The 72,089-nt window shown below is 41.0% G+C and overlaps 1 protein-coding gene across 1 annotated transcript; it reads right to left on the bottom strand.

Annotated features, from left to right (window-relative positions):
• Positions 1–13,421: 13,421 nt before the first annotated feature.
• On the bottom strand, positions 13,422–69,373 carry SLC1A1 (solute carrier family 1 member 1). The gene is made up of 12 exons (XM_064438235.1): positions 69,117–69,373; positions 54,544–54,684; positions 35,840–35,932; positions 33,880–33,994; positions 31,566–31,608; positions 29,640–29,744; positions 28,070–28,254; positions 25,926–26,033; positions 20,211–20,333; positions 19,474–19,668; positions 18,819–18,953; positions 13,422–15,572 (listed from the first exon to the last, which is right to left on the bottom strand). The coding sequence occupies exons 1-12, from the start codon at positions 69,205–69,207 to the stop codon at positions 15,332–15,334; spliced, it is 1,575 nt and encodes a 524-aa protein (XP_064294305.1). The 5' UTR covers positions 69,208–69,373; the 3' UTR covers positions 13,422–15,331.
• Positions 69,374–72,089: the final 2,716 nt, after the last annotated feature.

The raw sequence follows: 72,089 nt of genomic DNA, 5'->3' as shown, positions 1-72,089 counted from the left end.
GAAAAGCTGACAAAGTACAGGTTAGATAAGCGCACAGAGGGGTGGATTAAAATAGCCTTAACAGCCAGGTCCAGCGGGTTGTGATCACTGGCTTAGTGGAAAGTTGTTAGTGGTGTATCCCCGGGGTCAATACTGAGGCCAATACTGTTTAACATCTTCACCAATGACTCAGAGTGCACCCTCAGTGAGTACACAGACAGTACAAAACCAGGAGGAGTAGCTGATTCATAAGATGGTTGTACTGCCATTCAGAGGGACTCAGACAAACAAAAGGATTTCTGAGAGAAATCTCATGAAGGGTAACAAGGATGAATGCAGTCCTGCATTTGGGAAGGAATAACCCCAGGCACTAGTACCTGCTGTGGACTGGCTGGCTGGAGATCAGCCCTGCAGAGACGGACCTGAGGGTCGTCGTGAACAACAAGCATGTGGAGGGAGGTGATCTTTCCGCTCTGCTCAACAGTGGTAAAGCCATAGCTGGAGTACTGTGTCCAGTTCTGGGCCCCCCAGTACAAGAAAGAGATGGACTTACTGGACCAAGTCCAGCGAAGGGCTACAAAGGTGATTAGGGGATGGAATGTCTTTCACATGAGGAAAGGCTGAAAGAGCTGGGACTGTTCAGCCTGGAAAAGAGAAGGCTTAGGGGGGGATCTTATTCCTGTGCATAAATACCTGATGAGTGGGAATGCAGGGTACAGAGCCAGGCTCTTTGCAGTGGTACCCAGAGACAAGACAAGAGGCAACGGGCACAAATTTAAAAACATGAAATTCCATCTTGTCACCAAAACTGGGAATAAACCTCGTAACACCAATGCAGTGTTAAAAGGCAGGCATTCTTTATTTATGGCGCTGGATGCACAGGGGATGGCTCCTCCTAACGTGCATCCAGTCAGATCTCTTTGTGCCGGTTAAGTACATGCTCTATGTACATATTCATTAGTTTCCCGCTAAAAGATACATATATTCATCATATGCAAATGTCATTTGCGCATGCCTGTTGGTGTGTCCGGGTGGTCGTCAGGGGTCTCTGGATGAAGGGTATACTCCAGTTAACCCTTGCTTTTGCACAAACTCAGTTCTGAGATCACGTATGTCCCGTCCTTGAGGGATGGTCAGTTCTGGTTTAGTGTTTGCTCTGCAGTTCCTTATCTTTATGGTTCTGTACATCTGCTTTTCTTAAGGTCAAATGTCATCGTAACTTTGTTTAGGCACTTCTTACCTTGAAGCTTTTCTGACTCCCCCAAAGCAACAAGTTTTAGTCGTCATGCGGGCTGTTCCTGTTAAGGCTACTTCATTATCCTGGCTAAGTTCTGGCTCCGGGCCCCAGCATTTGTCGAGCTACACTAGATTGCATTAGTAACACCCAACCATTTATTCCCTGAATCACTGCTACCTAAAAATGAGGCTTTAGTCCTTAAAACAGAGGTTTGGACCCTAAAAGTGAGGGTTTGGGATCTAAAAATTAGGCTCTGAGCCTTAAAAGAGGGGTTCTGACAGAAACACATTGTCTATTGTTTCATTCACATCAATGATTAACTAATGACTAAAATACAGATCAAAGAATACACTGATTGTCCCCAGACTTGATGTCCAGTTGGACAGGGTTGTACAAGGAGTAGAGCAGCATCCATGGTTGGTTAACTTTACCACCCCGGTTACAATCTGAACACAAGAAAACACTGTTCTCCTGGGAGGCTGGTCAAATGCACTGCTCAGGGATGTGGAGGGGTCTCCATCCACGGAGATAATCAACACCAAACTTGACACGGTCCTGGGCAATGTGTTCCAGCTGACCCTGCTTGACAGGGGGGTTGGGTTAGATGGTTTCATGAGGTTTTTCCTGACCAAAACAATTCTGCAATTCTGAGACTGTGTTGTTGGCTATGATTATCTAATGCAAGGATGTAGAGAAGACTGAGCAAGGCTCTTTCCAGACATACCTAGTGCAAGGACAAGAATAAATGGCATAAGTTTCAATTGGATACAAGGACAACTTTTTTTACCATGAGGGTGGTCAGGCCAGAGAGGCCACGAGTTCTCTGTCATTGGAAATACTCAAAACTCAATGGTACAAGGCATTAAACAGCCTAATCAAAAATTGGACTTGCTTTAAGTGGCATTTGGACTAGGTGACCTCCAGAGGTCCATCTCAAGCTGAACAATTTCATAATTCCCATGCAAAGCTGAATTTAAAGAATGTCACCTGTTACAGATTAACTTATTGGTGGAAACACTTAAAATACACATGACACTTAAATATAGGGCTGTTAAAATACATGCACACTGGGATAGGAGTGTGGAATACAAGACCAGGACCTAGGCAAACCTAAGTTACTCTTGACGGGTATCACTTTAGCCTGGAAGTACTGATCACCTGAGAAACACTGTTTCCTTCTCCCTGAACTGGGCAAATAGGCAGAATAACACTGTCCTATTACTTGTTAGTGCTTTGAAGCATTCAAATGGAACAGCCTACTGGCTAAACGCAACGGTTTATTGATGAAACCCCAGAAACACTTTCCACTAACTTCGGTGACTAACAAAAGACTCTGAGGGATCTAAGTAGAACCACAGGGACTGACAATCACTGCCGTGTCATCAGATACCTCGGTTTACTGGCCTGCCAGTACGTAAAACCAGTCCCAGAGATTTCAGAAGGAAGATCTCAAAAATATGAAATAAACTGCCCAAGGATTCCTTACCAAGTACCAGAATGTACAGATTGGTTTACGTCCAAAAGAAAAGGGGAGGATTAAAAGTTATTGTATTTTTATAATATCTAAATATGCCTTTGAATTCTTTGTTTGTAATATCTCTTCCTTTCCTCAACATTGTTAACTGACTGACCTGATTTCCACCAGCTATCAGTGAGTTTGACAGGCCACTTACATACTGAATTAAAAAAAAAAATTCTGTTTATATTTTCAAATTTGTTGCTAAATTTCTTCGGTCTTCTGCTGATCTAGTAGTTCAAGACTTGTAGGGATAGACAAAGATGATGAAATTAATACTAACAGAAAAATATTCACCTTCTTAATGCAGTACAGCAATTTTAGGATTCACATGTCTGACTACAAATGGTGGTGCGTTCCCATTTTCTGATTTTCACTCAGCAGACCCAAGGTTCAGTCTTGACGGTTGCTGCTGATTTTCTCTGCAGAGTTCACAGAAGTGGTCTCTAGTGTTCGGAGAAGGAGCCTGTGACTTTATCTAGCCTTTATCTAGCCTTCTCTAGCTTTTATCCCTTTTCACTGATGTTAGTGATTGTGTTAGTGATCGGTTCCTTTGTTCCGGTGATGCAGATGCAGATCTTTGATTGCTTGATTCCTTGGCCCTGGCTGAGAAATTCACTGTTGTACAATTACCTAAGTAAAGACAGATAGAAGCCACTTGCAACTCCCTGCAAAGACTACTAAGCTCTAAGCAGAAATTAGTCCAGTAGGAATTGACCGTATGATAGCAGAATTTGGATCTGTGTATGTACAAAACGGATAACACCAGGAAAGCTGAGGCTGGCCTGGAGTTGAATCTGGCAAGATTTCTCCAGAATTAATCCTTGCAGTTTTAAATTTAGATTTCCTCTGGAAATGCAGAAGGTGGCATCACCATGTAATTATTTCTCATTTAATAATAAATTACCAAGGTACAGTGACCATGGAAACCCATGAAACAGTCAGTTGCTTTTATAATTTTCGCTCCTCTTGCTGCAGCATGGTGCCAGTTGTCCCTATCTGAATTGGGGTACTGACTTGTTTTCTTGATTTGTCTTTGACTGTTGTAATTGATGGCATGATTTCACAGTTTTTTGATCCCTAATGGTAATACCACAGGAGAAATAGAAGGCATCAATTGCATGTCTGCCTTTATTACAGGAGATACCTTGTACCAATGTTCTTGTGGCATTCTGTTATACTGAAGTCCTTATCCCCCCCTAACACATACAGTCAATGCATTTTAAATCAAGGAATTTTTGGTAAATGAAGGTCAGTGCCCTTCCTGCTAATGCACAGAGCAGTTCTTTTGAGCTTGCTGAACAGGTAAATAGCTGTATTTTTGCTAATACAGTAGCTTTTCTGTGATATCCTGCCTGCAACTCTGGCACTCAAGACAAAATTACCTTGCTAGGCCACTGATGCTTTGCTCTAATAAGCAGGAAAAGCGTAGTGATCTAAAAGAGGCTGTTTGTACATATGCCCATAAAACAGCCTAAGCAGGACCTCTGAGAACAGGGAAAGAAACTACAGGAACTTCAGACAGCAGAGCTAACTTGTGTCCTTGGCAAGAATCTGCTACTTACTGGATGACTAAGAGAAAAAGTTGGAAGGTTATGAAAAAGCAGTAATAACATATATCTTGCTACCTAAAAAAGAGACTATGTGAAAAGGTGGAAAGTCAAGTCAAGGTGCCAAGCTTTGTGCAGATACATCTTTCATTTAACTAACAAAAGCTGGAAAAAGAGTGTAAGTACAGATGCTTCTGGGTCTGCAGGAGTCCCAGAAGACACACGTATATGTAGAGTAGTAAGTCCCAATAGTCAATCCTGACTTGGATGAAATGCGAGGTACACTGTTTTCTTCTCTCTTCTTTTCCTTTACTGGGTGTTCTGCCAATGTGTCTTGCAGTTAGCATACCAGACTTGAATCTTGGCCCTTGGGACCAAGGTCTGTAGGACTGATATTCCTGCCAACAGCTGCAGGATGGGTAGCGCTCCAGAAATGGTCCATGGCAACCGGGTTGCTGTGCCTATTCTCTTTGATTGAGCTTGCAGTCTGTGTTTGCGCCACTATTGTGGTTTCTTCACCGGTTTGGAAGCTACATGTTTTACATTTTATAGTCCTTCACTACATCTTTACAATGCACTGTACTGCTTTCCTCTTTCCACATAGAACAATGTGTTCTCCCTTTACTGAGCTATTCTGTGAGCAAGGGCTTCTGCTGATTTCAGAGCTCCTTCATTTGCCTTCAATTCAGACAAGGCTGCTCTTCAGCTATCACAACTGTTTGCTCATCCCAGGTTGCAGCTCAGCAGACTCCACACCAGGATGCACCATTATTTTTCTGTCTTAAAGATATTTATTTTTTGCTGTTACTGTTGCATTATCTCCATGTACCATGTTTACCTCCATCCAAAATTTATTCTCTTCTCTTTGCAAATATCATAGGCTAGATTTTGTTACACTGACTTATTCAATATAACACCTGTCTTAGGTACACTTTCACCTTCTTCTTAAAAAATGGCCTTACCATTATCGGTCATTGACAGCTTGGTCAATGGGAGTTACTCAAAGTTTCAGTGTGATGTGCTCTGGGGAAGATTAAATGACAGTGACTAAAATAGTGGCTAATACACTGTTCTCCAGCCACTGGCCTTTGTGAAACTGTTTCAACAGGGACAATGATGGAAGATTTTTAAGGTAGTTTCCTTATACAGGCTCTGTAGCTGGATTCTGACTTTTTGTAGCCTCCAGCCGGGGCTACAAAAATTCTATTAGTCCCCAGTTGGTATTGATCTGCCAGCTGTTCTAGTGTTAAGTCTGCCTTGGGACCCTCTGATAAAACAAAATAACAGCAGAACAATTGGATTTCTCTGCTGACATCCAGTGAATTCTGGTTTTGTGCCAAATGTTTAAATCCCTTCCTGCAGAAGTTCTTGACCCTTTCAGGTGATTTGCAGCTCCGTAGACCCTCAGCATTGTTACTTCTAAAGCTAGTTAACTGACTTTAAAATGCATTCTAAAGATCTATTTTGAGGGTGGTCACCTCTAACTACAGAGGTGACTGCAACACTACAGGTTGCCAGTCATTTCTTAGCCTCACTCCTGTTCTTGACAGGGTAAGAGAGTTTCCCACTCTTACCCAGATTGTGCCAGCAAATTAAGTACTAGTATTTTAAGGAGTCCGTTTGATGCAAATCTGCTTTCTTTTAAAGTGTTGAACTAGAAACCTGTGCTGCTATATATGTTTCTCTATCCTCAGGTTCAATGTGCAAAGAAGAAGCAGGAGACAAAGCATGCATGTTAGAAAATGATTACTGCAAAAGCAGCAGGACACAGGCTTTGGGACACACAATGCAGTCCTGTGCTCTTAGAGACCGCAGCTGCTGCAGAAAGAGCAAGTGTCTCGCTGGCAAGTGGCTATGGGGCTTTTATACGCAAACTACTTTTCTGAACCTAGTGGAGTAGTAAACATGTCTCTCACTGAGTAGATGACCCTCTGGAAGGGATTTCCCAGTTATTGCAGCACCCTGAAGAGCAGGAGGCTTTTGAGCACAAGGATGTTTCCCAGGGGTCCCACTGGCTGTGCTCCTAAGCGATGAGGAGGCATTTGAAATACCCTCAAATGTAGCAGGGGTGGTGGAAGAAGTGGCAGGTCACCCTATGGCTTCTTATATTCATCAGTGGAATGGCTGATCCTGAGATCCAAGGCTAGACAATATGTAGAAGAATACATCTTAGTTAGTTTATATCAGCTGTCAATACATGAAGCTTATGAAATATTTGTTGGGGGGTGTAGACCAGATTTTTGATCATTTACACCTCTGTCTGAACCTGGTGATTACGCTCAACTCTGTCGTGAAACTGCCACCATGCATAACTCTTCATAACCTCACAATTTATGCTATGTGAAGGCGGTGAAATCTTTACACTGGGTCAGTACGATTTTGCAAAGTCAGAGCACTGTGTTTTGACCAGTCTTTCTGCCTAACTACCATTATTGTAAAGCTGTTAGGAATGGGGTATGCAGAACCCTACGATCTATCTTCCATTCCAAAACTTTGGATAAAAAGTAGTGTTATTTGATTCATCTAAATAACAGCCACAATAATCTCTGTTTTGCTGGGAATCTTACACAGAGCTTACAGCTGTGAAGGATCTAACAGATGCAGAATTGTTAAGCAGAGCAAAAGAGTTACATGACAGATTAGGGTGGGGTATGCACAGGAAGGTCATGTTGAGTAACATCCCTTCTTTGAGAATCTGCAACATATAAATACACTCAACATCCTCCTGTCCAGGGGGAAAAAGGGTTGGGGGACTTTTAAGCCAAATGATGGTCTTCGATATCGCAAGATCTGTCTCCTTCTTTTACACAATTAAGATTATTATGATGGTAAAGTTCTGAGGAAGGTATTTGGGTAAGAAACTTTTGTGAGCTTTGTCATATATTTTATAAACATGGCCATAGTTGTACATATTATTGTTGGCTCTGCTTGTCTCAGACCTGCACAATATTCTCTAGCTGGGGCACCTTATCTGTCCAAATCCTTCCGAAAGCTGGTTTTGCCATAAAACAAAGTAAGGTCAAGGGACCCATGCAGGAGATCCAGTTTTTAGGAATAAAACGGTGACATGAAGATCATCAGATTCCAATGGATGTGATCAATAAAATAACAGCCATGTCTCTACCAACTAGCAAAAAGGAAACACAAGCTTTCTTGGGTGTGGTTTTGAGAATGCGTATTCCAAATGGCAGTCTGATCATAAGCCCTCTCTACCAAGTCACCCAGAAAAAGAATGAGTTCAAATGGGGCCCTGAGCAACGACAAGCCTTTGAACAAATTAAACCGGAGATAGTTCACGCAGTAGCTCTTGGGCCAGTCCAGGCAGGACAAGGTGTAAAAAATGTGCTCTACACCGCAGCTGGGGAGAATGGCCTGACCTGGGGGAGACTGAAGGTTGACTACCAGGGTTTTGGAGTCGGGGTTACAGAGGGTCCGAAGCCCGCTATACTCCAACTGAAAAAGAGATATTGGCAGCATATGAAGGGGTCCGAGCTGCTTCAGAAATGGCTGGTACAGAAGCACAGCTGCTCCTGGCACCCCGACTGCCAGTGCTGGGCTGGATGTTCAAAGGGAAAGTCCCCTCTACGCACCATGCAACTGATGCTACATAGAATAAGTGGCTCACACTCATCACCCAATGAGCTCAAACAGGAAACCCCAGTCACCCAGGAACCTTGGAAGTGATCATGGACTGGCCAGAAAGCAAAGATATCACTGGAGCAGGAGGTGATGTGTGCTGAAGAGGCCGCACTGTATAACAACTGCTAGAAAATGAGAACCCATATGTCCTGTCATTTTGTGTGAAAGCATCGGAGATGGAAGGCTGCTGTATAAAGTCATATAGGACAAGTCACAGAAACTGCTGGAGGAGAAGCTGAATCAAGTCAGTTTACAGAGGTAAGGGCTGTCCAGCTGGCCTTAGACATCGCTGAACGGGAAAAGTGGCCAGTGCTCTATCTCTATACTGACTCACGGATGGTGGCAAGTGCCCTGTGCAGGGGGTTACAGCAGTGGAAGCAGAGCAACTGGCAGCGCAGAGGCACAAACCCACCTGGGCTGCCACATTGTGGCAAGATATTGCTGCCCGGGTAGAGAACCTGGTTGTGAAAGTACGTCACGTGGATGCTCACGTCCCCGAGAGTCGGGCCACTGATGAACATCGGAACAACCAGCAGGCAGATCAGGCTGCTAAGGCTGAGGTGGCTCGGGTGGGTCTGGACCGGCTGCAAAAAGGTGAATTAATTCCAGCTCGGTGGGCCCATGACACCTCAGGCCATCAAGGGAGAGATGCAACATACAGGTGGGCTCGTGATCAAAGGGTGGACTTGACCAGGGATGCTATTGCGCAGGTTATCCACGAATGTGAAACATGCGCTGCCATCAAGTGAAGCAGGTAAAGCCTCTGGTGTGGAGGACTATGGCTGATGTATAAATATGGGGAGGCCTGGCAGATTGATTATATTGCATTTCCACAAACCCGCCAAGGCAAGTGCCATGTGCTTACAGTGGTGGAAGCAAACACTGGATGGCTGGAAACAGACTGTCCCCCACGCCACCGCCTGGAACACTATCCTGGGTCTGGAAAAACAAGTCCTGTGGCGACATGGCACCCCAGAGAGAATTGAGTCAGACAATGGGGCTCATTTCTGAAACAACCTCAGAGACACCTGGGCCAAAAAGCACGGCATTGCGTGGGTGTATCACATCCCCTATCACGCATCAGCCTTCGGGAAAATCGAATGATACAATGGACTGTTAAAGACTACGCTGAGAGCAATGGGGGGTGGGACATTTAAACACTGGGATATGCATCTAGCAAAAGCCACCTGGTGAGTCAACATTAGGGGATCTGCCAATCGAGCTGGCCCTGCCCAATTAAATGGAGTGCAAGTTCCCCAACAAGTTGGTGCTCTCCGAGATGTGTGTAGCAGTGGAATGAGTTAAACCCTCCAGTGATGTCCATCAGATAGGGCAATTTCTTAGCAGCAACCTGCAGAGAAGCCCCCAAAATATGTGCTAGATCTCTGTAGAACAAGTGTAAGGATTTTATCCACTTTAAGCTTTTTTCACTGTGATGGGGTCACTGACTAGGTTCACTGCTAGAAGTTGGTGGCTGAAGTTCTCTTGTGGGGGTTAATATAATGGTTCACATGTTCCACCAACATGGAGAGGGACAGATAATAGCCTTTCTGCAAACTGTACTGCCATACCTTACCCTGCAATGGTATTTCAAAGGTAGCATCTTCGCTGATGTTCTCCCAGCTGTGCAGGTACTGTATTTCCATCAGCCCCATCTCCCACTTGCCTGAGGACTCAAAGTGCCTCGCCAGCTCTACAGTAAAGTTCATGCTAGTGTATTGTGGAAAGATGCCATTGTTGGGCAGCATGATGTTCTATGAGCCGCCACCTGCCACCCTTCCTTCTTCCTCTGCTCGGCTGCCAATCAATAGATGTTCTGGACATGGGAGGCTCCTGTCCAAGTGTTAAATTATGGCGGACAGCCCCACCAGCAGCTGTTTTCTTTCTTCCTTTCCCTTCTGCAGCTATGTTCTTCCCAATTCTATAGATTCTGTCCTCGTCAGGATTCATTTTTTGAAGTTCTTTAGGGTAACATGTCCCCTCAATTGCTTTGTGATCATGATCTGTTAAGTAGCATGCAGGCAGCTGGCCCCTTCTCACAGTTTCAGCTTCTATGAAAATTTAATCTGTGAACATCTGCTCATAACCATTCTCAAATCTCCCTTTTGTTCTAGACTCCTTGATGAGGTCTCCCTTTTTTAGCAGAGGTGCAGATTCTTGAAACTCGATATATGGTTTTCCAAACCCTTGTGGAGTTTAAAGTGTTTGTGTCCACAGGCCTGGCTCTGGTAGCTGGGTGGAAGCTGTGGTTGTAGCTCTTTATAAACTTTGACAACACATCAATATAGCAAGAAGTATTGCATGTTGTAAAATATCTCCACACCTTGGTTTTGAGCACACTGTTAAAATGCCCAATGGCAGAGGCTTTTACTTCATTATTAGTAATAACATGGTGAAAATTATCTGCTTGAAAAATTTGTTTAAAAGCTGGCTTAAAAATTCTTTTCCCTGGTCCATCTGTAATTTCTTAGGCTTGCACAGTCTTCTAAAAGCCCCAGCTACCTCAGCACATTTTGGCTTTTGGATCAATGGCTGAAGCAAGCTTGGATAGTATGTCTATCACTGATAAGATGTACTAAACACCATCATTATGAAGGAAAACTGTTGCATATCCATCAAGTCTGCCTTCCATGGTACATCCACCTCTGCCACAAACACCTGTTTTCTTTTAAAGTGGTTTCTTGCTGCCTTTTCTAAGCTATAAGCAGCCTGGTTTGCAAGCCAGGTTGCTACTTGGCTTCTGATGAGATCAGCAGTTCACCTTTTAGAAGTTTCAGAAAGGAGACTTACAACCCCCAAAGCTTCCCAGGAGGATAGTAGATCTCTACTAACAGAAGCTGCGGCATAGAGGTCTAGTCATGTGCTATTACACATGCTTATGAAATGCAACACTGGACAATCAATTTAACTCAAGTACAGAGAAACTTCGCTAAGGAGTATGAGGGGAGTTAGTTGCCAGTCAGACTTCTACAGGCTTTTTCCTTCTTTTCCTTGACCACACTGTCACTCCTGTGCCCATGCTCATTTCTTTGGCTGCTGCAGGCCTAGATAGGAAGGCAGAGAAGTCATAGCGTGCTACCCAATTCCCCCGCACTCAGGCAGGCAGAGCTTACTGAAACCTTTTGTAAGGTCATTGACCTAAGGATAAGGCAACAGATACAGCACCAGCCTGCATCCTGCAGTGGACTTACAGGTAGCTCACTGATCCCTCACAAGCTCGGGCAAAGGGAGTTCTGCTTGCCACGTGCCCTCTCTGTGTGACACTTACCTCCAAACCCAGATTGTGATTCACAAGCCCATCAGTGGTTCTTCTGGTTTGGGGGATTCCCTTATGGTCTTTTCCTTCTTGGTGCAGCTCACAGGATTGGTCTCTGCATGTCACAGACTTTGCACCAGAGGCCCCTTGGTGGCCTCCTGGGAGGAACCTGTAGCCCTCAGGCACATTCCAACATGTCTGTGCCCCACCAGTCTTTTGGCATCCCTCTGCCTTTTTCAAGCCCCCCCACCCCAGACATGTAGTGCTTGTTCTGCAGTCTGGTAAAGTGCAGGACCCTGGCCTGGCCTATTCATTCCACTAGCTCTTAGTAAAGAATATTTTACCCATTTTATATCACTGCTTTTATGGCTATATATATTTCTGTATCTTGATAAATGTGTGTATTTTATCTATTATATAGTATAGGATAGCGGTACCTATATCATGTAGTACAGTGTATAGTGTATCTATGTATAAATAAAATACATATTTATAAACATTTATACACGCCTATTTATAGTTCCATATATGTATATATTGTATATATCATTGTGGTGGGTTAGCCTTGGCCAGCTGCCAGCTGCCCATCCAGCCACCTTCTTCCACCTTCTTATGCCTCCTCAGCAGGATGGGGAGGGAAAATAAGATGGGAAAGCTCACGGGTTGAGATAAGGACAGGGAGGTCACTGACCAGTTATTGTCACAGGCAAAACAGACTCAACTTGGGGAAAATTAATTTACTGCAAACTAAGAATAGAGTTAGATGGTGAGAAACAAAATCGAAACCACCTTAACCCACCCAACGCCCCTTCTTCCCTGGTTCAACTTCACTTCCTTCATTGCTGACTCCTCTACCTCCATCCCACCCTCAGCAGCGCAGGGGGATTGAAAATGGAGATTAGGGTCAGTCCATAACAGCCCCTCTCTGCTGCTCCTTTCTCCTCATACATTTTTCTGAATAGTGGTGACGGCGTAGGTTTTTTTGGGGCCAGCTGAGACTCTCAAGGACAGTGCAACATGAGATTAATCCTATCAGGAGTAATGGGTCAGAAAAAAAATCTTGCCTACTCAAGATGTTGCTTTTGACAATGGAGATACTGGCTTCCGAAAAGGGTATTTATAAATGGGTCATGGCTTTCCCCCATTACACTTTTCACACTCTTAGTGTGTAACACCGGTCTGGTGGTCAAGGTGCTGTGACGTGGTTGCTGTTCCTTGCCTGGCCTGCCTCCTGTGCTCTGGTAATCCTGCCTTCCTTGTGCTCTGCGGTCTGTCAAGTGCTGCCAGGTGTTGGGCAAAGAAAAGCTGGAGGCAGAAAACACGGAAAAAGGAAAACCAGGAAAACTCTGCCTGGCTGTAGCTCTGCACATCTCTGCATGCTCCATTGTTTGGCAACTCGCTGCGTGACAAGAGATGCTCCAAGGCACATTGTACATAATCAAATGGGGCCTGAAACTAACTTCAGGGCGGGACCAAACCATGAGTTTCAGGGAGTGGTTGGTTGTGTCTTTAAGATCTCAAACTGGGCAGTTTCTGTTCTTATCAGGGAATATTAAAGAACAAGTGAACTGCACAGGTCATTACTGGTTTTATGCAGTTTACACTCTTGTGGAGCTGATATAGCTGACCTGTGTGTACTGACAGACCTGTGCATGTTTACGTCCAGGTGTTTTCTTTTCTCAGTGTAAAGAGTTGACTACAAGTCCCTGAGTATTTCAGCAGGAATGCGTGAGTGGGTAGCCTTGTCTTCCAAAACAACATGGCTTTTCTGACTGGAGACTATCCACCACTCTCCAGAGCTTCCAGACCAGGAGGCTATGGAGAAGAGGACACATTGCCCATGCAGGATGTTTCCACATATATACAAGGTACATACTCAGAATATTGTGTCAGGAAAAGCATCTTTGGACTTAACAGTATCTTCAGTATATGGTTTGGTCTCTTGGTGGTGAATAGATGGCCAAACAGCACCACCAACCCCCGCTGAGCTGAATCTGATCTATCTAAATAAACAGTGAATAATCCCTTGCTTAGGGTGTGTTTAATAGTATACTCCCAATCCAGATCATCTGTCGTCAGAGGGCTTTCTTGCCATCTCAGCACTGTACTCTTAAACATTCGTTTTATTGGAAGAAGAGAGTAATTCTTGCCAAAGCTACAGCTGAGTCACTAGTGAAGGTAACAAAAATCCTAAATTCAACCAGATTTTTCTTGCTATAGCTAAAGGAGCTCAATATGCTGCAGTGAGAAGCGTAAAGAGATTATTTATTTAGAACACGTTAGGAACACTGTTCACAGTACATCATAACAGGGTGGCTACATAATGGGGTGATCATAAGAGGGTGACTTAAAAAAGCAAGGAAAAGACAAAGAATAGATTATAGGCTAGTTGTGGAAACCGGTTGTTTTTTTCCTCCCACAAGCCAAGCTGTACAAATAAAGACTGCCTCATACTATTTCTGCACAGGTAAAGATTGATTTACTCAATCTGTACATTTTCTTTATCTTCTGTAAACATACCAATACTTAGATTCACACTTCCATATAGTTTACAATGTTTAATTTAAATACAGTATTATGTCTCATTGAATTATTGATTTAAGGTGCAATTTATCAAAACCTACAGTAAATATTTTCTTCTTTTCTTAATCAGTTCTCTTTGGCACGCTTCTGGTTTATTTAAATACAAAAGTGTAGGACTGAATTGAGTAAATACCACCGCAGGAACTTGAAGGGAGATTTTGTTAGCGTATGAGTGCAATTTTAGGTTAACCACCAGCTTATTTACAAACTAAGAACCGCATATGAATTTCAGTTTACTTTACATATAAAATGACTAATGATGTCAAGGTGGAAGGCAAAAAAACCTGTTACAGCAACTCTTCCCTTGTTCCCTTGAGAGAGAGATTTTTGCACCATGGAAATCTTGTATAAAATGTTTTAGATTGAGATTTCTTATGAGGAAGTTCTTGGCACTTCTTTTCCTATAGCAAGCCACCTGAACACATGACTTCTTGCATCCAGAAATGTTTCATAACATACAGTTTATCTGGCATGTTGGCACTGTAGTAGTGTTGCAGCTACAAACTTGCATGTTCAACTGGCAGACTAAACCAAGGAGCAAAAAAACCAACCACTCTGTGTAAAAAGCTTAGTGACAGTGGCTTCTTTCTAGAAAATGGTATGCTTCATATATTCTTTATATCTGTTTTTATTCCAAGGAGAAAAGGTTTACAATTTGCACTATGCATTGCTGTGTAGTCTATTTTCATCTTCACAACTTCTGCCTACTTTTGGGCTGATTAGTAATTGGTTAGAATCAAAGGTGAACAACTGTAAACGGGCTTATTTCTGCTTCTGGTGGAAATGTACTAGGAGGCCATCAAAGCAGACCTACGTCGGTGAAGTATCACTTTAGAAAAACCCTTCAAATGCCAGAAGGGCACACCCACAGCAATTTATTTCATGTCTGAAGGCCAATCCCAGCAGCTGGCATTCATGTGAAAGGCACGGGGAAACCTAGCTACACTGAAAATTCTTCCATGACCAATTTTTCATAAAAAAAAATGAAACCCTGTTCACAGTAAAATACTTATTACAAGGCCTTTCTGGTCTGTTCCTTCCTGAATCACCCAAATGGTATCCTCTCAGCTGCAGAAATTACTATTTTGGCACATAGTCAAGTTACAGTAGGTGTCTGTCAAGTACAGTGCAATCTGTTTAGAAGGCAAGGATGTTAAAAGGGATTTCATACAGCTGCTTTGTAATGTGGGTAAGGTGTGAATTGCTGTGCTACTCCTGAGTAAAACATGTTTGGCTGTCCCAGCTAAGATACCCCATTATAAGCATGCTGATTCCAAAGAGGCATTTCATAGCCTCAGCTATAGTGTATATTTTTTAAAAAAACCAAACCAACAAACAAAAAGCAGTATTTTACAACTTTTTCTTCAGCCTATCAGCAAAACCTAAGAGTGTTGAGTTAAAATTGTTGGGAAAGGTGATGAAAAGGGGGCAGAACTGGTAAGAATCAGAGTCTGTGTAGTAAATCAAATGCATGTGAGATGTAATTCATTCTCAATTATCCTTAAGCTTTTTGACATATTGCATATGGCCATGGCCTTTAGTGCTCCTATTTTACCTGAAACCTACTGGCTTTAGAACTGAGATGTCTGTGTGAAGGATATGGTGTCAGACTTATCTATAGCAAATCCTCCATTGATGTATGATTTCTTGGTGTCTGTTTCATCAAGTATTGCTGTTTCCAAGGCAAAAGGATTAACTATGTTGACTTCAGAGGTGACATCCATTTGCTTCAGCTCCTTTTTAGAGAGCTTCTCTACTATCCCTGTACCAAAGGCATCTCCCAAGACATTCACCATTGTTCTGAATCGATCCCTGTGGAATAAAAATGCTGTCAGACAAACCATTCTGTATGTTAGTTAGAAAATCCTTTTTAGTAAAAGTAAGCAACTCTAGAAAATGCAGAGCTGTTTTTTTTTTTTTCCAGTGTAGACTCAGGATAATTCTGCAATTAAAAGAAAAAAATCATGTAGGAACAAGAAACAATTTTCCCCACATGTATTTAAAGAAACCTGGAGTAATTTTAATGACAAATTACTTTGTACAGAGTGTGCAAAACTGCAAGTCACATCGTTAGTCTGTTAGAGCAGTAATTAGACTGCTGTGCACAGGCTTACAAAATGTTGTAGGGATCACTTCTCAGGCCCTGAAGTATGCTACACAGCTGTTTCTCTTTGCGATGAGACTGCTTGTGTTGGGAGGAGAGAATGTGGGGTGCAGCAGAAGAGTCTGCATTGTGCCTTTTGTCTTTCTAACAGTCATTTACTCAGCCAGAGGAGTGTCTAGCCCAGCACCTTCAGCGTCTGGCCCAAACCCTGGAAATGGGAAAGGCTATATTCTGTTAGCTTCCCTTGCTAAAGGGTTGAAGTACCCTTAAGGGAAGATGGTACTTCTGTACTGTTGATTCTTCTCCCAACAGAACTGTGACCTGCAGGCCTTAAAAATCTGCCACTGCTTGGGAGAGGAACAACAAAACCATGCAACATAGCAAAGTTTGAAAATTGGCATGGAGGTAAGGTAGGGACAATGGAAGGTCATGCCTCCTTGTTTCACTGTGAGGGCTTTGTGGGGGAACGAGTTGTTCTGTCTGCGCAGAGATTTGAAGTGTATGTATTCACAAATAGAAGGGACTGCAAAAACAATAGCGAAGTGGATCAGTGTGTCTTATATACCCATTCTTCTACTACAGCTGCTGAACTCCAGTGCTAAAAGCTGCCCATGTGTTCTCCACATGGAAAGGAAATACATGGTAGGAGAAAGAGTAAAGGCAGAGGAGTGAAGTTAAATTCTGATAGGATCAGTGTGACAAGTGAGGAAACTAGCAGCACTGGAAACTCATCTTTCATAATATTTCTATTCTATTCTCAAATTTTTTCTATTCTTCATTAAAAACATGGAAGTATTCCTCAAGCCTATGTAGTAAAACCTTGGTAAGTTTAGAATTAACCAGAGGACTGTTAATGAGCCACTACTAGCAGGTTGCAAAATAATACATTTTAGGCAACAAGTACAAAAGGTGAAAGTGTTAATAATCTACGTGGTGTCATGATGTGCATTCCGTCTGCTGAGGTGCAAAATACACTGCCATTGATCCCTGGTACATGAAATTAATCTTTAATTTGCTTTACAGAGCACGACACCTTAATCTGAAAAATATTTCAGAATCAGAAACAGCTTGAATTCTTCGCCTGTTCCATGCTGGAATGGGTAGCTTCTATGTATTCCTATTGTGCCTAAGAATCACATAAAATGTGGACTTTCAAAGAATAGATGAGATCAGATCCATAAAATTATTATTACTATGAGAAATAGGGAATTGCTCTTCTCTTTTTCGCTCTTTTAATCCTGGAAAAGAACTACAGGGCATCGAATAAAAGTATTAGGGTGTAGATTAAACCAGACAAAATTAAGTATGTCTCTGTGCAACACCCTGTTAGGCTGTGGAATTCCCCTCCACAGGACTTGCAGAAATCTAGAAGTTTATATGGGTCCTTAAAGCAACGTGGCATTCATGGAAGAAGAAATCTATTGAGAACCATTAAAACAAAACTACCTCTAGCTCAGGAACTCTGTGAGCTGCAATTTGCAGGAGGCTAGGAAACCACTTTGGGAAAAGAACCAATATACCATTTGTTCTGTTTTTACACTCTTCTTTAGATACCTGCTCTGAGACAGTGGTTTGTACTGATCTTCACCATCCTTAACAAAACTAAATGCCCACTGGCAAAAAAAAGGAGAGAGCTGGAGAAAACAAAATTATTGTGGAGCACAGCACACAAACCTATTAGACCCTGCTGCAGAAAGTTGGTGGCTGGAGCTGTTTTGTTTGCAGCAATTATGCTTATACAGAAACTGAATTGATTCTTGGATCCATTCAACAGCTCTGGTTTTCTGGAGACGGGCATTTCTCTCTACAGCTTGCAAAATTCAGTTACATAATAAAATAAATGACATATATCTGTGAAATACATAGGTTCCTGCCAGAAATCCTTCAAGAAAATGATTGGAAAGGGTGGAGGAGGAACAGGAATGCATTTACCTTGTGTGTAAATATGAACCTAAGATGAAGACATGCAGAGACTATGAAATGAATAAGTTTTATACCAGTGAAATAACCATACTGAGTTACTGCAGGTGAACAAGACCTTGGCCTGAGCACTAAAGCTCCGCACAGTTTAGGAGGCAAAAAAAGCTGTATTACAAACTAAAGTTATACTCCTTAAAATGTGAATCTTATTACTCTTTCCCAGTGAATCATGGGACAAACTGAATGCTGATGCCCTTCTGAACTCCAGAATACACTCTGTGATCTCTGGGCTTTTGCAGAAGTAGCAGTGAAACACCTCAGTGCAGGATAAAGAGAAAAGATTTCTGGTGAAAATGCTTCTCTCCAGAAAGAGCTGCTTAATGGGACTGAGGGGTTTTGATGTGCTCTGAGGTGAGATGGTTGGGATCAGGCATCAGGAATGTTTTCCGAGTTTGCACGTGTGTGTTTGTTGATCAAGGGGTTGGGTCTTCAAAAAACTCTCAGTGAAGAACAGCCCTAGCAAAGGAATGCTGGCGGCACAGACCCACGTACAGCCCACACAGTGTGTGTGCACGTGGAGTCCAGGACCAGCTTTGCTTACTTCATGTTGTGCTCCACTACCTCTTCACCAGTGTGTGAATTCTACGTACTTTGTGGAAATCAGCTGAGATATTCTGCATTTGATTTTTATGAATTCAACATAATATGGTGGCAGCTGACATTCCAGAGGCACTCCTTGATACTGTAGAATTTGTCTTTGCCGAGTATTATGCTCATGATTTATTAATGCTGTGGCCCCTATTTTAAGGTTGATAGCACCTCTGGATGCAGTAGGACTTCTCTCAGACTTAAAGCCATTACTGCATTCAACTCTATATTGAACAAGCCTGGCCATAAGAAGAATCTTTGTCCAATTCCTGCAACAGTCCTACGTGATTTTGTTGCTTTCTTTCTCAGACCCACGTGTTCCCACACAACCTATGTAAACATTAAAAAATAATAAAATAATTAAACAGAAAGTGCCATAAACTTACAGAAGCCAGTCAACTGCAATGATCAGAGTAACATCTTCGGTGGGCAGGCCAACAGCGCTCAGTACAATCACCATGGTGACAAGTCCGGCTTGTGGGACGCCTGCAGCCCCGATGCTGGCTGCTGTAGCTGTGACACTAAATTCCAAACAAAGCCCAGAAAAGGCATTCAGAGAACATGTTGCTCAGGGAAATTCTATTTTCTGGCACAAATAGGCTTATTTCACTGCAAGAAAGAAGCCCAAATGCTCCTGTTTTCCTCTTGAATAGTAGCTACTCAAAGTCTGGTGACAAGTTTATGGGACAAGTCATGTACAGATACTGTTACGGTTACACTGCAGAATAACAGGCAATGCATGACTAACAAGCAAACTGAGCAGAACAGATGTAGAGACCAAGTTGGCTTTGCAAATGTTTGCAGTGGAAGAATAATGGCAATTTCCAGAACGATGCTGTATACCAGCTGCATGTCCTGGCTCATCCCACCTCCCCATCAGGATGCACAGGCAAGGCATCAGACCAAGAAGTGAGAATATTTCTGTTACTTCCTGTGCTGTGAATGACAGATTCAACTTTCCCATTGGTTATTCAAAGTTAATGTACCCTTCATTAAAAAACCACCTCCAACAAACTGTGCGTGTGATGGCTTTAGTCTTACCTAATGGTAAGTATTTGGCCAATATCCAGTTCTAATTCATTCAGTTGTGCAATAAATACAGCTGCTACTGCTTCATAAAGAGCTGTGCCGTCCATATTGATGGTAGCTCCAACTGGAAGAACAAACCTGGTAATTCTTTTGTCGACTAAGTTTTTTTCTTCTGCACAGCGGAAGGTGACAGGCAAGGTTGCTGAACTGGCACATAGATAAACACACAAAGTAAGCCCAGGCAACAACATACCATTTCCCTTATCCTTCCTTTTCCTCAGAGCCGCATCTGCTCTAAGACCTAAATGGAGATCTAAGGCAAGCAGGAGGGCTGCACCATGAAAGTTAGAGTTGGCTTTTAAAGCAAAATAACTTTTGTTATCTCTTCTAATTATGGAAGGAAATAACGAAGTCTTAGTTATCCTCAAAATTACATGGTAAAATTGTCATGATGCCTGTAGTCACAGAAACAGCGCAACAGCTTAAACTCTAGCAAGTCTGTGACTAATGAACTGAATGGCAAAGAACTGTCTCCTCCTCGGAGGGGCAGACTCTTGTTTGGTGTAAGGCCAGTGCAATCTATAGTGCCCCTTTGGGTACTACAGAAATAATGATGAAAGTAGCATTTCAATCTTTAGGGGATTTAGAATTGTCCAGGTGAAATCAGGGTATGTAACAAAGTGCCAATAAAATCAGAGCACAAATTATTACCAAGAACATTACAGAAAATAAATGTCTCTTCTGTTTACCTGGAAGAAATCATGAGGGCCGTAAGAAGTGCCTGAGCCATCCCCATGGCAAACCGAAAAGGATTCTTCCTTACTATTACTAAGTAGATCAGTGGCAGAATTATTGTGGAATGGATTGCAAGTCTGCAAAATAAAATGGACTAGTTAAACAAATGGATCCATCTCATTGTCTTGCTTTAATAAGACAGTGATAGTAGGTATCTAGTTCTGTCCACAAGTACACTTATAAAACATTAAAGGTAACTTTAGTGACACCTATGCTCAAAATCTAGAGTATACCATCTCAGAAAAAATGTAGACTAATACTGTTCTACATTTTCTTTTGGAAGGGAGAGAGAGATTACTCTTTCCAAAGTAGAACAAGAAATAACTAATATATTTAAAATAATTTCAAACTGATGAAGATGACAAAACTAAAGTAATACATAATATTTAAACTGCTATGCAGAGGGTGATCTGAAGTACTATAGAACACTCCACTCTCCTGCCATATCCTTACAGTGTAGACTAGAGACAAATCAGAAAAACAAACAAAATTATTTTTCTAAGTTTATCTGCCTTTATTATAGAAAATTATTTTGAATTAAAGGTCAATACGGTTCCCAGTCAGGAAAAGATGAAGTCCACATTTTTCTGCAGAAACTTCAAACATGATCCTATCAAAAAAATCCACACATGCTTTGTGGAAAACTGTGTAAGCTTAGGTCTACCACTCAAATGTGGGGAGGTATTTCAGACTGTACAAATGAGATATATGTGTTTTCACCATCTCTAATGTTGTAAGATGCTGAAATACCGTCTTTTGAAACTACTGATTTTTAAAATTAAGCATGTTGACATTCAAAAGATCAAATTGTCCTCTTGACTTTAGCTGCTTAGGTGTATTTGCCTGGATATTTGGGTGGGTCTCAGGGACAAATTCATCTTTCAGCTTGTGCATTAATCCTGAATGTTGTGCATTAATCCTGAATGCACATGAATGCAGAGCTTTGTGGGCATTAAGATTAGAGGTAAACAGCCTGCTGTGAGTATATTTGATATGAAATACACGTGAAGGGTCTGTGAAAGATTTCCTGTGTTCAGAGGTCACAAGCAATTAGAGCAGCATCAGCTTCTTGTGAAATGAAACTATCATAGCCTGGAAACATAAAGCTCAGAACTGTTGTCAAATATAACCTTGGGATTTTCATTCTGTTCTAACAGGATGTTCTTGTGAACATTACTGTGTTGTAACAGTGCTTTATGATTTCAAAGCAGCCGATAAACATAGTGATAAATCATGGTACCATTTATTCTGCCAAACATAGGCAATTAAGAGAGCAGTAGCCACAGTAGAGAAATCCACAACAGCACTAAAAATCACCCATAAAACCTAACTGTTTGTTTCCTTGGAAAAATTGTATTTTTAAAAGAATTAGAGTTTTCATTCTGTATGTGAACAAATTATCTATTTAGTGGAATGTAAATAACAGCACACAACGTGTATTGATAAAATTTTGTGAAGAAGTCTAGAAAGAAACCTAATAATTTATACAATGGTGCCCAAGAACAACCTGAATTCTGCAAAACGTATAGAAAAAAAAATAGAAAGTGGTATGGGTGTCGCTGGTGTCTTAGTAAAATGTCGATGAGACTAAACCCTTCAAGTATATCTGTGTCTAGAAGCATACTGACTTCCAAACAGTTATTTTGAAAAATCTAGATCTGCACTGTAGTGGCAGCATGAATATAGCATTATCCAAAATAAAAGTATTTGTGCATATCTGCTTTGCATGAAATGCAACTCAGAGCAAGCAGCAGAAATTTTTATACCAAAAGTCATAATCAGCAACCGAAACTAGAAATTCTAATAGCATTCAATTTTAAGATAGGAAGAATTTTGTCCCTCAGAATCCCGAACTGGCATTCCTTATAGCATCCAGAGAAGCAGCTGCTTTCAGAACAGGCAAAGGCACAGGAAAGAGAGCGTTTGCCTGCTGCAGCTTCCTTTTTTCTTTCCAAGTGCTCTCTGGCACTTGTATTATGCCTCCTCCTTTAATTTTCCCCCTCTGTGACTGGTAACATGTCCTCACCCTGACACTTCCACAAGTAGAAGTGAGAGGCTGAAGATATTCAGTGGCCAATTGGAGCAGAGGCACTGGGGGAAGTCTGTTCCCTTAGGGTGACCTGAGTGAGACATAAAAACTGAGATGTGCTGCACACAACATCTCAGCTGAGATGGCTGAGAATGTGAAAGGTCATGAATAATAAAACTGGAAGGAAGGTGAGATAGAAGATGAATTGGACAGGGAAGTTAGAGAAAAGGAAGAGGGGGACAGACACATCAGCCCTCATGTTCTTGCACATTTTTCTTGATAGACAATATAAGAAATATGTTTAAGACAACCTATACTTCTCAGGGTCAAGCTTAAAGGGAGGATGATAGACAGCTACAGAAGATGCTGACGAACAGAACTCACTGAAAACAGACACAGTCAAGCAAATAAGGACAAAAACCAAAAAGATGGTGGGAGAAAGAGCACAACTACTCCTGTTTGCCAAGAGGTCGGAAAAAGGGTATTCTTGCAGGTTGGAAAATGTAGAACAAGCACCTTTTCCCTGCAGCCTATAGCCTTGTGTGTACGTTGTCACCTTTGCTCCTGTGATCCTGACTACAACATGCCCTCCCTGATGGTCAGTTTTGCAGAGAATGTACTGCTGTTAGCCCTTGTCTACAACACCTAGAGCATCACCTGCTGTAGGCCATCTGGTAAGAGACAGAAACGCTGTGGAGATCGACCCTAGCACCCATCAGGGAAAACTGTGGCATGTGCAAGGGAGTTCAGTGTGGAATAGAGACTTTTTCTCTCCAGGAATATGAAGGTGGGCACCCTTACTATATAACCTCTTTTTGATGGCACCTAGGAACATACTTAAAATTGTTGTGCCTCTCAAGCCCATGGTTACCAGCTAAACAGGAGATTATATGTGGTGGTAGTTTACTTTACAACAAAAGTACTCTGGAGAAGGCACTGTTTCTTTGCACACGTCTTAAGGAAGTTACTCCCTATCACAGTACAAATAGTAAACAGTAATAGGTAAGCAGTCATAAAACTTGCTATCAGATCTCAAACTGTAAAACTCACTACCTGATCTAAAACTGAAGTCAAAGGGCAGTAATAACAGATCCAACATATTCTTCCTCTGAGTTAACTGGAATTAATAACATAGAAAACCTGCAGAAGTTATACAGGATCATTCCATAAATGACTTGCACCTAACTTCTGGTTCATGGTCTCATTTATAGTTTATATAGAAAATATTACTCTTTTGATTTCAATTCTCTTGGTAAACATCAACTTTTGCATCCTTTAAAAGTCTCCTTTCTTTTCCAAGTCTAAGTGGAAACTCACAAAAAACTGCATTATGTATTAGACAAACATAACTTGCCCTCCTCTCTGTGACATTCTGAAAAAGTCACGATTCAGTGCTATTTCTGGAGCTGTAATATTTACTTAGAAAGTCATTATATCTCAAATGCATTTGAACAGCTAGTCCAAAGATACTGGCTTATGCATAAAACAAAACAACAACTTTGAAATAAATATGATTCTCTAGCAAAGATTAATGGAATAAAAAAAGGAAAAAGAAAAAAGAGATCCTTCTTGACTATATATAGAGCAGTTTGCATTTTAGACTAATATATTACCCTTCTCTCTGCTTGGTTGTCAGCAAGCGTGTGTATTGGGTTTGTGTGGTGAGAGAAACAACTATGCAGACACCAAGGTCAGTGAAGAAGGAGTGGGAAGAGGTGCTCCAGGCACTGGAGCAGAGATTCCCCTGCAGCCTATAGTGAAGACCATGGTGAGGCAGGCTGTTCCCCTGCAGCCCATGGAGGTCCATGGTGGAGCAGATATCCACCTGCAGCCCATGGAGGACCCCATGCCAGAGCAGGTGGATGCCTGAAGGAGGCTGTGACCCCATGGGAAGCCTGTGCTGGAGCAGGCTCCTGGCAGGACCTGTGGCCCCCTGGAGACAGAGAAGCCCACACTGGAGCACTTTTTCTGGCAGGACTTTTGACCCCGTGGGGGACCCACACTGGAGCAGTCTGTGTCTGAAGGACTGCACACCACAGAGGGGACCCACAGTGGAGCAGTTCATGAAGAACTGCAGCCTGTGGCAAGGACTCATGTTGGAGAAGTTCATGGGGGACTGTCTCCTGTGGCAGGGACCCCACGCTGGAGCAGAAGTGTGTGCGGAGTTCTCCCCCCAAGGAAGAAGGAGCAGCAGAGACAACGTGTGATGAACTGACCACAACCCCCATTCCCTATCGCCCTGTGCTGCTGCGGGTGGGGAGGATGTAGAGCCTGTGAAGAAGGGAGGGATGGGGGAAAGGTATTTTAAAACTTGGCTTTATTCCTCATTACCCTACTCTGATTTGACCGTTAATAAATTAAGCTAATTTCCCCAAGTCAAGTTTGTTTTGCCCATGATGTTAACTGCTGAGTGATTTCTCCCTGTTCTTATCTCAATCCACAAGCTTTTTGTTATATTTTCCACCCCTGTCCAGCTGAGAAGAGGGGGTGATAGAGCAGCTTCGGTGGGCACCTGGCACTCAGCCAGGGTCAACCCACCACAGCGTGTGAATGACATCTGAGGAACAGCATGCATATGCATAAACTGAGGGGAAAGAAGCTCTTGAACAACTTTGGATCTAGCCTCTAGACAGAACGTGAATAAATCCTTATTATACTGACGGAATTATAGTAGTGGATGCTACGGCAATGAACCAAGACAGCCTAGCAGTTACTCTTCACTGAATTGGAAATAGAAATCTAAATGCATTTAACTTATTGGGACTGTAATATCCATTTATCTATCAAAAGGTTTCTTTGTAGGATAGTCTTCAGAGGTATATAATGATCTAGTATTACAGCCTGTATCACTTAGAGCAGTTAAGTTCCCCCTTCTAAGGCTCCACATCTGCAAGACTCAACATTGTGCATGTATAACCTCCTCCACACCAGACTGTTCTACACAGCCAAGGGTCTAGAAAATGAATAGAACAGATGTTTTGATGCTTAGCTAAGTTATTCAGATAGCAACCGCTGCTTCTGCAGCTTCACCAGCTACCTTTAACTTGAAGGAGTAACTAACAAACCGTGCAATCCCCAGGGCTTCTCTTGATGTCAGCCGCCTGTTCTGCACTGAGGTGGGAAAGGATCAGTTTCCTCTTTGGCATATTTTATTACGCTCTGCACCTAATGTGCATTTGTATTGGGCAGTGTTGCTGGGCGTATGCTGGTACACCTTGGACCCACAGGTCCCATGGAGATTCCCAGCTCAATCCAGATATTCGTGTATTTTCAATAGGCTGGCAACCCCCAATAAGCCATAATTCAGAACCTCACCCTTTTCCAACTTCTCTAGTATCTAACAAAAGCTTTAGTACTCTCAAAAATGCGATGATATTATCTGTTTCAGCACCAAGCTGAGAAGATGAAACAATGAATATCAGATCAGCCTTCGCTTTTTTTTTTAAATGCAAGACAGTGACTTTTTCAAACAAAACATACATTCAGCAAAATGTGCATTCAAAACATCTTCACATAATTTTCATTTACAACAATTTTTGTCTCTGACCTAGAAGAGGCTGGGTGTTGTGGATAACTGATTTGTAATCAACTGACCTCTAAAAACTGCACATATTTATTTCATCTTAAAGAAATTACATACCCACTTAGTACTGTAGCCATATAAAGACCCAGTTTATGAAAGATTTCCCAGTCCTCAACTTCTATTATCTTCCCAGCAATTAGAGACACAATACCAATTGGCATATACCTAGAAAGCAAAAATAAAGCAATTTAAAATGCATTCTCAGAAATATTGCATGCTTGTCACAGAATAATTTCTTGCACAGTGTAACTTTTTACAACAGATGGAAGAATTTTTTTATATTCTATTACACAACTGAAGATTTTTTTTACATTCTATTATACAACTGACTTTATTCACTTGCAGCAAGACTACAATAGAGGTGATGAAAAAATATTTGAAAATCAGAGTAAAAGAAACCCTATGCATAGTCAAACAAGTACTGTATGACCTGGTGTGACAGAATGCACAGAAATTGGGAAGAGGTGTGGGTTTTGCCCTACTGCAGCAAATGTTTTTGCATAGCTGTAGCTTACTTGGAGGTGGAAGTTTGCAGGGCTGAGACCAATATCTGTGCATTCTGCAATCACACACAGAGGGGAACAGCCTCCTGTGCTTAGAGCAGCTACCCTGTAGCACTGAGGGCTATATGTGGGTCACCTGGACAGAATAAGCGTGATTTTGATATGTTGGGATATAGTACAGTCATCAGTGTGTTGCTTGATGGAGGAGTCCCCATCCCCCAGTAAACTTACACAAGGCCATGCCTTACAGACATCAATAGCTGCATGTGCTACTGCCTACAGAAAATTCAGGGCAAAAAATCAGGACTTAGGGTGGCACCAGCTCCTCTGCATTCCTTTTGGTACCAGATAGCAGGCTGTCAGGGAGTCAAGTTGCCACTTCAGAGCTTTGAGTAGTATAAATTAATGAATTTGTGAATATATAAAAGGTATCAATTTTAAAATGTAAATTATAAATTACAAATTTTGTATGTGCTATCTCACAAATAAAATAGTACCTTGCCCCTGTGCAAAGCAGGGACTCCTAGTTCCTTCTGAGCCCTGACCCTGGTAAAAGCAGAACTAATTCCCCACAGTGGTAGCATCAAACTTTACCTTATTCAAGGCCACCAACCGTTCCCACATCTGTAGAACCACAGCTTCAGGCACATGAAAGACAATCAATAGTCAGCTTATGGGGAGGATCCTGTATCTGTGGCATGTGCTAACTCTCAGGTCTTGGTAGTGATAATTTGCTGCAGTGTGAGGCTGCCTATTTCACCAGGCTGAACTCAGATGGGAACTGAGCCAGCTGCCTAGCACAGGACAAGTTGCAGAAACTAATTTAACTTTCTTTGAAGGCAGCAGGAAGTGTGCAACTAAACCCTGGACAGGTTTACTGGTTTACAACCATCTCAGTGTGCTGGGATGGAAGAAAAATCCATGGAAGGGCCAGATCTGATAAGCTACTATTTGTGTGAAACATGTGGATATGAGCAGAGTATGGCACAAGGCACTCCACATGTACGATCAAACTCTGGAAAGGATTCTGTGTGCCTATAGACCTGATCCTGTAATTGTGATCTGTATGGACAAAAACTCTGTGAATAGCTGTGAAGTCCAACCAAACACTATCAGACAAGTTGCTACATTTTTAAGTTGTTTTTCATGTCTGAGAATATTGTGAGAATGTTGTCTCACAAGACCTATTCGCAGAAGGTAAATGATGCTAAGTTAAATTTTGCATACCATTTTGGATTTTGCTCTGTCCTGTGGTTTGTATATTAATTTATATTTCTAAAGGAACTTAGCTCCAAGGACAGCAATCCTGTCAATCCTGTCAATGTAATGGCTATGTGGGAATGGTGTTCAAGACTGAGAGGGTCATGCGGGTAGTAATGCTTCTACAGTCCTCAATTCACTAGTGCAGTTATACTGGTTTGATATAAACCTCTAGCAAGAATGTCTGAAAAACTCAGGCTTCTTTTGTACCAGTAGGACTGTTTCTTTAGTATATAGTAAGTGGAAGCCTTGTCTCCAGTTTCCTCAAAAGGATCAAATTCTGTGGAAAGGAAACTTTTTATCAACCTTTCTTTTAAAGCTTTTTGCTGTCAAGCACTGTGCAAAAGCAAACATGAAATATGACTCTGCTCCCACCCCTTCAATGACAAAACACACCTAAAGAAGTTGTTAGAAAATGCCAGTATGTGCTTGACTTACCACATAATTATCTGAACTATTCTCATTGTAGCTTCGTTCAGCGCATTGAAAAAATCCACCAGCACTTGCCCTTTCTCTCCCATTTTCCCAATAACCACTCCGAAAACAAGACAAAAGACGATCAACCCCAGCACATTGATGCCATCGGAATACATGCCCACGATTTTGTATTCTTGGGTTTTGTTCTATAGATTAGATTCCAGAGAAAAAAAGTTACACTCTGAAAACACTGAATTTACTTTAAAGAGTTCTAAAATGAAAACACATTTAGAACTTTCTTTGAAAAGACACAGAGCTCTTCTCCAGTTACTTTATCCCCTTTCTGGCAGTGCCAAGTAGGCAAGTTCAGGAATGAAGGTAGAACTAAAATGTCTTTGAAAGCTTTGTATTTTAAAGCTATGCAAGGATATGACCAAACCTTAGCAGTGGATAAAGCACCCTTTAATTTATGTTGCCCTTTCTACAGGTGTCTGACACAAAGTATGGCAAGGTCTAGGTTGCCACAGTCATGCCTTCAATATACTCAAAACTTACTTCCTGCTGCGGAGAACAAAATACAGCTGATGTATAATCCTTCTAGCTATTTCTGAGCAACTCAAGGGCTTGTCTAGATTTAAGATAAAGTCTATTGCGTAAGAACAGGGACAATGGTGTTTAATTTTGCCCTAAGCTTAAAATCTATTGTTCAGCTGAAATCAGTGAAATGGCATAATTTATAGCAGAATTGGATGCACATAATATAAAAATCCTACTAAATAGGTAGGTATTCACACATTCCTCTGTGTTTGTGCAATATGAACATATGAAAGAAAGGGTGTAATTCTTTACTACATCCTGCTTCAGGATTTAATTAATGTCTTTTCACATAGCTCATGCTCCCATGCTTTCATTACTATGAGATGAAATTTGGAAGGAATATAATAAAATGCATATTGATTTAGTACTGTTCATAGTCCTGTGTTCATATTCTATTGAATTCCTTTCTCTCTTTCCTCCAGTGTAATTCTAGGCTTTATAAACCATCAACATCCATAAGCTTTTCACACCTCTAATCAGAGGCTTGTTAAACCTCCTCTTCACTTTGTCTCTTTACATTTTTTTTGCAGAGTAACAAACTATTAATTAAAAAATGCATTCCATTGTTTTGCTTTCTATTAAAAAAATTACGAATTTCCAATCCTTTCTTTCTGCAGTGCTTACAGTTATCCCATTGCTGCTCAAACATCTCATGCTGATATACATCTAGTCTTTCCACAGTGACTTTTTTTTTTAATTTCTCAGCAAATTGACAGTTCATTAGCATACAGATTTAATGGAGTATATGAATGGATTATTTTCTCACATCATGTATTATCTTTGGACTGCTTAATTACCAGTGGAGTCCTCTGGTGTTATAAAACCTACTTGATCCTCATAATCACCTCTAGCATATACTTATTTAGTGCCCTTGCTAAAATCTATGTACCATTTCCTTGCTTCTCTCAGTCATTAACTACATCAACTAAATAAAATTTATGTTCCTTTTCCCCACTTCATATATTATGAAGGAATACAACAATAAAGGTCACACCTCTGAAGCCTCTGTCGTAGCAGTCGTAACTGTTTCTTCTGTAAATATGGAGCTATTTTTATCCACACCAGTTGTAGCTTCAAGTTTTTCACGTTTGGTTTTATACTGGAAAAGGTTTTAAAATAATAGAAGAGCTCATTTAGAACATGAGGAAACTAAAGAATGGGCAAAGGCTATGCCCAACAAAAATAAGGTAAAAATGGACCAATCTGACTTGAAGGTAGCAAACATAGACAAACATTTCCCAATTCATGTGAGCCATCATGTTTCTGTACTTCAGATGCTATAGATCAAACAAGCGATTCTCAGATAAAACACTATGAATTCTGCTCCCCAGGCTCTCGGGTGCCCTGTGGACCTGGGGATGAGATACACCTCCTGACAATGGCAAGGGGACTTTCTGCTGGGACTGGCAGTCTGGAAAGAATTGCTGACAGCCACCTCAGAAGAGGTCTGCAGAGCATATGCACCTGATACAACCAGACACCCGCTAATGTGGTTAGCATAACTAACACCCTTATATAATGCAAACAGCCATTCTCTGAGACCAAGCTGGTCACTTATTAGTCCCCTTTCCCTGCATTATCAGGCCCTGAAGGTCCTGTGCACCAAGTAGATGAACCAAACAGATTTCTTCTTACCCTCCCTACCAGCCTCAAGATTCCTGGGTGCCAGGCTGACTACTCCATTCCTCATTTGCCTTGAAGGTCCCAGGCACCAGGCCAAGCCGGTGTTGGTGATGACTCCGCCACAGAACAGGGAAGCATAACCACACCCGGAGTACTGTCCCTAAAGCGAAGCAGTTACAAGTCCTAAGGGGAAACTTGGGCCACAGCTGCTGCTGGGCAGTGAGACCTGTGACCCCCCGGCAGCCAGGCACACCATCGCCATTGTCTGCTTCCTCCAAGGACTGAGGGAGTGACTCATATTCTTTTAATGTTTTTTTGAGTCTAGATGATGACTGTTACGTTGATACAGCAAACCAAGCACTAAGATTTGACCCAATCTGCAGAAAGTCCATCTGATTAGAAACTATAAGCTAAGTGGTGCTATTATAAAATTGTACTACACTGATTCTGCTTATAGAAATCCTGCGCTATTCTGAATATAATATAATATATAATATAATGATAACTGTAACTACGGTTTAGTGCTGTCATCATTCTGCCAAGGAAAGACTACATGAAGAAGTTTTATAAACCAGAAAAACATTCAGTGCTGTGCACAGCAGGATAGTTAACATTATTTCCTGGGAAAGGTTAACTACCTCGCATACAAACCTCAGATAAACTGGTAGGCTGCTGCTGGGGAAAACAAAAAAGGGAAGCAGAGAGCATCACAAAAACCAGCTAATATATTTACAGATAAAGATGATTGAATCTGAAGTAAATTTCATATATAAACAGCAGCTTCCTCCTTCATCTTGCAAATCTCACTTTTTCTGAAAGATGTCTCAAATAGACTCTACTAATTGACTGCCTTTTCCTTAAGATGGATCATCAGGTCTGGCAACGGATGTTAGATGAGAGACATATTGGGGTGAGGGCTGCTATGCAGATTTCATCAGACACTGAGGCTTTTTAAGAACAAGGAAATAGATCCTCCTGACATGGTTCTTTTAACTCTGCCTGTCCCAAACAGAAAAATCTTGTCTTACACACTTCTTGGCTTCTGCATCCAGCTCCTAAACAGTGGGTTTTTTTTTGCAAGGGATGATCAAGGACTTAATAGCTGAAAACAGAGTGTTTGCCACAATGGAAACGAAAACAAGACGCTTTAAAAAAAAGTCTTTTTATGGGAGGATAAGATATTCTTGGATTTCTCAGAAATAATTTTTACCTGACATAGTTTTGGGGGCCATAAAAGAAGAGTAATTTGTAGTCAGGAATGAAAACTACAGTAGCAAAGAGAAATGGTCAAACTTACCTGTTGAAAACAGGCCTGGACAAGGTTTTCTGGGAACATATTTCTGTTAAAAAAGTAGATTCTTTTCAACATTACAGCATACTAAGATAAAGCTGCTTATATAAGTAAAATTGTAAAATCCACTGCTTGAAAAACAGATCAGACTGTGTCCCTTTATCCAGAAAGCAGTGTATTTGGCCCTGTCACATATAGAGACATAAGAAATTAAGGGTTCAGGACTTTCAATGACCAGTTGACTTTTTTCCTACAGATGAATCCTGGAACTTATTTTTTATTATTTGACATTTATGTTGGTAAGCTACTAAACCCAGTGTTTCTTTTCCCTGCTGCATCATCTCCACTATTGGCATGATGAATACAGGAGACACTATTTTTTATGGGATTTATCAAATATAGGCAGAGAAAAAAAAAAACTCATATAGGCTGCGCTGGAAGAATCAGATATTTGGTACGCTTTATCGTAGTTTTGAATTCAGAAATTAATCTTGGCTGATAGAAGACTCCCATGTGTTACTCCAGAGTCAAGAACCATTTTCACACACTGAAAAATTAGGAAATTAGATCAGAAGCAGTGCAATCCAGTCGTGTGCCCCCTTCCAACTGCCAATTTCAGATTCAAATGACTGCAGAAAAAAGCATCAATTACGTATTTATTGAATACCCAGTCCAGTGCAGAATAAAGCAGTTTACATATTGAAGCAGAATTCTTTATCTCCCTTCCAGACCTTTCAGAACACCTGCCTTTATTTTTCAAGTTTTTAAAGCAAAATTTCTTCAAATGCAAGAGTACTTTGTACAAGCCTGTGTCTTTACATGACTGTCTGGAATTGCATATTAAATCTGATTAATATAAATATGTAGGAAAGGTAACTATAATTCCTTTAAAAGAGATTTTCAGGTCTCAAACTCCTAATTTAGAGTCTTACATTTTTTTATAAGAAGTTGACCTATAAACTGTAACAAAACCCCCAACTACTCTGAATTATGATTAATACCACTTCTTATTATAGGAAGGTGGTTTTGTGCATGGAGCTGCATCAGCCCTGTGAATATGTGTGGAGATGTTCATGTGGAAATTGCTGGTAACAGACTGCATTAGGTTTGCAGCTGATTGCACAGTTCTCCCCATTGATTCCTGAGCAAGTGACAATGAGGAATGAGATAAGCTATCCAAGATGCTGCTATTCACGTCATGGACAGGCACGAGGGAACGGAGGCTGGGAAGAACTGTGGAGGGTTGAACATGAGGCTGTGGGGTTGAGGACTGTTAACTATCTCACCTACAACCTTAAAGAAATTGAGTTATTCTCAAAGAGGTCTACCTTGATCTGTGCTGGGTCAGAGATGCCCCAGATGACAGCAGATATTTGCTATTAAACAGGATGGTGACTTTATCAAGGCAGATATATACGTATGTGTGTATATATATGTGTGTATTTATTTTACAAATGTCAAAGAACTGTGTATCTGGAGTCGCATCTGCAAATGCCAGTCACATTTCCTGAAATAAAAAGTGCTGAGAAAGTCAATTTTAGATATGTGGCAGTTGATTCTTATACAATAGATTAAGTAAAAATCCTACAAAAAGAAAATAGCAGGCAGGAAAAGTGATATGGAACAGACAAATTGCAGCTGGAGAAAAAAAAATCTACAGAAACATTTTTGAGGGAACTACTCAGCCACTATTGGATAAGCAGCCCTTTTTTGTGAAAATTTTTCTAATACCTTAAACTTGTTCAAGTCTTCTGCAGACTTTTCTAAGGGCTTCATTCTTCGAACCACTTTAAGTATCCATCATTTTCCAGGATACTGATGGGGAAAGACTCATTATAAGGTTGCCTTAGATACTGGTGATGCAGCAAACCTGTTGACTGTCCAACTCCAAGAAACTTTTACATACTGCATCTGTTACTCTGCATCTGGCTTTGAGGAGGGGAAACATAACACTGCAATTTCAGGTGCTTATCTATGCTGGATGACACAGAAGCTGCCAGTAAGTAGCCTGCCAACCATTCAATCTTTTCTGGGTATTTTCTTTGTACTAGGTAAATCTTACATACCAATTTTTGTGAAGGAGGGATTTTTTGTTGATGGTGGTTTATTAACCGAAGTCTACGGTGTAAAGAAAAATTTTTTTAACAAACTGCTTTGAATATACTGTAAAATGTCTAATCTGTCAAAATACAAGTTATTCTCTCCTTATTCATCCAAACAACATTAGAAAGCATTTTTATTGTATTACACATCACAACTTTATTTGTATTTGTTTGGACTTCTGCAGCAAGGGTATGGAAACTAAAAAAGAAAACCTCACCTGATCAGATCCAGCATGGCATCAACAGTACTGACATCTGGGGTACTGCCCACTCTGTCAATCTCACTTGCTGTTTGAGTCACTCCGGGTTTAATAGTCACAACTAAGACAATCCCTGCAGAAGGAGAACAAGAAGAGCTTATAGTGCAAGCAGAGGCATTGGTGCATCCTGCCTCAGTGTATGCCATGCAGCTAAATTCTTTGTGAGCTAAATTCACCAAATTCTTTCCCTGGGTGCTTATGCAGTGCTGTTCAGAAAAAAGAAGTCTACAGGTGGTGTCCTTAAATGTGTGGGTTACCCCAACACAGGAGCTACTTGCAGCTTTGCCACTGGACTTGGGCACTCTAGCTTTGTTTTTACACATATGGTACTAAATCACCACCGCTCACCAAGATAGTAAATTACTTCAGCTGAGCTTCAGCTGAAGTGTTCTCCAACTTTTGCATGGTGATATTTTGAATTGCTATTTACCTTTTCCCTTATACAGCTCTTCTTGTTACTAGCTTTCAGATATGAACACAGGTGCATTACCCTGTGACCTCAACGTAGAACAGGATGTTTTGGTAAACTTAGTTAGCAATAAAGTCACATAAGAGAAGGGCTTCAGAAACAGATTGAAATAAAAAAAATATGGACAAGAAATACTAGCTTTGACCTTGTGAATAGTGAAATCAATGACAAATTTTCTGTTTACTTTACTGGTTTTGTTTTAGGCAGTTTTTCTATTATATGAAATACTAGGCCTTTCCAAATGTACATTCTTTTTTCTGTTTCTTTTTTTCCCCCCCTCTCCCAAATCCAAACAAACCTAAAGCAAAATGAAACTACTAAAACTCAGTGTAGGGAGAAAGAGGCACTTGGATGACTCTTCAACCAGCCAGGAACAAGGCTTTCTAATGACAGCTGTGAATAAAAGCAGAACTGAATAAGTAGTGTCATAGCATCATAGAATAGCAGGAACCTGTGGAGATTACCTGGTTTAACTCCTCTCTCAGAGTAGGGGCAATTTCAAAATTAGATACATATTAATGTTAGTCTTTACTGATTTTCCTCACTATGTATTCACAGAAAATTCCCACACAGACGAGATAGCCTAAATGGTGTAACCACAGTGATATGTTATTCTCAATGATGAAACCTCTAGAAATTAATCTGGCCTTGTATGTCGGTAGGTGATTCTTTTTCTATGTTAAATACTACTTGTTTTACAAGTAGGCCACATAATGAAGTATATTTTGCCCTTCAAATAAATACGTTTCTTTTTAGTGGGTGATATCTAGGCATGGTACTCACTCAGGCTCAACGAAACACAAGGATAAGCCACACAAACTACATGACAGCTGACAGAGGAGGGTTTAATTTTATTTCTTATTTAAGAAGGCAGGCTGAAGATGTTTGTTTAAGCAAATATGGAAGCCTTCAGAGCTGCTTCTAGGGAATGAAGTTCCTGCAAGAGGAGATGTGGACTTCAGGGATATAGGAGTGAAGCCTGGCAGTGACAGAAGGGACAAAAACCTTTTAGGAAGGAAATGACAAGGAAAGTAATATTTTCTGTCATTCTTTCAGGTGAGACACATTAAACATTCCCACATCTGAGAATCAGCAACAATATATCATTTTGCTATTGAGGAAATTAACTTTGTAGTTAAGGCTGGCCTTTGACGTTCATTCAGCTTTCCCACTGCTGGTCATCGTTTGCCTAAGCAGACAGCTCCTAATCTTCCCTGAGCTGAAATGTATGGCAAAACTGCCTGTGGCTTCATACTGGATATGGATGTAGTGCAAGTGTGAACAGCAGGACTAACTTCTCCCTGTATCTTGCTACAAGGATGTCAAGGTGTTTGGTATGATTCCTGTCTCTTCTTGCCATCCTGTCTTGGGAAATTAGTAATGTCACAGTGCTGTATACTCATAATTAGGCGATGCTGAGGATTTTAGAAGTTACAGATCACGGGGTACCTAGTATTACAGCAATGATCGTAGTGCAGAAATAATACATGACTGCTCGCAAACCAATCTTCCCAGAAACACTGGAATCCAAAGCAGCAACACCTGCAAAAAGACCAACAAAAATAAAACACTAAAAAATCAGTCTTAGAAGAGCTTTTTACTTCTGTAGAGACAATTGTTTATTGTCTTTTATTTCTATTCTGGAAATCTTTCCTTATTTAAGGTACCTCTATATACCTAATTGCCAGTTGCACTTCTGAAAAAAGTCTGTAGCAGACCAATATATCTGCTTCTGCTTCTTTGCAAAAGTCTGATAACCCTGGAATTTTCTAGGAAAAAGATAATTGAGCTTTTCTGATTCCTTGATGTTAGTGATGAATTACTTTTTTAGCTTATGAAAGTACGTTATCATTTATTTCCATATTCACTTAAACAATAGCTTAACTTTCTTCAGATCTGTAACATTTTGGCTTTAAAACTAAAAGCCATGGGAAGGGATCTGCTCAGGGCTGTTACCCCAGGTTGCTCAAAGGCACATGCAGACAAGTGAGACTCATTCCTGGTAGGCTCGCCTTTATTAACAGGTTTACTTTTTTTTTAACTAAAGCTTTTCTGAAGTCTGGGTTGTTTTCTCTCCTCTACCTGTATCTGTCATTGCCAGAAATTGAGGGTAGTTTTCATTAATGGAGGTGGGGAAAGTGCTGAGGTAGGCATTATACTGAGGTCAGCTTTATTTCTGGCAACAACATTATATCAAACTGCTCATGAAGGATTTTTTAATTGTTTAAAAGCCTCACAGTTATATCGGTAAACATACAATTCAGTAACCAGGGTAAAATGAGCATTGTGACTGCAACACTTGACTGCCTATAATCACACTAGTTAATAATTCACTGCCATCCCTTTATTATATATTTGTGATCCATTTCTGGTTTTATGTTTATTGAGTCAGTCTATCAAGGACTAGTCAGATTCCTTTGTATAGGAAAGCAAAAATACCATGAGGATATTTAACCTCAGAGAAGAATGATTTTATAGAAAAATTAAAGTTTCAAAAACTGTGGAAGAAAAACCAGAAGATCTTTCAGACACAGATGTAACATATTGATCTTTGAGCTCAAAAGGGATCTTAGCAATCATACTTTAACCATGTGTTGATGTCTCTTTCAGAAGGTATATTAACAGCAGTAACAACTTGTGCCTAGAGCATTCACATAATGCCTTACTTGTTCTGTTAATTATTATTTAACATGCAAACAGTACCAGGAGGGGACAATGAAGGTTATTTTATTTCATCATCTGTTTGATTACTTTGAGCTCTTCCGTGGGATAGCATGTCATCAGACTGACTAGAGAAGAACTACATACACCTGCAGAAATCATTTTGTAAAGACTATGTCACTTGTATAGCAAAGAAGGATAATAAAAGAACAAATCATATGGCAAGGGAATACAGACCATTACACAGAAAAAAGCAATATCACAGCTATTACAGGAGGTTGTCACCACTAAGGAAATTGAGGCACAAACAGAATGGACACAGAATCTGTGCCACGATTTTTATTTCTCATCTTGGGAACTGGCAAAAAACAGGTAGAAAGAAGGAATTCTGCGCTGCTGTGGGGTCAACTGTGGAAATTATGGCTGTACAAACATTTGAGAATGGATAGTAATAAATAATAATAAATAATGCAGACAATAGAAGAGCTGGTTTCAAAGGCTGTCAATGCTGAAACTTTTGCACCCGATATATTAACTCAGAAGACATTACATCATGTGTTAAAAAGAGTGAAGTGGTATTGCCAAAGTTCCATATTTTTTAATGAAAAGTTCACAAAAATTAGAAATAATTTAATTTTATTCTAAAACTCTTAATAATTGTCAACAGTGGCTAGACAGACAGTGGAGGTAAGATAATAATCTTTCACAGGATGGAGTGCTCCACAAAGCCTGCCTTAAGATTTTTTTGCCTGACAGGCTTGCTGACTCAGCCAAGTAATAATCATGCAAAGTTATTTCCCTGGAGTATTCAGTCGTAACGATTATACAATTAGTATGACACGAAGTTCTTGTGACAGCCATTCTTCTGGCTCCAAATGAAATCCCTTGCAAACTGTTATGCTCACTGGAGTTACAGAGGTATAATTAAGGGCAAACTTTGCCCCTACATTTTTAAACTGCATAATGATCCTGTTAGTGAGTGAGCTGTGCTAGAATCAAGCTTGTGCTTCCACTGTCGTGTGAGTGCTACCTTGCTAGTACCTATAAAAACACACAGATCAGTCAGGCAGACACGACTGAATAAGTACTAGTATGCTCTGAGGATGACAGGTGAGGGTTTTTTTGTTTTTGGTTTTTTTTAAACTGCTGTACTCTGAAACAAAACTTCTTTCAGGATTATGCTTCCATTTAGAGAACGAAGTTGCATTCACTACAAGTGCCACAGACGCAGGTTTGCAATGGGTCCTTTATGCTGATAAGCTGCTTTTTTTCATGTTAGCTTGTTACACATAGGAAAGCACAATATATAAAAAAGATTTCCCTCCAGATATATCCTACTGTCATTAGTGAGCAACTGATAATATATTATAATTGATAGCTACTGGCCTTCTCAAGCCAACTGAAAATTAAATTTCCTTTGAAATAACATCATGGCTTTATAATACCTTTGGACATAACTGAAAAAGTTAATGGACAAAGCATACAACTAACACTGATTTCACTTCATAAGAAAACTTATTTCTCAAGCTAAGATTGTGCACATGCTTCTCAAACTGGAAAGCCTGAAGAGTTCTAAATAAAGATAAGATCACCAAACAGTGTAATTAAATTTGGGTATAGACTGTGGATTACCACTAAACTTCTATAGCTATTTTATTTGCTCTTCCCCTCTCTCAGTCTATCCCCAAGATTTAAATTGTTTAAACAGGTTTGAGCAGATAAACTGTAAATGTATACTACTGTACAGAATTTAAACAGGCATGATGGATTCTCCTCCATCCCTGGGCATCTCAAACCTGGAGTATTTCAGGTTAGTTCCTTAAATTTTCCCACAAAAGATGTTCCAATTCAGCTACGGTCACTGAAGCACGGAATGCAATTCTGTGGCTGTGATATACAAGACTTAAGGGAGATGACCACAAAAGACACCAACTGGTGTTAAAATCTGTTAACCTAGCTATCTCTGTGCCCATATTATTTTAGCAGAATGGAGTTAAGGATTTAATATCTGAAGCCAAATTTGGGAATCAATTGCCTAGTCTTCTGCAATTCAGCTTTCGTATTTCCTACGTTACAGCCTCCACCTCAAAGCTCTTTGTTTTTCTCTTTTTGCCTGATGTTCTCGAATGTGCAACACATACACTTGCAAAAGAATAAAAAAGGAAACAATAGTGAAATCAAGTCTCTCACATCTTCTCTTTCTTGTCCCAGGACTTCAAAACCCCACCAAAATGAAATGCTGTACTGTATATGCACCTTGTTTTTTCGAGGAAAGGATGGGACTGATGTTAATAATTTTGTTTGACAGAGTATTAGAAGGCATCAAAGCATAACAGGGATGAAATGGTACGGGACCCTCAACAGAACAGAAGAGGCACATATGTTTGGGTAAGATACACAGACATCCCATTTTAAATGCTGGGGGAAAATGGAACTCTAACCCAGCTGTTCCTCACATTGCAATAACTTTTTTTTTCAATTCTATATATGGCCTATTTTTACTTGAATTTTTCAGTTGGTGTTGCCAGAAAGCCTAGTGATTTAATTTTCTTTTATTTTTATAGCTGCTATTTTTGCTCTATTACTAGAGGATTCCCAGGACTTTCCTCTATAAAAAACAACAAGAAAGATTTCACAATATTGTGAAATTTGCAAAAAAAACAGAGTGGAAAAATGGAATGATTACAACTAACCAGTGTAATCCTATGTTGTGTTGAACTACTGGGGTTTTTTTGCATATGGAATATGTTGTGTTGCCAAAGTTACAGAAAGACACATAGCTTCCTCAACTCCTACTTTACAACCTGTGTATACCTGGTTAAGTGCATCGAACCAAGAGTCCTGTTAAGACTGGACGATAGCACCATCAGTCATCTGCAACTTTTCAAGTCTCTCTTAAACTTCTGTCATAATCTTGTTTTGTTGTACATATTTAGAGATCCTTTGCTGAAATACTAGTGTATAAAGCTACTTTACCTAAGGGAATAGTCTGACTTAAACAAAATTGAACCTAAATATGAAACATGGTATTCCAGAAATTTCTACCAGTAGCCACTGATGGAACCATGAATCACAGTTTCAGTTTTTCACAGACTACAAAAAATGGCACTTCAGTATAACACAAGGTTGCAACTTCATGAAAGACCAATATTTACTTGTCTATCTTCTCTCTGACGAGGGATTTTTTTTTTCCATTTTGGTGTCACAGCGAACAGAGAATGCTCCTAAACAAGGCTGTAATTTTGGAAGTGCTGGAAAAGTTACAATGAAGTCTTGAAAAATCGTTGAAATGTATCTTTCAATTGTACTGACGCTGTTGAATCTTCATGAAAATACAGGAAATTGATTTTCTAAACTTTTTGTGATAAACACTTGTCTTTCTTTGCCTTGCTGCTTAGAAAGGCTGTTTTGGAATATTCTGAACACAGGTTTTCTTTCTTTGTCCTCTCTTCTGCTGCTAATGACAACTCCACTCCTATTAAATACAGGAATATCTTTGCACAACTGCCACCAGTCAACCTCTTTTCACTGCATCCAGGTTGGTCTACAGCTTTCTTATTGCTTCCTAGATTCTCAGTGATTTCTGCACTTCCCTTTTAGTTTTCAAAAACAGTTACTCATATCTTTGGGAATACAAATAATGCATAATGTTTCAGATTAAAGAAGCCAAGCAGTTAATCAAAATAATTCTGCAGGTATTGGAGTCAGGTAAACCATTCAGACAAGTTCATAGTCAAACCACACCTGTCCACCACTCCCGAATGACCCCTGAAATTTGACACACCCACAGATTTTTGATGAATAAAAATCCAGCTGAGGTCTTTCAAACCCTGCATAGTGTGCCAGCATTAACTGCTGTGGAGCAGTGTAATTACATATCTCTGCATCAGGTAAAGTACTGTGGGCTTTGTAACAAATCCTAGAGCAACCTGCTTCACATCCGCTATGCCTGAGGTACTTATTGAGAAAATAGGGAATTCCTATTCTCTTCCCCTCCTGACACAGGAGCAGTGGAAACTGCCACCAACCAACTACATTGCAATGTATCAATTTCAAACTAGTTGTAAGGAAATACCTTTCATCACCTGTGTGACTACACTACAGGCTGTGTTGTCTTTGAGTGTTGCAGAGGCCAAGGGCTAAGCAGGAGACAGAGGTACTGAACCTCTACAAAGGTTGTAGAAATACCAAAAATCACAGCTGTTAATATAACATGAAAGATAAAGAAACCAGACTCAAGCTACTAGATTAGACTGAAACCTCCATGATGTGTAAGTATTCTGTATCTGGATATTACAAAGCTTTTTTATCCTTCTCTGAAGCTGGCCATTAACACAGACTTAAGTTGCTAAGGAGCAACCTATAAAGTCAGGTAAAAAAAAATCAAGTAATTATTAATCTTTTAATTTTATTTCATGAAGTGCAGGAGAGGCAACCACTTACAGTGCATTAATAAAACCTTCAAAGATGTTGAACGGTTACTACCCCATTAGCTCCTCCTCCTATTTTTATTCCTGCCTGTTGGAATAACCTACACTTCCTACAAAAAACAGAAATTTTATGCTGATATCAACATTTAGGAACCTCACAATAAAATCTGTTATAGCACTACAGTTTTATATAGCATGGAGTGGATAACAAGCGACTGACTGCAGTTGCTATCATCACAGAAAAATTACCAACACTTCTGAGATCTACCGTCCAGAGCAGAACAGTTGCTCTGTTACAGGTACTAACCCTGGTCAAAAACTGAAACTGTGCGATCCATGAATTATAAATTTTTTTTTTCCCTCTGAGGTGTGTGCAGTTGCAATAACTATTTTAAACTGAAACAAGCAAATCAGTGATGGTTAAGGTGATTAAAAGTCAAGTAAACAAAATGCTCTCTGTACAAGATGATAGTGCACTGTGTTGTTGTGTGGTTTGTACCAGCATTTGCTTTGCACACGTGTACAAATGCAAGCATCCAAATGCCTTTGGCACTGTAATTCTAGAGTTGTTCACTGTATGTCATTAATCCTGTGAGACTTGGGAGTGAAAAGGGTTGCATTAAGGACTGGAAACAGTAACAGTGGTCTTCTGACTTCCCATGATTATCATCTTATCAGTTCCCTAGGGGATAAAACCCACATCCTTAGAGTTTGTCATGCCTTTCTGCAGAGGTGTCCCAACCGAGCACAAGGATTTATGCTTCCAGGTGTTCTTTTTCAATATATTTTAAGAAGCTACATCTACAATTTGGTGCTGTGATTGACTCTATTCAGCAGCAACAATCATACCTAGACACCTTAACATTTTTTTTTCTGCTCTACAAACTCCAGTGTCATAATCAAGTGCATTTCCTGCAGTACTTCTTAGCTGTTCTCAAAGCTTCTGAAGATCAGCACAAGCTGACAGGATATGTTTCTTCCACCATCTCACTTCAACTGCACAACAAATTGATCATTAAGTATAATCAGTAAAAGGCTGGGCTGTTTACCTCCCTTTGCCAAGGTTGCTACACTTGACGACCACAACATGAGTCTCTGTACAAAGATTAATGCCATTTAGCCAGCTCCTAGCACTGGTGGCAGGCTCTTCTTAGGTGTGACTCAGTGCTAAAGGGAAGAGTCTGGCTCAAGGGCCTTCCATGTCCACGCAACTGCCACCCACGTTGCAGCTTTCTCAATTAATTTTAGAAATTAATCACATTTCTGAGGAGAAATAAGTGAAGTATGGCACACATCAACTGTACACAATTCTCTCAGAGTTCTGATATCTAAATCACTATTGTGAATACAGCAAAATACAGCTATATAGCAAAGATACATAACAAAAATGTAGCAACAAAAGTTCCTGAAGAGTAGAACACTATGGTTTTTACACCTTCTCCTCTAAGACTAGGATGTTGATTCAATGACAAAATGCAGTTCTAAAACTGTTCCAAACTGCCATCAGCTTTCTTGTTCTAATTGAGGAGTTTCTGCAGATGCTAGAGGAATCACTAAAGAATTCTCAACCTCTCCCAAGCGCACATTTTAATTCTTTCCTTTCATCTTGGCTCTTCTGGCTGCAATGTGCAGTCACTAGGTCATAGAAGTGATATGATGGACATCCAGGATAGCCAGGTCCATTTAAAAATTTTTTACAGAATGTTCCAACAGAATATGAAAATAGAAAAACATAGGAGAATCATAAAATGCATACAATTTCAGTGAGCAATCCTTCTAAGGCAACCACAATGTTGTTTTATTGCCATGGGTGCACTATATTATGTGTTGTTCCAAAACTGTAAGATTTACTCTTTAAAAAATACTCGGGGGGAGGGGAAGAATGAAGCAGTGCAGACACAATGCCCTTGATAAATGGATAGCTGTCTGAAATGCATTAAGTTACTTGGCTTTAAAAGATGGAGCTGGGAGTGTTTCTAATTTAAGACTTGAACAGTATCAAAATTTCAACTCCACCTGACTGTGGTGTGACCTTTCTGTTCTAATTTGTTTTTTGGAATGTCATTTACCCCGTACTGACTGTTCTCATTTAATCCTCTGATCATCACAGAGCTGGTGGTCAACTCATAACAGCAATCTTTCTTAGAAGCAAGCAACCATTTTGAATTAGTTGCCATACTTCTACTGCTAATACTAAAACAGTATTTGGCTTATACCTTCATAAACGACACATGATTTTTGCTCGATGAACTGAGCACCAAATTCTAGCTCCAGTACTGACTTGTGTAAGAAGCTTATTGCTTATTTTCTTATTCCTGTCTGTGTCTAAAAGAATCCAAATTTGCATTTTTTTTTCACAGGCTACTGCCAGCTCTCATCAGCTGCTGCTGGGAAAGGAAGGAATCTTACACATGTAAGATTTGATTTCATCCTATTTCCATATAAATTTTGTCATCGTTTGTAGTTGGGTGATGGATACAAGTGGGAAAGTTTCCTTTTCACATGAGGGGAAGCTTGACTCTGCTGTCCTATGAATTTGGGACAGTTCATAAATATGAAGTCAGGTTTGGAGAGATCTTTGTGCTCGAAGTACCTGGCATCACCTACGCAATCTCCCTTATGACTCATCAGTCCACAGCAATTCTTCCTAAAAAGGGACACTTGTTGGAGTCACACTCCCTGAGACTCAGGGTACGAATAGACTAAAAATTGAATTCGGCAACTGATCTGAACTTTTTCACCCATCCAGTCTCTTGGTGACCTGGCTACATCCACTTTGGATGCCTGCCTTTGCAAGCCAATCCTACCACTACTTCTTAATTTCCTGTGTGAAGGATGGTCCTCTCAGGGCTTTTGAAATCACAAGGAAGAGTACTAAAACAGGTGTCCTCTGTCCTTTTGTCCTTGGCCCTGTATTTCCTTTGGTCCTTGGCCTACGCTCACCTTTTGAAGGAAAAACCATGCTGTATCCACTGCAGACAATGACAGCTGCAGGGGCAATCACCATAACCCTGGTGAATTCAGGGTCTATACTTAACTGAAGCTGTCTTTGATTTATCTGTGATTTCTTCCCATTCTAGACTCTGAGCCTTTTCTCTCCCATTCTGCCCCTTTAGTTGGAATGATCTTGTAGTACAAATTTATCCTGACTGTGATTAATCTCCTTAAGGCAAACTTTCTTCATATTCTCCCTGAAATCTTAAGTTTACAAATTAAGTTCAACAGGAATTACTGTTGTTTCCTTCCAAGGGCTGAATGGTGAATCTTTTGCTCTTTTTCCCTTTGCTCTGTGGAATGCTATAGAAAATGCAATACCACATCCCTTGCGTATGAACAAGACGGTCAGGACCAAATAAGTAATTCACAGCTGCCTACTGAAATACCACCACATTCAGGACTTCAGACAGCACAATTCTATGCTCAACTTCACCCTTCAGCTGAGACACAGGACTCAGATGCTGCTGTTATTACCTGTATTTCACCTGATATGCACCTCATAAAAATTTTTTTTTTGCTCCTGTTTAGTGTGTCATAGGGATCTGAATTATCTTTTGTATCTAGTCTTCCACTAGCTAACTGAATGGCATATATAGCTAAGTCTCATTAGGAGGACAGTTCTGACTCAGATGTTGGCTGAGTAGGTCAGGTAAGGAAGAAGCTAGGGGAAATAGAAACCCCAAAGACACTGTGATATGTGGTCTCTCAAATAAGATTTTTGGTGACCCACCACCTCTGTCTTTAGCGTTTGTTACTACAAGTCTTCCATTCCTATTCTGTCCTATAGTCCCTCTATAACAGCAGTTATCCTGTCTATTCAAATTTCATTGTTACTTACTGTAAAGGAAAAGTATTTCTATGATGGCTTGTAGCAATTACCCTTTCAACTGACTTTATAGAAATTTAATTAATCTCTCTTCTTTAGAGCAAACGACTGTTATTCCACTAGTACTGTTGTGTAAACATAACAGAAAAACCTCTTAGAAATGAACTAAAAAAACCTAGCAAATTTAGTGAGGAAGGGGAGAAGGGAAGAGAAAGAAAGATGCCTGCAGGTAATAAATAAGCATCTGTTAGCGCTATTTAAATACGACAAAAATTTGAATCAGAAAATTCTCAGTTCCTACTTACATGATCTAGTGACACTACCACTGGATTAGCATGGTAAGTATTGGTCTTCTAACTTTGAAGATGCATTGAAAAAATATATATTTTTTTTAATAAACAGACTAAAGCATGGAATGCAGTAACAGTTATAAAGAGTATTCCAAATTCCGGAAGGGGGTGTCCTGCATGATTTAGGATGGGGTTGAAAAGGTAGTTGTTATGAACTGTCTAAATGCCAGATAGAAAGGGAGGAATAAATGGGAAATTAATAGTTTATGGCAATGAAAGGGACGAAATCATTGTAAAATGGAAGGAAGCTCAGGTAAGAGGTAAAGAAAAATTTATAACGCTGGGTATCAGTTTGCTAAGGGACTGTTGTGCTGCCCTGTAGGCAGCTGGCACAATCAGCATTGTATTATGATCTTTGCCTAGAGAGTTTATGGGACTACATGCATAGAAAGAAAGTATTAGTACTGCCTTCCATCCTCTTATTTGCAAACAGTATCACTTGTAAGAAAATTCTAATTTTCCTTTAGAAAGCTCTTAAAGGTTATATAATCTCAAGTTAATGCCTTTCTCAGGAGATATGATGTTGCTGGGGTGGAATATAGTAAGAGCTTATAAGGACGGAAGATGACACATCAATCTGGCAAGATGGACGGGCTAGCAAGATTCATTAGGAGAAATCAGATTCAGTTCATGGATGTAGCAGAAATATAGCCTCTGCACTGTTGCAGATGAAATATGTATAGAGTGAATACAGAAAACCTGGAGTGCTGAAAGTACTTTAATTGCCTCAAAATTACTGGTGGTAAAACATACAGGTGAACAAGTTTTAGCTTCCAGACTCTTAAAAATAAAACTTAAACATTACACTACATTTTTTAATTGATCACAATGTCCACACACAGAGAAAAACAAATGCAATCTGTTTTATATACTGGAATTGTTGTTTACATCCTAAGCTCTAGAACAGAAGAGCAGAAGCCATTAACTCACTTCAGACCCATCCATAGCAGTGCCACCAGCACTGCCCCCAGGTGACATGGCTGGGACAGGAGGCAGTGACTGCCGATGCTGCAGAACGGCTGTTGTGTTGGGGCTCTTTGCCCTTGAGAGCTGGTGGTGATCATGCTCCATAAACCAGAAGTGCACTTCGAAGTTTTATTACTATAATTTAAAACCTTAAATAATGTAGGGGCTGTCTCAGTTGCATAAGGTCAACCGATACTGATGAGAAAGGAGTAGATGACTGTGATAGAAATAATCTGAAGAGGATGGGCACAAAGCCTTGTCCATTAATAGATCATGACTCTGCAGTCCTCCCTGCCTCAATGACTGCACATGTACAGTGGGGACAGGACCTCCAGCATTCCTTAGTACAACTGAAGGCAAAACTCATTAACAGTAGTGTAACATTTTCTGTCCTTTGCACAACTTCAATGATACAAATGGACAAGGTGAGTTTCCTGCCTAAGCCCAGATAACTAGTTTACTAATATTATACAATGCACCTGCTTTCTTGCAGGTTCTTTTGGCTTCAGAAACATAGAAAAACAAGCCAAGAACATGCAGATATCTCAACAGATAGTCTCTGAGTACGTTAAATTAGACCAGGGATTCTCCAAGGAGTGGAAACTAGTGTGCCTGCTGATGATGCACAGGGCCTGTTCAGGGTGCCTCAGTGAAAGAGAATCTCTCTGCGCTTCTTGGACTTGCAGAAATGGGAACTGCTGAGGCAGCTGCCACCCCATGAATGGTGATACCAAAGGAAAATTCATTTGGAAGCCCTGCATTAAAGGAAACGAAAGAGATTTGTTCTTCCACTATTTCCTTGCCTGTGCTCTTTTACAGTACTTTAAAATCTGTGGACATTTTATATCTAATGGAACAGCCTTAGTGTGTTTTAACTTCAATTACTAATATAGTGGAGGGGAAAAAAAAAAAAGGCTGTTTAAGTCTAAACTGTTCTGACTTTCAAAGATAAACATGAGAAATAAGAACAAGCTGATTAATACTCTGATTTTTTTCTCATCGCATTCCAGCTCTTTTGTATCCCATTTTGTACATTTTGTCTCCATTCACCAAACTTGGTGGCATTGTGATAAAGCAAACTTGTAACTTCCAAAACATAGATCCAAGGTAGGAAACTGACACTTTAACTTTGAAAAACGGAAAAGAATGAATAACCTATTCAAGATACCCATCTATCAGCCATGATTCAACATCCTTTTTCCACAGAGAAAGCAATGGCCTCCGCAAATGGGAAAAGTGACATAGCCCAGGTACTTCACTGAGACTTTTTTCTCTTTCATGCAGTTTAATAGGTCATTGTCATCTAGAATAAGCCAGATTCGTTGTTGAATCATTATCTTTGTGCTATGAGCAAGAAGCACAAATAAAAGAGTGTTAAGTTGGTACTGGGAAAGGTGGAACTAGCAAGATGCTTCAGACAGTACTGCAGCAGTAATCAAAGCAGGCCCTGGTGTAAAGGAAGAGTTTATTTCTATAGTAATGGAACCCTAATTATTGGAGCATCATCAGACACGTGGTAAGGCAGTTTTTGTATTTATACCTCACGCACACCTGCCCTCAGAAAGGCAACTGATACTGTCTTTTTTTCACTGTTCCTGAGGTATGTTGTATGTAACCTACAAATACCTCATCAATTACTTTAAGGAATTCTGGTGTCCTCCATAGCTGACCGTGCACAAATTTATGAGCCAGGAAACTCCTATGCATCTGTTCTAGCCTCTTTGGAGGTGCCTGTGAAGACTAGAAGTACAGGGAAGGTCAGAAATGTAAGGAAGAGCTTGTTTAATGTTTCATCAGGGAGAAGAGATAATAATTGGGGGAAAGGTTACACTAGAGCTTAAAACAGATGTTGAACAGCTGATAAAATCATGTCATCAATATTGAGATCCGAGACACAAACCTGCTGTGTTATGTGCCATATCTTTTCACCCAAAGCATGATGCAGAAAACAGAACAGACATGACTGCTACACAGCAAAGATTTCTGTCATGGGTAACCCTGGAAACATCATCAAAGAAAGGTCATTTATCAGACATGTGATTCCAGCTTTTAGAGGAAGTTTTTGACAGAAAGCATTCTAGCCCTCAAGAAACACTTCCACATCATGGTCCGCAGCTTGTAGTTTGAAAATGAGACCGGCAGTCTGAAATACCCCCAGCTTAGAAGGACTGAATGACAAGAGAAGGGAAGCAGAGCCGTGGCACTTTGGTAGAATCTGGAGGGCTGTGGGTGTTGGGTAAGATCCATACCTCCTCACCCTAGCTACCAACATGGGACTTAGGTGCAGGAAAGAAGGCCAGACACTGTGTTGATGACTTAGCTCCAGGCTAGGCATGTAAGTTTCCCCAGCTTGTATCCAAGTACAGGGGAATAACTCTCCAGGAAACTGGACAGTTCTCTCCAGCCTAAATCCTGTTGTGATCCAGACAGAAAATAGATTTGCAAACACTTACTGCTATTACATACCCTGTGAATCTCAGTCCTTGAAAAAGGTGGTTAAAAGTGATTAAAGGGGACTAGTCTGCTCAGTATGCAGACGTGTGATGAAATACACTGCACAATTTTAGAGATTTTTCATTCTCTGAATAAAACTAGAGTTGTCAATTTTGAAAACTTTCAAAGACATTTTACAGGCTTTTAAGTACTCCCTGAATGCTTAGATATAACCCTCAAAACTCCCAGGAAGCACACATGAGATTCCTCGCAATTCTCACCCCCTACAAGGCACCGAAAAGTAATGTATTGTTGGTATTTGCCTAATCATTTCTTTTAGAGCATTACTTCAAAGGAAGTGGATTTGGGGTGTGGAGTACTACACTTAGTACAGGTGTAGTTCTGGATGTCATAGCAATTGTCTTGAATAACACACTAGGTTTTTTATTTTCACTTTCAATTTTCCAATGCCACTACAGCAGGAAGCAGAAAATACAAATAATTCCTTCAGATGAATGATGCATTAGTGTACAATTAGCTAATTTGAGAGATAGAAGTCACATGGAGATGCAATAGAGCTAGATATTTTGAAATGAATTATCAGTGGTGGGCTTATGGGTCAGAATAAATTAAACTTTCATCTGCCATCCATTAAAATAATTACGAGAAGAAGAGAACAAAGAAAATTCGACTCTGAGGTAGACTAAGAATAATTTAAAAGAACATGGCACTAGTCAGACTCTTCTGTCCCCAAAGCAAGGACCTATCAACCATCCTTTTCAAATTTTTCCAAACAAATAAATGCTTAGTGCTTATGTTAGTGTTTTTACTAGCTTACAATTCAGCCTCTAAGCAGGTCAGTGGAAAAATTCCACAAATTGCAACTTGTATGCCACATAAAATATGTATGTGAACAATGCCTTCTGTCTTTTGCACCCTGAGAAACTGAGTTTCTGAAGGAAAACCACATTCTACAAAGCCCTCCATTTAACCAAAGAGCAAGAATTTTGCCTTTTCAATTTGAAAGTGGGCTAAGTGTGTTCCTGCTCTAATTGAAGAAGTCACTGAGAGTTCTTCCACTAAGACAGCATTTCCCCCAACAAGTTAAAATTACTAATAGTCTAAATTTTGCAGAAATTCCTGGAGTCTCAGGGAATGATTACTCCCATCACTGTCATTGCTGTGGGCTTGATTTACATCATTATGTCCAAATGGACAGGGATCTGGTCATGGGATGTGCATTTGTACATAGCTCACTGTCTCAAAAGCATATAAGTTCATGTGACATTACCTTTTAAGACATTCTAATCCTAAAAAAGAAAATTACAGATCATATCTTCAATAACATCTTGGTGATTCCTGTGTAAAAATGTTACTAGTCACCAAAATCCAGTATTTTGGAATGACATACATTTACAAAATAGCCTCCCATAGGCATCAAAACTTCCTAGATACCTTTGGACCCAGCACCATGGTCTCGTTACAATTATGCACCAAACAAGCCATTACAATTACCTCTGTGCATACTCTTAGCAGCAGCAAAGGCACAATAACATAACTGAATGTTTAACTTTCTGTCATGGTGAGCTAAATAGCATCGCCTTAGCTTGTGAACTAAAAAGACAGTCATTCAGGCCCAGCCGATGCATTGTCACAAGTTCTAATGTAGCAACTTCATATGCATTGCGTGCCTAAGTGCCTGCCACTGAGCATCTGAACATGTGGAGACTGTCAGCATGTAAGCATGTCAGAGAAGTCTGACAGCTGTGATCATTGTATATAAGCCCTATATGGGTCTGCCTAATACGCAAATCTTGAGGACGTGTGCATACTCAGAACACATCTGGTCCCACAGAGGACAGCCAGCATGCATGTTGCAGTGCTATCCTTGTATGTCCTGCATATAGTCAATAATGATGAGATTACTAACAGTGAGGTGCTTGTCTTGTTTGCAGACATAACTGAAGACACATCCTGGATTCTGCTTCATTTTTTCATTCTTCTCCTCTTTCCATTCTTTACAGTATTTTTTGAAAGTGTGAATTGTGCTTTGGTGCTAAAATTTGTTATTGCAAAGAGGTCATGCTGGTACCTCAACTTTAGCAAGGCTTTTTACATTGTCTCCTATAACATCCCCATAGATGAACTGACAAAGTACAGGTTAGATAACTGCACTGTGAGGTGAACTGAAAACTGTCTGAATGGCCAGGTCCAGAAGGTTGTTATCACCAGCAGAAATCTGGTTGGAGGCAAATCACTACTGGTATTCCCCAGAGATCTATACTGGGGCCAGCACCATTTAACATCTTCATGAATGACCCAGATGTTGGGGCAGAGCGGTCCCTCAGCAAGCTCACAGAAGATACAAAACTAGGAGGAGTGGCTGATACCTGAGATGGTTATACTCAGATGTACCTGGATGGGCTGGAGAATTCATCTGAGAGAAATCTCATGAAGGTTAAATGTAAAGCTCTACATGAGGGGAGGAATAATCAAGGCACCAGTACATGCCTCTGCAGAGAAGGACCCGAGGGTCCTGGTGGACAAGCAGCTGACCGTGAGACAGCAACATCTCATAGCAAAAGTGACCAACAGCCTCCTGGGCAGTATTATGAAGTGCAGTGCCAGCATGTGGAGGGAGGTGATCTTCCCCCTAAACACAACACACCAGTGAGGCCACACCTGAAGTACTGTGTCTAGTTCTGTGTTCCCCAGTACAAGAAAGACATTAACTTACTGGCGTGAGTTCAGCAAAGGGCCACAAAGATGTTGAAGGGATTGGAGCACCTCTCATATAACAAGAAGCTGAGAGAGAGCTGGGACTGTTCAGCCTGCAGAAGAGAAGGCTCAAGGGGATCTTATTCATGTGTATAAATACCTGATGGGTAGGAATGAAGAATACAGAGCCAGGGTCTTCTCAGTGGTGCCCAGACATAAGACATGAGACAACAGGCAAGAACTGAAAAAAGTGAGACTTCATCTGAACAAGAAACACTCTCTTACTGTGAGGCTGGTCAAACATGTTGCCTTGAGAGTTCATGGAATCTCTGTGCTTGAAAATATTCAAAACCTGACTGGACATGGTTTAGGGCAACCTGCTCTAGCTGACCCTGCCTGAGTGGGGGGGTTGGACTAGATGGTCTCAAGAAGTCCCTTCCAACATCAACCATTCCGTATGACTCCGTGTGAAAGAGAAAAAATTACTAGTATGCTTTATGATTATACACAGCCCTACCTATTCAATTCAAATGTGCATTTCTAATGCTTGGAAGATTACAACACTTCTTTAACAAGAGGCAAAATATTTCATCAACATCCTGAAGAAGGATGCCGGTGACAGTGAAAACCATCATGCAGGGACATGCCTGGTCCATTTGCTTGCCACACATTTCAGCATTACTTGCACACAGGCATCTACTGTTTTTGTCTTCGAGAGCAGCAAAACTCTATACATTCTGTTGAAGTAGCTTCTGTTGATCAATCTTGTTTCCTTTTTCTTGCCTAAAAACCTAACACAGAAGTGTAGAGGAAATAAGCCCTTCTTTTCTATGTAAATTGGATATGCTAAGGTCAGAATTAGAGCATCTCATTCTCATCTCTGTACATGAATTTAACTCCGGCAATCTTCAGTCTTCAAAATCCAAGCTCCTGTTAGTAGTTATAAAGGCAGTTTACTCATACTGGAATGTTAGACATTAAATAGCAGCACAGAATTTTTGACAGCATGATTCTTGTTTCCCCTCCCAAATGCTGGACAGGGATACATTTAGTAAATAATTCATTTCATAGTTATCCTAATTATAGCATTTATTTCTGAAGACACAGGCCCAACTTCACTCACAAATAAAAGCTTTTTCAAAAAAAGAAATAATTGAATATTATTTCAAAAAAAGAATTATCTGGGCAGCTTTTCCTGTATATCTCCTGTCACAGACGCAAGTTCAATAGGATGAAAGTAGAGTTAAGTTTTCTTTTGCTTTCTGTCTCATTTCCTCCTGCATATAAAAATGCTGCTGTCCTGACTATTAATTAAAGTACCAAGTCCTTTTTATTCAACTTTCTGTTCTTCACTCCTTTACATACTAACAAGTATTTAATCTCCCTTCATTCCTTGACTATTTTCTGCTGCCATTTCTCACTGTGCCTCTTGCAGCTTTCCTTTCTGGATGTCTCCATCTTGCAGCTCTTGACATTCTCCATTGCAATTCTAACACTGGGTTCCTGTCACCATGTATCACAGATATGCCCCAAAGGCCTTGGCAGCTTCCCTCTGTGCTTCTTGTCATAGGCCCACTTTGGGGTGCGCTGCTGAAATTAGTGATATTTTTGGCCATAAACTTTGAGGAGCTTGGGAGTTTGTATTCAATACCCTACTCTTGAAAGGACTTTCATAGCATGATCGATATTACCCTTCCATTTTCTGATCACAACATGCTTTCCTCTGCAGTCAAATGTCTGATCTATTTCTGTGACCATCCAACCAAACAACAAACACCTGGACATGAATACATTCCTAAAACAGAGGCTTTGTGGAGATGAAAAGGGACAGCATAGTGACAAATGTGTCCTGATTTATTGTAGGAAGTGAAAAGAAAATAATCACAACACTTGTGCCCTCAGAAAAGGCTTAAAGAATAGAGACAAGTTTGTTTGGCTTTCTTCCCTGCCAGAAAGGCTATGACATCCAGTTCTGTCTCTTCGTTTTGGGCTCTGTCCCGCAAATCTTTCCAAATTTTCCCTACTGGGTGAGCTGTAGCAAATTCTAGCATGCCATGGTGGGGTTCCAGCCAACGGCTTGCTGCTTCTTCCAAAAGAGGGAAGCTTTGCTCTTCTTTCCATAACCCCTTCCTGGCCACACAGTCTCCCTTACCACTCTCTTGCACTTCCCCAAAACTCCTTTGAACCAATCACACCAAAATGTTTGGGTTTTTTGTTTCTAATTCATAGCTTTCTGTCAGGCCAGTGAATTGAATGGATTCACAGAAAGATTCAGCAAATGCCAGAGCTCATGCAAGGTACCTCATGGGAGTTTGTTGAGACCAGAGAAGTGTAGGTGAGGAATCTCCTCTTTTTATGACAGTAAGCTATAAGATCAGCTCTCCCCTTCTTGTGAAATGGCCCCATAAGACTACTTATAATAGTTAACTCTGCACCTGAAAATATGCAGTTGCAGCTTTGGGCCTGCAATTTGCAACAGTTTAACGCTCTCCTGAAAACAGGGAGAAAGAGATACAAGAATCTATGAACACATAAGTTATTACCTTACAGCTCTTCATAACTTAATTACCAGATAATGGTGCTAAACCTTCCAAATCTAGTCTCATTAAAGAAAAATCTAGTCTCATTAAAGAAAAGCTTAACCTAAACGTATGCAATCTATACTACTCATCATAGAATTCCACCAAATTGTTTTTAAAGGTTATTCCTGTTAGAAAGAAAGTTAAACCACAATGATAATCTCATCAGCTAACAATACATTACCAGTCATACCTGTGATCATACTTGATATGATTAACGGCAGAATGATGAGTTTGAGCATTCTCATCAACACCTCCCCGGGAAAGGAAAAGTAGAATTTATCCACGTTAGAGAGTTTGCCATATTCCCGTACCAGGACACCGACTCCAATACCTAAAAGGCACATTAAAAATGTGACACAAATTAGCAGTAATTTATAGTAGAGAGACTAGGAAAAAGGAGGAAAAATAGGAGAAGACCAGTAAAACAAAAGAATTGAGCAACAGACACATTTTTACAGCCATGGTGGAACTTCTAAAGCAAATTAGAGACTAGATATTTCCTTTTCTGTTCTACATATTGATGATAGACACAGTAATAGCACACATAATTCTGAACATGGAGGATGTCTTTAGGTACATCTTTGGGAAAATCTTGACTATGCTCTCTGATTATCAGTCCAGTTCAGCAGTGACTTTTTACCTGCTTTCACTTGCTCTAGTAGTTTCCCATAACTGAAAGCCAAAAAAAAAAATTAATATAATGTATAAACACTACCAAACATTAAAGAAAGTAATATGATATAAATATTTTAGATAGTTAATTTGTATTGTTGAAATACTTTCAGTAATTGCTGCTGTACATAATTAGAAAAGAATGTGACCACAATCACTAAATTAACCTAATAATTTCCAGGAAAATTATCTACAAAAATACACGCAGCATATTTCACACGCAGTCCACTACATGACCAATCTACAAAATACTAGACTATAAGTACAATCAATGATTGAGTCACAACACAAGGCACCATCGTACTTCCTCTTATCTTTGGATTAGATAAATTATGAGATAGTTCTAGCTTCTGAGACAAATCACAGATAAGAGTTCTGCCAAAAGAAAATAAAAGGCCAAAAGACAAATTTCTTCAGTTTGACAGGCAATACCTTTATTTTCTATTTCAACATGATTTCCAAATGAAAATCACTGGTTTAAGAAATGTGATCATCAGGGTTTAGAAAGCTTTATGACTGTTGTTTCACATACAATTTTGTAACACTAACGAGAGAAGGTTAGAAAGTCAGCAGTATAAATTTGCTTATGTACTGGAAATGGATATATAGCGAACTTCTTGATCCTTGTCTCAATAACCAAGTTCAACTGGAATTTTCTTCCTAGGAATTATAATTCACAGAAGGAAGTGTGGCTGAGGATAAAGGTATCTCATATGGTCACCAGTGCTTTTAACATCACATTGATTACCGCAGCCCTAAGCAAGTATAGATTAGAGTCTTATAAAATGTTAATTTCTCTACATGAATGCTGCTGATATCCCACCATTTCTGAAACTAATTCTCACATATGCAATTACTTCTAACAACAACAAAACACCCTATAGTAGCAAAGCCTCTACCATATATTAGGATTCTTCCTTTCTTTTAATTTCTCTCTTTTTCATTTATGGAATAATTTACTTCTGCCTTTTTTGAAAGAGCAAAACACCACTTTTCCTGCTTGCCCTCTTCCTCCTTCCTCAGTTTCAACCACCCTACCTTTCTCCTTGTCCATGCTAAATTGTTTTTCTTTCTTTTCCATTCCATCTCGCTTGCCCTTCTTGCCCACATGGCTAAGTCAGGTTATGATTTCTAACACAACAGCAATCCTCTACTTACAGCTCAACAGCATGTACCACTCAAGGTCCAGATTTCTGCGACACTGGGCAGAAGGGAAGAATGAAGGTGGAAAAAAACAATACAATTCCATGTCTTTAATTTAATTTTCTATGGCAAATATCTCCTTGCAACTCTGCATAGTACAGCACATGCTGCATATCATGGTGTCTACATTTTCTCTCCCAGCAGCCACTGACACAAAAAGTGGAAGGTACAGCCTGGGACCCTAGGATTTCAAAACATGAAGAGGCCACAGGACAGTTCTCTTGTCTGAATCCATATGAAGCAACACATGCCTTGACTCCTTGGCATGTAGTTATGTAGTCTTTTTACAAGCTTGGTAACAGAAGAAAGAAAGGCCTTCAAAGAACGGCTGTAAATGCAGACTATGAGAAGTGAGGGGTGAGGATGAGAAGAACAAGAGAAGAAAAACAGAGCAGAAGAAAATTGCTGAAAATGAGCGCATCAAGAGAAATCTGTTGGCACCCATCATCCAGGTAGTCCCAGGAGTCCCAGCATAAAAAGCTAGAGGGAATACGTGCTTCCTCTGTATGAGATGGCCCATTTTTTATTATATTACCCAGGGAAAGGGGAGCAGGAAGCACTGCAAGGGGATAGCACCTGCAACTGGCTGCACTGCATGCAGCACTCAATCCATCACATCTGTCAAGCCTGAGACTTTCCAGACCCTAAGAGATGATGGCTGTGTGTAATAAGGTGGCAGAAAGAGTCTGGCTTGTGTACATGTGTACAGTAAGTGAACCACAGTAATGAAGTAAAATGTGTCTTGGCGGACCATTATGTTGTAGGTCCTGCATATCTGCAAAGTTAACTCTGTGACGCTTGGTTATCTGCTGAACACTTACTTATCACAATCTGCCCTACTTCTAGAATATGTCTTTTTGCATATTGCTGTTGTTTCTGAAATGCTGCCTAAGGAAAAATGCAAAATATTCGCACGGGAACAACTATAGGGCTACTACATTTTTCTTCAAGTACTGTGCTACAATTCATGACACGTATTTGGAAATGAGTAGGAAAAGAAGCACACATCCTGTTCAAACAAATTCCATTTGGACTCATCTATACTAGCACACATGGGGAGTGTCACAGATTGTCCTACAGTTATTGTAAACTTGTAAAAAAGCGCTGTCCCCTCAGCAACCACCTGAGCACCAGATGTGGAGACTACAATTTTTCAGTGAGTGATGGTTAAACCCTGAAGCCTGTTTTGTATTACTACGTGGGGTCAACACAATTCAGATCTTGAATTTGAAAACTCAGAACCCCTGAGTAGCTGAATCTGTTTGGGACATGCAGTATGAAGTAACTGCATTACTTGCTTTACGTCATTACCATTATGGGTTAGATGCTCTTCAGATCTCTATTATCTCTCTGATAACAAGAGAGCACGTACTATGCACCTTTACTTTCTTTACCTTCACTCACAGCTAAACCAACTCACAATTTAGAAACAAATAACTGAAGTCCACAAACAGACATGCCTGGTTCTATTTCTCACTGAAAGAGAATTTAAACCAGATAAAATTGGTATCTAACGTTATTTGCACTCATGGGTGACAACACTGGTATGGGATGCATGGTGCTAACTGATAGGGAGCTCTCACTCCACCAGTGTGCATGACACTGCAGGAACAGCACATCACCTTCAACTCCCACTTATGGGAATGAACCATAAAGACAATGAGAAAAGAAATCCAGTGTATATTTCTGGAGAACAAATAATCTGTTTTATCAAATGAGCTGTTCTGAATTATGCTATGTCCCTCTCTGAAAAAAAAGTTGTGGTATTTATTTTTCCTGTTTTCTTATAATTCCAGCATGTAGACACTCCCTTTCACTGGAGCAGAGTTAGTGATTTTGGCTGATACTGATAGACACTGGGGGAATTATAGGAATTTTGCTTTGATATGGCGTTGAAAGACAAAAAATAATGTGGGCACTTCTCATGGTTCAAATTTGATACTATTCAATTGTACTGCAGCAACATGGATTGTCCTATTAACAAAGTGATTAAGCTCTTCACTGTTTCACATGATATACTCTTCACATGACAGACTAAAATACAATTACTTCTATCATTTTGGTGGGTCTTAACTGCATTATCTTCACAGCAGATGATGCACGGCACTGGCAAACAAAGTTCACTGACTTAATTTGAAACAATACAAAATATTCATTCATAACATGTAAAATTGCAGCATAGGCAGGCAAGATTTTTGTGGTCTGTGATACAGTCTGAGTCCTTTTGTAATATTTTATAAAATCAATTTTTGTTCTGCTCTCTCTAGAGTTTCTGTAATATCACTGGCTGTCTCTTAACTACAAAGAAATACACAGTGCCAACTACAGAACACTAAAATAGAGGGTGTAGAAGAAATTCTTACTTATAATAATACTTATACACTTATTATTTCAGCTTATTAATTCAGCTGTCTTTGGGTTATTTTAAATATTTTCTAACGTTATGCATTTTACTGTCTTTCATTTTGCTTGACAATTAATATTCCTTCTAAAAAAACATACTGAAAAACCCAAGATTCTTAGAAAATTGCAGGCAACTACTGAGGTAGGATTTGGAGTCTCTGCAGTATAATTGCATGGCAACCGATCTTAACTCTCTGGGTGCTGGTGTTGCCCAGACTACCAGCTTGCTTACAAAGACACATGAAAAGAAGTCCTCTCAGAAATCTTCCAGAAAAAGAAAGCTCCCAAGTCAGATCTTGGTCTACTGAAAAACATTTAGTAGGAATGTATTGGAGAAAGGTGTGCTCATTCTTCTGCCATGATGAGACCCCCTGTGCCCTCTCTCTGATTAACCTGTTGAGGGTGCAGCGGTTGTAAATTCCTTCACATAAATGACACACTGTCATCTGACTGGAGTGTGATGGAAGTTCGGGTGGACAGTAACTCCCTGTGATGGACCTTCAGCAATGAAGACAAGGTGGAGCACTGGCCAGAGGGGTAAAAACCAGCTACTCCAGTGTGGGGTACTCCTCTTACTCAGGAGGTGTGAAGGCTGCTGCAACTGGCAAAGCCACACAACTCCTGCTTTCTGTGCTGTGGGAGCCTGTAGTAGGGCTGATAATGCAGAGCAGTCCGTAGCAGTCACTGATAAGGTGGAGCAGCCTCCCTGCAATGCAGCCCTGCACCGGACCCACCCCACCCTTGGTCAAACCAACGGCGGTTATTTTATTCAGCCAAGAAAAGGGAAGCAATGGCCATTCTCCTGTGACTATGAGTGACCACAGTTCTGCTGAATGCTGAACCAGTGTTGCCCCAGAACAGCAATGTGACGATCATTAAGCAGTTTGATAATTTACTAGTGTCTCCTACTGGACTCTTAGTTTCCTCTCATTTATCTAAATATGCTGTAGATTCATTTCACATGTACATATCTTCCAAATATTTTCAATATGCAGATGTAACTTCTATCTGAGAAAGCCAAGATAGAAGAATATAACTGAAGAAAAAAAAAACAACTTTCCAATTATGCTTCACCTATATATATATATCTCATTACACTAGCGAGAACTGCTGTACAGAACCTACCTATAGGAACAGCCCATTAACATACAGAAAAAAACAGAGAGGTGCGGTGAAGAATTCATTCCTTGATTACACCTTAACTCTGTTAAGATAAATTAAATTGTATCAGAGATACAATTTGCCTCTTTCACATCTTTTCAACAAATCACTCATTAGATTTGTGAAGTACAGTACTTATAACCTTAATATAATAAGCACAGTATTATAATGATTATGTTGTAAATTAAGTAATTTGGGGAAAATGACAGCTCTTTCCCAGCAGCTATACAACCTACGTTTCCTCATGAATTTGGATGTGTCCCGGTGAAAGCACCTGTTCTGTTGGGGGAATACTGTGTGAAACTGATGAAGGCTTCAGGAAGAGTGAAGTCAAACTGGAACACACGCAAAAGTGGTCTGTAGAGCAATGAAAAGAATGACGAGCCTACCTTCTGAAAGGATATTAAAGAGCTTAGTTTGTCCAACAGGGATGAGTGAACCAGAAATGCAGAAAACAATTGAATAGCAGAGAAAAAGCAATGTTCTAACAAATGGATGCATATTGAACCTGAATACATTTAGGCTGGAGATTGTAAGGGTTTCAACAATCAGACTGATCAATATAGCTTCCTAGGAGGATGTGCAGCACCAAGAAGCCTATCCAGCTTTAAGGTGGAGCATGATATGTTACAGAAGTTTATATAAAATGGTGTAACCTGATGCAGCAGTTGACTAAATGTGATACCCAAGAGGTATCTTCCTATCTCATATTCCTGTGTATTACAGTAAAATTGAAATGTAATATGACAACAGTAACTTGCCCTTCATCTTCTGCAGACCTTCCCCATGATCCCTTTCAGCTGTCAGTTCTAAAACCACTACTGTTCTCCTTCACCCCACCTTCTGTAACTTGGGTGCCTTCTTTAACTATGACCTATGCAATCATCCAGATATGTACAGGTCTTGTTGCTTCCTCCATTTCTCCAAATCCACTCAATTTTATAAAATAGTAGTTTCATTTGGACCTCTTTTGACGGCAACATTTGCTTGCTACTCCAAAGCTGTACAAGCACCTTTGTACATCCTGTATAGCCCAAGAGATATTAGCTCAATAGAGCACATCAAATACATCTTCATTTAAGACCCCTGAAACGCTTAAGAAACTAAATGGTTGGCAATGGTATAAGAAAGGTGAAAGGCTATTAATTGGGAATATCTGCCAGATTCTGACCCTTTTACAGCTTCTGTTTTAATCTGTGATGAGAGGAAAGGACAGTAAACTGCACATGCTGTTCTACCTATCCCCTTGCTGGAAGGGCAGTGGAACAGTTCTGATGGTAATAAGTTGAGATAAGCAGCCAGAAGGGCAGTTTAGTGGAAACTAAAGAGAGACAGATAGATCGTGGCATGCAGAAACATCATTATTCTGAAACTAATGAAGACAACAAAGCCTTGAGAAATCAGAGATATGAGTAGAAAAATAGTTCAGATTAAGTAAGGCCAGGTTGTTTGTGGTTACAAAATCATGAAAGGACCAAAAAGTGGCTGTTTAGCAATATATTATGAAAATATTTAGATTCTAGATAACCCACAGAATTTATGACATCACGTTTAATCTTCTGGCATGCTATTGGGTTCTCATGGAATGTGCAATACATGGAACAGTGTTCCAGGTTTATTTTTCTGTCTACCATTAAGGCCAATATAGCCCTGATCTTCAGCATAATATATGACACAGACGTCATGCCACACCTTGAGATACTGTTTGGGTCCATAAGTAAGAATGCCTTCCACAAATCCTATGATGCTTTTGTAAAAACAAACAAACAAGTAGATTTGCAAAGAGTGCAAGTGTTTTTTGTGAGTAGTCTCAACCTGAACACTATCTATTTGCTGGGGTATGTAAGAAGAAAGTGTCTATGATTTGCTAAGATGTAAATAGAAAACAAAAAAAAATTTTTTGTGACTACACTGTAGTATTTTCCCTTAAATAACATTGGGAAATTGTGAACAGTAAATATTTTGCTGGTGATATTGTTTCAAACGGAAAGATATATTTCATTGACTTTGGCAGCTTTAGGGCTTTGCAGAGTGTAAATTGACCTTTGGCTCACTCCTTCCAAAGCTCCATTTATTTAAAAGTTCAGCTGTAGTGATAGTTTCACTTCATTTACACAAAGTGAAACCCAGGCTTTATGTTAAAACAGGACACAAAATACAGGGACAATAGGAAAACTCTTTACATGCCAGAAGAATATATTAAAGTTAGGTTTTCTTTGCTTCAAAACAGCTCAAGAGCAAAAGAGGCACCATGTTTAACTCCAGTTATCTTTGGTTTCTTTTGGTGGCTGAATTTCTGGCTTGGAGCATTTTTGATCCTCAGCAGTATGTGACACTCTCAGATGAAACTGTTGGCCATTCTGCATTTTACTTTGTGTCTTTAAAATTAAATTCAGACATTCTTTCAGAATTGTTAGGCTTCACACACTCCTGAACAGAACCCATCCTGTATCAAGTTGTATGCAGTGTGACAGAGAAGAACAGACAGATAAGCATCACAACTCTCTAAAGAGGCATAAAAAGTCACAGGTATCATCTGTCCTGCTCTAAATCACACCAGGAAGAAACCAGTCTTGTTAAATTTCCATGCTACTACAGTTAATTCAGGATGTCTGATCTTTGCTTGCTGTATATTCAAGATTAATAAAATATTATGCTTCAGAATTCAAGAAAATAATCAGATGTTTGCTTTACAACTACACTTGTCAGAAACCAACAGGGTAATAATTCCTTTACTTTAGTATATTATCTTTAATTTTTTTTCCCTGCTGTGAAGAAAAGAGCTGTTTTTGCTAGTGTGTTTCAAGAGGCAATTAACCTGCTTCATTGTTTGTAACTGCCACACTGTATTGTGCAAGTAAAGAGAAAGGGTACATAGAAGACAGCCTAAACAAAGCTAATAGGACACTTTTTGGTAAAGGTATGTGGAGGTGGAAATGAAAAACAGTGAAGCCTTACTCCATAACCAGAATGGGCTTTTTAATTTCAAATTACACTTGTCAGAGACAGAAACAACTTACTGGGAGAAACTGAGTTTACAGATTTATGGGGTTTAGAGGCCGCAGGCTACATTTGCAAATGAAATTTCCCAGCCTCAGGAGTACAGTGAGCTCCCTGGACTCAAGGTGGCCTTCTGCATGGTGAGAGGCCATCAACAGACTGAAATGTAACTAACTTCTGTTGTTGTCTTCATCCTGCAAGACATTAATTCTTGTAAGAATGCACTGGTGGGTTTCCAGTAATGTCAGCTTGTGCTGACACTGCTCTGATGAAAGGACTAAACCCCTGACAGTCCCTGACTCAGACCTAACTGTAAGCGTCCTTGCTCTCTTGTGGTTTCCTCCCTTGCAAAGATAGTTTTAGGTATTTGAAGAATGCCACTTGGTGCCTGATAGGATTAAAAAGATCTTGAATAAGCTCGTAAATTCATTGATAACACAGACTCAGACTCGGGACATCAGTGCCGAGATAAGCACTCGAGGAACTAGTTTAAATCAGCCTCTTGTGATAGTCCAAGGCCAAAGGACTGATGAGCCAATTCAATTACTATATATAGGCAAAGGAAACCCGAAGTTCAACCATCGGATAGGTGAGGAAGACCATCGGAGACCACTGGAGGACCCCCGAAGACCTCTAAAAAGACAACTATGCATGCAGATTGAATTTCTGCATATGTTAATAAATCCTCAGGAACCTTATGACTATGTATGACTTTACAGCATATAATCTTTGGAAGTTTACCAAATCACTGGAGCACTCATGGTGGAGCAATCCCCAGTGCTGCCCAGCGCTGTAATAAAGGATGTCTACTTAATAGTGACTTTGTTGCTATTGAGTTTTATTTTGGGAACTTTCTGGATACTCCACTTCTTCTTACGGGGAGGTTCTGACTTTGAAGGATAGTATCTGCAAATTTTTGTATCAGTTTTGGCAACCCGGATGGGACCATCTCTGTCCGCCTGCAGGACCCCCTGAGTCTGAGACTCCCTTGGCTGGCCCCAGAGAATTCTCTGGAGGGACTCCCTGATTCAGCGGATCCGTGTGGGGGCAAGACAAGGACCTCTGATAAGAATAAGGCATTTTTTTTTTTGTTTTGGGGACCGGTCATTTGAAGCTACCCATCAGTCGCAGTTCGTGAGAACTCCGCAGGGTAGCATACAATTGCATGTACGATTTGTATTAATCACTTGGTTATTACATTGCATGATTGTATTGATCAATTGATTACTACGGTCATTTGTTTGTGCATTTGTATCTGATTTTGGTTTACATATACATGTGTGATATACACTACATGTATGGTATATGTGTATTTGAAAATTTCTGATCAGCCTATGTCGGCATTTGTTATCGGTGGGAGTAGTAGTGGTTATTGTGTCTGTGCTAGTAATTGTTAGTTGTGTGTGTGTTCGTGCCCAAGTCTTTGCCCTTGTCTTTGTGTTGCATAAGTTTTAGAATGGGTTAACAGGGTGGAGTTCTGAAAAAGAGCCCTTTGGGCTGCATTTTGGCCCACTGGAAAGATATCGGGGAAACATCTGGAGGGAGTGTGGATCATAAAACCTTGATAAAATATTGTAATCAGTGGTGGTCTTTATATAAGCTAGATGGAGAGAAATGGCCCTTTAACAGATCTTTAAAGTACAACACTTTGTTACAAGTCATTTTATTTCTACGCCGCGAAGGAAAATTGGATGAAGTGTGTTATGCAGGTATGTTTTCACCCTGCAGAATCACCCTGAATGGCAGAAAGAATGTGGAATCAATCTAGCACCCCAGGACCCTATGGTTCTGGGGATAGAAAAAGAGAAAAATAAGCAAAAGACAGAATTTTTGTATCACTGACATGGATGAACTTTAAAATAGTAGTGCTTTTAAAAGCAGCTCTTAAATCTCCTCATATCTAATTACAGAGGGAGCCCAGCCTTTCCAGCTACAGTTAGCAGGTGTGAATGCACCTGGCAAATTTTTTTCTTTTTGGAACACAGACCTTTGAACAAAAATATTCTTACAGGGAGATATTATTACTTAATACTATAATTTAAAATAATAATTTTTATTAAAATGAAAGAGAATAAATTTTTGGCATTTGGACTGCTGGGGTGATACCAGTGGGCACAAAACAGAAGCTGTTGCTGCACTCATCAAATCCTGGCAAATAGCTATAGCTGCACCACTCAGAGTTTCTTCAGTGCTGGTGTTACAGATAGGAACTCCGTATAGCTCAATCTCACTCTCAAATGCAGGGAGAAAAGGAGGTCTGGTGGTAACCTCAATCTTCCAAGGGAACCGCACAAGGAAGGTGTCTGATCCTGCAGCGGCTGAACACACTTCCCTTCGCTCAGAGGTGCCAAGATCCGGCGCTCAGGCACGCAGGAGGCGTTCGCCCACCCCCACCCCCACCCCGTCCACTTCATCGCCGCCCCCCACCGCCGCTTCCCGCAGATCCGCGTTTCGGCTCTTCCCGGGCGGCCACCTCGGACAGCTCCCGCCGAACCCGGCCCCGCCCGCGATCCCAGCGGCGCGGCAGGGGCGTCGGCGGGCGGGACGAAGGCGGGAAGGAAGCTCCTGGCGGAGCAAAAACGTTCACTGCAGCCTCGCACGGAAGCAGCGTTTCCACGCCTTTGACACACACCGTTCTACGCCTGGCTGGAGAAAGGACACCCGCCACTCACGACCTCTCGTGACCGGTGCCTGTATCGATCTCAAGAGTGCACTTCTCACACCTTCTTCATGAATATCTGAACCACTTCAGCGTCCCACACACTAAATGTTAAACAACAACAAAAAAAACCCCCAACAACTTCAGAGTCACAGGCAGGCTCACAGGTATCTGAAGTTCTGAATTTGTTTAGGAAGTGACCGACAGACCCCATTAAGCAACAAGTAAAAGTACTTGTAACCTGCAAATTCACGCAAACTGAAACCCTCAGAATCGTGTTTCCCCAAGCACAGAACGATTACAAAAAGATATTGGTCTAGCAGATTTGAAAAATACAAGTATTCAAAATAATTGCAACCTATTTGCATATATTCTCTGAGTATATAAAAAGATCTCTGCTTTAGCATAATGTGCCACTGCAACTCAAAGCCTGAGACTCTATGTACTCAAATCACTTACACTTTTATTTCTACCATTAGAAAAAAAGCTGTTCTGCTGAAGAATGACCCAGGATTACAAGCTATTAGGCTATGACCCGAACACTAATGAATGGGTAAGTATTTACACATCATCAGCGTTTTACCTTTGTGACTGGTTTGGCTGCATTGCAGCAATGACCCCTCAGAGACAAAGTGATGATAAAAAATAGATGCCCTGTGAGAATCTTATGAAGTGTGACTTAACTCTCCCTTTGCAATTGTCCTTTGGAAACTTGTTTCAGGGTGAGTAAATTTCAGGGATGTTTCTGGTTTATTTTGACTTGATTGTACAAACTGGAACCAATATAACTTACTTTATTACAGGCTGAAGAAGCACTTCGGGTAACTTGACTTTTGAACTGCTTCTGCTAGCTCAGCTGCTTTGGGCTCAGTAAGGCCAGTGGAGCAAAAAGATGCAAGATATCTACCTGATCTATCAGAATCTATCACTGAAATTATACAAACCACAAGCTTCAGAATTAGCCCGGAATCTGAAATTCAGTCAGAGTCCAAATCTGAGTTCACGGGTGTCCTCGTGCCAGTTTGGTGGTCTGAAACAGGATCTCTACTAAGGTATGAAAAATAACCTTTTTAGTCTCGAGTTTTATTTTCTTTGAATAATACATACAGGTGTTTTCACTAAAAAAGATGGACATTCTCCAGATATTTTGTGTACAGGTTTTAAATAATTCCCCTCCCCCCACAACTGCTATAAAAGAAATTCCAATGGTTTTGGAATGTAAATGACAGGCAAATGATTGAATACTTCAAATACAACACACAAAATAATTACTCTTGAAGGAATGTGCTTGGAATTCTGAGGGGTTTCTGTCTCCTCTTGTCAGAGAGGGGCACAAGAAAGGACAGGGAAAACTTCAGCGTAGTAAGGATACTAGCAGAGATAAGCACATCTCATTAGGATGCTGAACATGGCTCTGATAACGATGAGCAAAAATCATGATTCCATATGATAGTGCTGGAATATCGGGCACTTTGCTGGACAGCTTTCACAGTATACTTCATAGCTTGCTGCATTCGATATTCCCACTCCTCATCCACACACACTTTTCTGAAAAGTCTAAACATATTTGCTGCTTTCAGAATCATAAGTGATACTCTTCTGTTCATGAATGCTAAACTGTTCCTCCAAACTAAGCAGATTAATAAATCTCAGAGCAATTTCCTAGTGTATATTAAAAAATAATGAATATGCAAATTATGAAGGGTTTGTGGGCTCGAGGTATATTACAAACATTCCTCAAGCTGTACTAAAAAGATAAACACACAATTCAACTGAGCCATCCTTACAGAGCTTCACTGTTCTCCTTGTGTAACTTATTTCACCTCCAAGAAATATTGAAAATGCAGCAGATACATAGCTACTTGCAAAGTGTAATTTGGTCCAAAGCCCAAGGAATTTTTAAGAAGAGTTTCTCTGCCACATTACAGAGTTCCCCTGAGTTCTAGACTGTTAATTACTGTGCAGCAGGTAGAAAAATCCAAAGGCACAGGAGGTATTTGGGTGCCTGTCACTCTCTCACTATGAATTCCCATTGGGCATTAGGGGAATTAGGGTCAGACTGTCCCCTCAGTTTCCACGTTGGCAGGCTCTGTGGCTCTCAGGGAAATCTCACTTCAGAATTATCAGCTTGTAGGATCACATCACACATTTCAGTTCTACCTACATTCACTGAGGATAATGAGAGGGGAACATTTCTGAACCACTTCTGTAATTGGGAAGTAAGTATGTCAACTCATAGAAGTGTACCTGATGCGAGTACGTGAAAAAGCAATTGTACACAGACAAACACAGACACATACACACAACCCTCCAGTTGTTACAGCCAGATTTTCAAAACAAGCCCTTAGCACTTGATACATGGAACTCACAAAAAATCTTTCCACTTACTGAAGAGATTAAAAAGAACTGAGATCTTTCAAATACTGAATGCATGGAGAAAAAAACATGTGTCTACATAAGTGCACCTCTGATCACAGCTCATAAACAGCTGAGTGGCATTCCAAAAGAATAATTCTCTCCTGAACAAGCACACACAGAAATAGAAATGTTCCAGCCAAAATTCAAATCAGCAGAAGTCATCTGAAAGAGACCCATCAAACAGCAAGTGTTGTTAATGAAGTACTTAAAGCAGCTCTTCTCTACAGGAGCAAGAATGCCAAGGAAGCTCCGTTTGCTTCACCAGGAGGAAACCAGCACCAAAATTATGTCCTATGGAAAAGTCTCTTCAGCCACCTCTTTTGACTGCTTCTCTTGGCCCTTTTGCTTACCTGTTCTTAATAAGATGGTGTTCAACTCATTCCTCCTTCAGAAACTTGTTGGCAAGCAGAGAAATCTTCATATCTTTACAATGACACCCCTGAAAACCGCACTGAAAGCTGGGTGGTATTGCCAAACTTTTCCAGTTGCATTGCTGGCTTAGGCCACCAGAAGCACCCCAAAGCTACTCCAACGCTCTCCTGCCCAGTAGCCTCCACCCCAGCCGGGCTCCATCCTGCAGACTAACCGAAGGCAGGGGCCGGGAGCCCGGCTTGTTCGCCCCCGGTCAATCCCGGCCCAGGACGCCGCGGTGTGCCCGAGGTGTGCAAACGCGGCCCTGGGGGACCTCCAGCGCCCACGCACGAAGGGCTCACAGTCATCCGGCGCGCTCGCAGGTTTTTCGTAACACAGTTTTACCCTCCTAATTACCAGACCTTTCTCACACAGGCTGGAGGGACGCAGGCGGGGGTGGTGGGGTGAGGATCTCCGGCCCAGAGGGCGCCGGGCACCCCGCTGCGACCCGATGGCTGGGAGGCGCGGCCTTTACCCACGCGAGACCCCGTTTTAGGCACCGTGCCACTGCGGACCTCCTCCCCGCGGCCACGGCTAGGCGACGCCCGGGCCCCGGAGCCCGCCAGCCGGCCTGCGGGCCGTCCGGGGAGGGCAGCCCCAGACCCCTCAGGGCATCGGCGGGAGCACACAGCCCTACGCGACCGTGCCTGCTCCCGCGGCGGCGGAGAGCCCCCCCCGGCGATGCCCGTCGCTCCGCCGCCGGCCCCGCTCTGCCGCCGGCCCCGCTCCGCCGGCCCTGCGACGGGCTGGGCCGTAACGTGCCGGTCCAGGCCGAGCGGGGGGCGGCGGCGGCGCCGCGCTCCCCCCCAGCCGCCCGCCTTCCCCCCGCCGCTCACCCATCAGCACGGCGGCCACCGTGCTGAGAAGGAGCCAGTTGTTCTTCAGGAAGCCCAGGAAGCTGCATCCCTTCCTGCCCGCCTTCGCCATAGCGGGGGGCGACGGCGGGAGGGGTAGCGGGCTTGGGGCGCGCCGAGCCGAGCCGCGCCGAGCCGAGCCGCCTGCGCGCGCTCCGCGCTGCTGCGCGCTTCCACAGGCGAGGCGGAGCCGTTGCACCTCACCTGGCAATGGGGGAGCCCGGCCCTCCGCCCGCCACGCGCCGTGCCCGCCCGCCCCCGCCTCCCCGCCCCCCAGCCCGGTCCCCTGGCCGCTCTGCCCGCCGGCGCCGTGCGTTGGGGACAGCCTGCCCCTGGGGAGCGGGCCAGGGCGAGGGGCGGGCAGGGGATCCTCCCGCCTTCCGCCCCAGGGCCGCTGCCCGGAGCGCTTCGCCTGCCCGGCCCCGCCAGCCCCGGCCCGCAGGGCAGGGCGAGGGGAGGGAAGGAAGGAGCAAAGGTGGCTGGTGAGCCCCGCCGAAGACTTGACTCCCGCCCCCCCGGCTGGTGGGCTACCGTGCCCAAACCACGCTGCCCCGGCGTGCTTCCCCGCTGCTGTGCCCTTTGTGGTGGGCTGGGCTTGGCTGCTGGGTTTTGTGCCAAGTCGGCGTGCGAGCCAGCCTCCGCCACGCCTGGCAGCCCCCGTGCCAGTGGGGAGGTTGTCCCATGGCGAGGCCTGCGTCCCACGCCGCCGCCCAGGCAACCTCCCTGTGGCTGTCGGGAGCTCGCCTCCAGGCAGGAAAGTTGGTCCTGGGTGTTGGTGGCTGCTGGAAAGCCACCCGCGGTTGCGCTGGGGAAAATCTCTGGTTAAAAGAAGAGGCGAAACAACAGAAATAGGGGAAATATTCTGCCCTGTACTCCTGGTGGGAAAATTGGGGGTGGAGAGTACAAAAATGGGTTGTACTATTTCCCACTGGGGTTTTATCCTGGTAAGTTTAAATACTAAAATGGTGAAGTATTTATTTCTCCATGCAACTCCTTGATGACAGTCTCCTTCCCCCTCCCCACCCATAGGCGTGGTTAGGGCGTGTATAGTATTGGGACCCAGGTCGCTGTAGGATTATGGTAGGGTATTCAATATCTGTTTACAAACATGTTGATGATGGTTTTCAGACTTGGAGATCAATTGGTAAATGTAGGCAAAAAAAACCCCAAACAAACCTGCTGTTGTCTTGCTGAATGACATGAAGACGAGTGCAGAAATAAACTTTAATTTATCTTATTTAATTACACATCTTATTTAATTACACTTGGCACCATCCGTTCCAAAACATAGGCTAGTAAAGTTTGCATGCTATCTGTCTGTGATGACCAGGTAACTAAGGCCTGGGGTAGATGAGCAAAAACTGCAAATGCAACCTTGTCACATTTCCTCTTCACATAGATCTGGCTGTTCTGGGTGACAGCTTGGGGAAAGAGATAAATACGTACCTTGCTGAGACAGGGAAGGGCACTGAAATCCACCTGGATGAGAAGCAAGGGCAAGAGCATCTATCCTAAGTGTTAAAAACTGGAGCCAGCTGCATAAATTTATATAGAGACTCCTAAAAAAGCAGACTTATTTTTCAAATGTGTTGAGCAACTGCAGTAATTTGTCTGCATCTGTCACCATCAGGAAAATTTAATTAAAAAAATAAAAGGAAGCCTGGTGGTAGAAAGGAAGCAGATGAGAAAGCATCATATTAGTTTAATTAAATCATAAAAGGTTCTAGGCCACTTGAAAGGAAAGCTGGCATACTACCATGTTACAAAGCCACAGAAAAAGCAAAACAAAAATAACTAACGCAAAGAAACTATGCCCAGACTTTGGTACAGAAATCTGGCAAAGTGTAAGTGGTATTGAAGACGTATAGGAAAAAAAAGAGGGACATGAGGTTTCAGGGTGGGCAGGATCAGGCTTACCCTGTGCAGAAGAGCTCTGGCCTTGGTTCTCACTGCCACAGAGTGTAACGTTTAAAAAGTTTTTACTTCCTCCCACATTACTGGGAATCTCAGATGTTTCTTTCAGTAAGTAAAAGGTCTGATTTGACCCTGAGGGAGGGAGCTGGTGCCTCTCTGAACAGTAGTAACAAAGTCAGTTGCAAGACAGCTTCAGAGTTTAGGCCTTCCTCTAATTTGCTGTCTATTCACATTCTTATGTATGCCTTCTGAAAACTTACTCTGCATTTCTTTGGGGCAGTTTTGGTGAGCTAGAGGAAGTAACTGCAATACAATTATTCCTGAAAACTCTCTAAAATTAAGTTAGAATTTACTTCTTCCTCCATGGAGTTTCCATCGTTTGTGTGTTTCTCTTAATGCTCTAAGTATTCTTTTTTCACGTTAAGGATGTCGTGGTACTTTTTTGGAAGAGCTAGAATTGTCTGCTGCACTCAGCACAAAAAAATGCCGTCCTACTAGTACAAAGCAGTGTGATTGTAACTGATATATGCCTTCCTGGAGCTCGCAATATCTTGGAGTTACGCAACTTTGGAAAAGACGTCATACAATTAAGCTAAAGAATGTGTGAAGACTAGGGACATATCTTATTTCCATGTTCCGCAACAGTAGAACAGTATATAGTGAATTGTACTGAAGACCCCTACATACTTCTTGTTTCCTGTTTAAGTACAGTGTTTCTGTTCTTTTCTGTTAGTGTTTTGTCCCTTAAAATGTTTAAGAAAAAAAAGCATGCCAACATTCTAGGCTTTTTTCTTAATAATTTAGCTTGCCTTTTTTTTTTACTTCATCAAATATAACTCCATTGACATGACCTTGAAAAAAAGAAGTTGATAACTTACAGCATCCATAGAAACTTAAAGAAGCATTTTTAAAAATATTTAGGCAGGTGAAATAGAGATGTTTTAAACATCCTGGTGAGCAAGCTGTTTTTAATTTGATCTTCTATTATGGAATGACAGACGTTGGCTTTAATCCTGGATGTAGAGTCAAGCTGGCAGTTTC

Source organism: Phalacrocorax carbo, chromosome Z (genome assembly GCF_963921805.1).
Source record: "Phalacrocorax carbo chromosome Z, bPhaCar2.1, whole genome shotgun sequence".
Classification (NCBI taxonomy): Eukaryota; Metazoa; Chordata; class Aves; order Suliformes; family Phalacrocoracidae; genus Phalacrocorax; species Phalacrocorax carbo.
The sequence above is the reverse complement of the archived record's forward strand: the minus strand, read 5'-3'. Positions and strand labels throughout refer to the sequence as shown.

Bases quoted from the DNA above. Each gene is read 5' to 3' on its own strand.
- SLC1A1 (XM_064438235.1), bottom strand. From the start codon at position 69,207: ATGGCGAAGGCGGGCAGGAAGGGATGCAGCTTCCTGGGCTTCCTGAAG. The intron at 35,933-54,543 runs GTATGACTGGTA...GTCTTTTTGCAG, and splicing joins CATATCAAGTATGATCACAG to GTGTTGCTGCTTTGGATTCC. The intron at 29,745-31,565 runs GTAAGTTTGACC...AACCTTTTCCAG, and splicing joins TCCAGGCCTGTTTTCAACAG to TATAAAACCAAACGTGAAAA.